The sequence below is a fragment of the Petromyzon marinus genome, unplaced genomic scaffold (assembly GCF_048934315.1).
Source record: "Petromyzon marinus isolate PM22_M1 ecotype Great Lakes invasive population unplaced genomic scaffold, UKy_Petmar_22M1.pri1.0 PM_Scaffold_94, whole genome shotgun sequence".
Lineage (NCBI taxonomy): Eukaryota > Metazoa > Chordata > Hyperoartia > Petromyzontiformes > Petromyzontidae > Petromyzon > Petromyzon marinus.
This window is the reverse complement of record NW_027423704.1, coordinates 1-67,500: the sequence shown is the minus strand read 5'-3', so window position 1 is coordinate 67,500 and position 67,500 is coordinate 1. Positions and strand designations below refer to the sequence as shown.

The following is a 67,500-nucleotide window of genomic DNA, read 5'->3' as shown; positions in this document are numbered from 1 at the left end:
CAATCACAATCATCAACATCATCATCACCACCACCACCACCACCATCAACACCATCACCACCACCACCATCACCATCATCATCAACACCATCACCACCACCACCATCACCATCAACATCAACACCATCAACACCATCAACACCATCATCATCAACACCATCAACACCATCAACATCAACACCATCACCATCAACACCATCAACACCACCATCACCATCAACACCATCACCATCACCACCACCATCAACATCAACACCACCACCATCAACACCATCACCATCACCATCAACACCACCACCACCATCACCACCATCACCATCATCATCACCAATACCATCACCACCACCATCACCACCATCAACATCAACACCACCACCATCACCACCATCACCATCATCATCACCAATACCATCACCACCACCATCACCACCATCAACATCACCACCACCACCACCATCAACACCATCACCACCATCAACATCAACACCATCAACATCACCAACAACACCATCATCAACACCATCACCACCACCACCATCACCATCAACATCAACACCATCAACACCATCATCATCAACACCATCAACATCAACACCATCACCACCACCACCATCAACACCATCACCACCACCACCACCACCATCACCACCACCATCACCATCAACACCATCACCACCACCAACATCAACACCATCAACATCATCAACATCACCATCAACACCATCAACATCAACATCACCACCATCAACATCAACATCATCACCACCATCACCACCATCAACATCACAATCACAATCATCAACATCATCATCACCACCATCACCCCCATCAACACCATCAACATCAACATCACAATCATCATCATTACCATCACCACCATCACCACCATCAACATCAACATCATCAACATCACAATCATCAACATCATCATCACCACCATCACCACCATCAACATCACCATCATCAACACCATCATCATCAACACCATCACCATCATCACCATCATCATCATCACCATCAACACCATCAACATCACAATCACAATCATCATCACCATCATCACCATCAACATCAACACCATCATCATCACCATCATCAACATCAACACCATCAACACCATCATCATCATCATCACCATCATCACCATCAACATCAACACCATCATCATCACCACCATCAACATCAACACCATCATCAATATCATTCACCATCACCATCAACATCATCATCACCACCATCAATATCATTCACCATCACCACAATCATCATCACCATCCATAACGGAGGTTTCATTGGGGGGCTGCGGGCATAACGACACAATGATTTTTACGCGATTCTATCCCAAATAACACCTCGATTATGGACGATTCTTCGTCACGAAAGCCTCCTCTTCCGACTGCTACTGGGCTCGGAGTAGTTCCAGACTAGGCCTAGGACCAGGCCCGGGACTAGGCCTGGCAGTAGTCGCGGACTAGGCTTAGGACCAGGCCCGGGACTAGGCCTGGGAGTAGGCCCGGGACTAGGCCCGGGAGTAGGCCCGGGCCTAAGCCTGGGGCTAGGCCCATGACTAGGCCCGCAGTAGTCGCGGACTAGGCCTAGGACCAGGCCCGGGACTAGGCCTGGGAGTAGGCCTGGGCCTAAGCCTGGGGCTAGGCCGATGACTAGGCCTGGAGTAATCCCGGACTATGCCTAGGACCAGGCCCGGGACTAGGCCTGGGAGTAGGCCCCGAACTAGGCCCGGGAGTAGGCCTGGGCCTAAGCCTGGGGCTAGGCCCATGACTAGGCCCGGAGTAATCCCAGACTAGGCCTTGGACAAGGCCCCGAACTAGGCCCGGGAGTAGGCCTGGGCCTAAGCCTGGGGCTAGGCCAATGACTAGGCCCGGAGTAATCCCGGACTATGCCTAGGACCAGGCTAGGACTAGGCCTGGGAGTAGGCCCGGGACTAGGCCTGGGAGTAGGCCCAGGCGTAAGCCTGGGGCTAAGCCCATGACTAGGCCCGGAGTAGTCACGGACTAGGCCTAGGGACAGGCCCAGGACTAGGCCTGGGCCTAAGCCTAGGTCTAGGCCCACAACGAGGCTATCCCAGACTAGGCCTAGGACCAGGCCCCGGACTAGGCCCGGGAGTAGGCCTGGGCCTAAGCCTGGGTCTAGGCCCATGACTAGGCCCGGAGTAGTCCCAGACTAGGCCTAGGACCAGACCCCGGACTAGGCCCGGGAGTAGGCCTGGGCCTAAGCCTGGGGCTAGGCCCATGACTAGGCCCGGAGTAGTCCCAGACTAGGCCCAGGACTAGGCCAAAACTAGGCTGGGATCTAGGCCCATGACTAGGCCCGGAGTAGTCCCAGACCAGGTCTCTGACTAGGCCCGGCGCTAAGCCCGTAACTAGACCTAGGTCCGGGACTAGGCCTGGGAGTGAGCCCGGGACTGGGGCTAAAACTAGGCTTAGGGTTTAGGCCCGGGACAGGGCCCGGGGCTAGGCCCAAAACGAGGCCCTAGTCCGGGCCTAGACCCAGGCCCGACCACCTGACATCTGTGGCCTTGGCAGCTCATCAGATTCCTCCTGAAGCATGGACACGGGAACTCTGAGACTGGTCAGCGAGGGGGTCGGGAGGGGGTCGGGAGGGGGTCAGGAGGGGGTCGGGAGGGGGTCGAGAGGGGGTCAGCGAGGGGGTCGGGAGGTCACCCCCGGAGCTGCTGGGTGACAGCCAGGGGGCTCGTGGGTAGCGAGCGGCGTGGTGGTAGTGGTGGTGGTGGTGGTAGTGGTGGTGGTGGTAGTGGTGGTGGTGGTGGTGGTAGTGGTGGTGGTGGTAGTGGTGGTGGTGGTGGTAGTAGTGGTGGTGGTGGTAGTGGTGGTAGTAGTGGTGGTAGTGGTGGTGGTGGTGCTGGTGGTAGTGGTGGTAGTGGTGGTGGTAGTGGTGGTGGTGTTAGCGGTGGTGGTAGTTGAGGTGGTAGTGGTAGTGGTGGTGGCAGTGGTGGTGGTAGTGGTGGTAGTGGTGGTAGGAGTGGTGGTAGTGGTGGTGGTAGTGGTGGTGGTAGTGGTAGTAGTGGTGGTGGTAGTGGTAGTGGTGGTGGTGGTAGTGGTGGTGGTAGTGGTGGTAGTGGTAGTGGTGGTGGTAGTGGTGGTGGTGGTAGTGGTGGTGGTGGTAGTGGTGGTGGTGGTGGTAGTGGTGGTGGTGGTAGTGGTGGTAGTGGTGGTAGTAGTGGTGGTGGTGGTAGTGGTGGTAGTGGTAGTAGTGGTGGTAGTGGTGGTGGTGGTAGTGGTGGTGGTGGTAGTGGTGGTGGTAGTGGTGGTAGTGGTGGTGGTAGTAGTGGTGGTAGTGGTGGTGGTGGTAGTAGTGGTGGTGGTGGTAGTGGTGGTGGTGGTAGTTGTGGTGGTAGTGGTGGTGGTAGTGGTGGTAGTGGTAGTGGTGGTGGTAGTGGTGGTGGTGGTGGTAGTGGTGGTGGTGGTAGTGGTGGTGGTAGTGGTGGTGGTAGTGGTGGTAGTGGTGGTGGTAGTGGTGGTAGTGGTGGTGGTAGTAGTAGTGGTGGTGGTGTTGGTGGTGGTGGTATTGGTGGTGGTAGTGGTGGTGCCTGGGAGGTCACTGCTCACCCTCACGACCTCAGGGTCCAGGTCACCGTTGCAGCTGTCAAAGTACTTCTTGAGGTCCTGGTGAGAGTGGGAGAGGCGACACAAAGACAAAACTCCCCCAGGTAGCCTCTAGCAGGGCTGTAGGGGCAAGTGCTGTTAGTGGCGAGTAGCACCACCAATGATGTACACACACAGACACATAGACACAACAACCGCCATTCGCCACTAAGTGGCGGTGACGTCACCACGACGCTTGTGCCAGGCCATGTGCACCTTGAGGCCACGTGAAGTGTCGAACGCCCGCTGGCAGGAGGTCACGGGGCAGACCCAGGTGCCACGGGTCGACTGAGATTACTGGCTGATGCACCACCTGTGCCCCCTACTGTGCCAACCTGCTGTGCTTTAGCCACCCGGCGCTCCGCTCGTTGTTGTGAGCGTCGCTCCTCCGCCCTCCGTTGTTGTTGGAGGGCGACTGCCTCCAACTGCCCAGTAGCGTCCTTCACGAGCCTCCTCCACAGAGGCCGATCTTGACACCGCTGGTACCGGTCATCGGCAAGTCCACTCAGCTCCACGTCCTCCTGTACCACATCACTCCATCTCTTCTCTAGCCCGTGCCGCACCCGTTTAGCCCCCTCGATCCGGCCGAACAAAAGCTATTTCGGCATGCGGTGGCTGGGCATCCGGGCTACATGACCCAGCCAACGCAGCCTTGCCTGCTGGAGGAGTTCACCGATGGGACCTTGCCCAGATCTTTCAAGGATATGTGAGCTCCTCACACAATCCAGCCTGGATAAACCCAGGATGGATCGTAGGCAGGCCAGCCTAACTGTTTCTAACTGGCGAAGATGTTCCATTAGGGGGGTCCACGTTTCGCAAGCGTAGAGAAGGGAGGGAATGACCGTGGCTGAGAAGACCTGAAGCTTAGTGCAGAGCGACAGACCAGGTAGCTTCCACACAGCGTTACACAACCGATTAAAAGATATTGCCGCTCGACTGATTCGGAGTGAGACCTCTGCTGTTAAACTGGAGCCGGTCATAAGCACACTGCCCAGGTATGGGAAACTCTCCACTTTCTCCACAACTGCCCCATCACCGATTGGGAGTTGTGGGGGTGGAGTGTCCGATGGTACAAAATACCCAGGCAGGTGCTTAGTTTTGGTGGGGCTGATGGTAAGGCCCCATCTCTTAGTGGCACGCTCCAGTCCCAGCAGCAGCGTCTCCAACTCCTCCTCTGAATGAGCAGCTATTACCAAATCATCGACATACATAACGTGGTTGAGCAATAGGGAGCCATCCCTTGACCGCACCAGGGCATCGATCAGCCTCCCATTATATCTGTACCAAATGGAGATTCCCCCGGTACAGCTATTGAAGGCTTCACGAACTACGTGGTGAAAATAGATGTTAAATAATGTGGGAGCCAGAGGACATCCCTGTCGCACCCCAAGGTGTACACAGGGAATGGCTCCGACTCCCGGCCACGTAGTTTTACCCGGGCCCGCTCACCATCATGAAGGTCCTTAATGATCGTGAGCAGCGGGTCAGGGACTCTGAAAGCACGGAGAACAACCCAAAGCCCAGGCCTACTGATGGCATCATAGGCCTTGACCAGGTCAATAAAGCAGAGATGTAGGTCTTGCTGGAATTCACTACACCTCTGCTGTAGCAGACAGACAGAAAATATGGCATCTGTGCAGGACCGCCCTATTCTGAAACCGCATTGGGGCTCCGCAAGCCTCTCCTCAGCGTGCCTGGCAAGGCGATGTTGAATAATCCTTACCAGGACCTTTCCCGGCACACCGAGGACTGAGATGCCCCTGTAGTTGTTACAGTCTGTGCGGTCCCCCTTCTTAAAGAGGGGGACCACCAGGGCATCCTTCCAGTCCTGCGGAACCCGTCCAGTGGTCCAGACTGTTGTTACGATGTCATATAGGGCAGTCTGTGCACAAACGCCACCCTCTCTCAGCATTTCGCTTGGGAGATCATCTCTGCCCGCTGCCTTTCCTAGTCAGACTACGGATCGCCTTTAGTACTTCCTGAACAGATGGCACCTCAGCCAGCCACTCACAGGGGGTGACTTCTTCCAATATTTGAGACACCGCAGCCTCAGCAGGGTCATCCCCACTTTGTGCCACGATGTTTTCCTGGCTGAGGGATTTCCCTCCCCCAGGACCTCACAGAAATGCTCAGCAAATCTGCAAACCTGTTCCTGGGGGTCGGAGATTGGATCACCGTTTTTTCCCCTAATGATGGTAATAGGTGTGGTGCTGCAGGTTACTTTTTTATGGAGTTAAATAGAGATTTGTGATCGCGGGCCACTGAGGCAGACTCCATCGCCTCGGCAACCCGCGACCACCACCCATCTTTGCAGCGCCTCACGGCTCTCCGAACCTTCGTGCGAAGGCAGCGGTAAGCCTCCTCATTCTCTGACGTGGGATTCTGTAGCCGATGACAGTGGGCCTGTCGCTTTTTCTTAACTATCCTGAACACCTCCTCTGTCAGCCAGGGTCTCTGGGGAGGTCTGGAATCGGCCCTCCCCCCACAGCATTGTCCACGACAGAGTTGCCCGTCCGGCACCGCGAGGAGGTAGGGGGTTGTTTTGCACAGACACACACAGACATGCACACACACAGACACACACACACGCAGACACACGCAGACACACACAGACACACACACACAGACACACACAGACACACACAGACACACACAGAGACACACAGACAGACACAAAGAGAAAGACACACACACAGTGAAACACACATAGTGACACACACAGTGACACACACACACACACAGTGACACACACACGCAGTGACTAACACAGTGACACACACACAGTGACACACACGCAGTGACACACACACGCAGTGACTAACACAGTGACACACACACGCAGTGACTAACACAGTGACACACACACACAGACACACACACACAGTGAAACACACATAGTGACACACACAGTGACACACACACACACACAGTGACACACACACGCAGTGACTAACACAGTGACACACACACAGTGACACACACACGCAGTGACACACACACACAGTGACACACACACGCAGTGACTAACACAGTGACACACACACAGTGACACACACACGCAGTGACTAACACAGTGACACACACACAGTGACACACACACACAGACACACACACAGAGGCGTGGTGCTGGCATAATGGTGAGCAGGTGCCCGTCTTCACCTCACCTGGTCACAGAATTCAAACACCAAGGTGAGCTTCTTCTCACTGTGGAGGACATCGTGGAGTCTGCAAGCACAGACACACACACACACAACAACAACCGCCATTCGCCACTAAGTGGCGGTGACGTCACCACGACGCTTGTGCCAGGCCATGTGCACCTTGAGGCTATCACGTGAAGTGTCGAACGCCCGCTGGCAGGAGGTCACGGGGCAGACCCAGGTGTCACGGGTCGACTGACTGAGATGACTGAGATGAGTGGCTGATGCACCACCTGTGCCCCCTACTGTGCCAACCTGCTGTGCTTTAGCCACCCGGCGCTCCGCTCGTTGTTGTGAGCGTCGCTCCTCCGCCCTCCGTTGTTGTTGGAGGGCGACTGCCTCCAACTGCCCAGTAGCGTCCTTCACGAGCCTCCTCCACAGAGGCCAATCTTGACACCGCTGGTACCGGTCATTGGCAAGTCCACTCAGCTCCACGTCCTCCTGTACCACATCACTCCATCTCTTCTCTAGCCCGTGCCGCGCCTGTTTAGCCCCCTCGATCCGGCCGAACAAAAGCTGTTTCGGCATGCGGTGGCTGGGCATGCGGGCTACATGACCCAGCCATCGCAGCCTTGCCCGCCGGAGGAGCTCACCGATGGGACCGTGCCCAGATCTTTCAAGGATTTGTGAGCTCCTCACACAATCCAGTCTGGTTAAACCCAGGATGGATCGTAGGCAGGTCAGCCTAAATGTTTGTAACCGGCGAAGATGTTCCATTAGGGGGGGTCCACGTTTCGCAAGCGTAGAGATGTTAGGGAATGACCGTGGCCGAGAAGACCTGAAGCTTAGTGCGGAGCGACAGACCAGGTAGCTTCCACACAGCGTTACGCAACCGATGAAAAGATATTGCCGCTCGACTGATTCGGAGTGAGACCTCTGCTGTTAAAGTGGAGCCGGTCATAAGCACACTGGGGGTGGTTAGGGGGTAGTTAGGGGGTAGCTAGGGGGTGGTTATGGGGTAGTTAGGGGGTAGTTAGGGGGTAGTTAGGGGGTAGTTAGGGGGTAGTTAGGGGTAGTTACCGGACGATGTTTTTGTGTTTCAGTTCTTTGAGAAGGCAGATTTCTCTTAGTGCTGAGCTTGGTACTCCCTGGAGACATCAACAACATCATCATCATCAACAACATCATCATCATCAACAACATCAACAACATCATCATCATCAACAACATCAACATCATAAACAACATCAACAACAACATCAACAACATCATCAACATCAACAACATCATCAACAACATCAACAACATCAACAACATCAGCAACATCAACAACATCAACAACATCAGCAACATCAACAACATCAACAACATCAACAACAACATCAACAACATCATCATCAACAACATCAACAACATAATCATCATCAACATCATCAACATCAACAACATCAACATCATCAACATCATCAACAACATCAACAACAACATCAACAACATCATCAACAACAACAACATCATCAACAACATCAACAACATCATCAACAACAACAACAACATCATCAACAACATCAACAACATCATCAACAACATCAACAACATCATCAACAACAACAACAACATCAACAACATAATCATCATCAACATCATCAACATCAACAACATCAACAACATCATCAACAACATCAACAACATCACCAACAACATCATCAACAACATCAACAACATCATCATCATCAACATCATCAACAACAACAACATCAACAACGTCATCAACAACATCAACAACATCAACAACATCACCAACAACATCAACATCATCAACATCATCATCAACAACATCATCAACAACATCAACATCATCATCATCAACATCATCAACAACAACAACATCAACATCAACAACAACATCAACAACATCATCAACATCACCAACATCATCATCAACAACATCATCATCAACATCATCAACAACATCAACAACATCAACATCATCAACAACATCAACAACATCATCAACAACATCAACAACATCACCAACAACATCAACAACAACATCAACAACATCATCAACATCACCAACATCATCATCAACAACATCATCAACATCATCAACATCATCAACAACATCAACAACATCATCAACAACATCACCAACAACATCAACAACATCATCAACAACATCATCATCAACAACAACATCAACATCATCATCAACAACATCAACAACATCATCAACATCAACAACAACATCACCATCAACATCAACAACAACATCACCAACAACATCAACATCAACATCAACATAATCATCAACATCATCAACATCACCAACATCACCAACAACATCAACAACATCAACAACAACATCAACAACAACATCAACATCAACATCACCAACAACATCAACATCAACAACATCAACAACATCAACAACAACATCACCAACAACATCAACATCAACATCACCAACAACATCATCAACAACATCATCAACAACATCATCAACACCAACAACAACATCAACAACAACATCAACAACATCAACAACAACATCACCAACAACATCAACAACAACATCAACATCATCAACATCACCAACAACATCATCAACAACATCATCAACAACATCATCAACATCAACAACAACATCATCAACATCACCAACAACATCATCAACAACATCATCAACAACATCATCAACATCAACAACAACATCAACAACAACATCAACAACATCAACATAATCATCAACATCATCTTGGTGTGTGGGGAGTGACCCCCCCCCACTCCCCCCCACCCTCCCACCCCCCCCACCACCCCCCCACCACCACCCCCCCACCACCCCCCCCCCCCCCCCCCACCCCACCCACCTCGTCGTCGTCATCAAGACGAACTCGTTTGAGCGCCACGATTTCGTGAGTCTCACGGTTCTTGGCCTTGAACACCGTTCCGTACGTACCTACACGTGAACACACCGTGAACACACACACACAGTGAACACACACCTACACGTGAACACACACAGTGAACACACACCTACACGTGAACACACACACGTGAACACACATACACCTACACGTGAACACACGTGAACACACACCTACACGTGAACACACACACACACGTGAACACACACACACGGTGAACACACACACACGGTGAACACACACACACAGTGAACACACATACACACACGTGAACACACCTACACGTGAACACACACACGTGAACACACACACACAGTGAACACACACACACGGTGAACACACACACACAGTGAACACACATACACACACGTGAACACACACACGTGAACACACCTACACGTGAACACACACACGTGAACACACACACGTGAACACACACACGTGAACACACACACACGTGAACACACACGCGTGAACACACACCTACACGTGAACACACACACACACACGTGAACACACACGCACGTGAACACACACACCTACACGTGAACACACGTGAACACACATACAGTGAACACACACACGTGAACACACCTACACGTGAACACACACCGTGAACACACACACACGGTGAACACACACACACAGTGAACACACACACACCTACACGTGAACACACACCGTGAACACACACCTACACGTGAACACACACACGGTGAACACACACCGTGAACACACACACACACCGTGAACACACACCTACACGTGAACACACACACAGTGAACACACACACACGTGAACACACCTACACGTGAACATACACACACGTGAACACACACACCTACACGTGAACACACACACCTACACGTGAACACACACCGTGAACACACACACGTGAACACACACCTACACGTGAACACACACCTACACGTGAACACACACGTGAACACACGTGAACACACACACACCTACACGTGAACACACACACCTACACGTGAACACACACCGTGAACACACACACACGGTGAACACACACACACGTGAACACACACACCTACACGTGAACACACACCGTGAACACACACACACGGTGAACACACACGTGAACACACACACCTACACGTGAACACACACCGTGAACACACACACACGGTGAACACACACACGTGAACACACACACCTACACGTGAACACACACCGTCAACATACACACACACCCCTACACGTGAACACACGGTGAACACACACACACACATGTGAACACACGTGAACACACACCGTGAACATACACACACCTACACGTGAACACACGTGAACACACACACCTACACGTGAACACACACGGTGAACACGCACACACCAGCGGAGAGACTAAGGGCTCTAAGAAAAGCCGTCTCTGGTGTGGACCAATGAAATTCAAGGACGGTGCCAATATTATTATCAGAGTTGTCTCTTTTTGTTTGCATTTTTGACTGCTTGTGTTGTGGTTATTGCAAACATGATCGGCTTGTATAAAGGTGTCAGTTTTAGTGCCAGATAAAAAGGTAAAAACCTATTGATATGTTTTGCTACTGGCAAAGGAGGTCTCATAATGTAAAGGCTTACCCCGAGCCCTCAATACTCTGATGGTGCGCTGTTTTTTTGAGTTGTACGCCTTGTGGTGTCATCTGGTCCAACACCAGCGGAGAGACTGAGGGCTCTAAGAAAAGCCGTCTCTGGTGTGGACCAATGAAATTCAAGGACGGTGCCAATATTATCAGAGTCTCTTTTTGTTTGCATTTTTGACTGCTTGTGTTGTGGTTATTGCAAACATGATCCCCTTGTATAAAGGTGTCAGTTTTTGTGCCAGTTAAAAGGGTAAGAAAAAACCTATTGCTATATATATCTCGCTGCTGGCAAAGAGGGTCTCATAATGAAAATCCTCTAGAGGCAGTTTTGAGTGAAGCTCTCATTGGTGGCGATTCAAGTTGTAGTCTATTGGCGACAGCGTTCCAGACACTGGGGGGACATCAATAGCAAAGGCCCTTCCTCCAGTTTTTCGTACGATAGTCGCTATCCCGCATAGCACGCTCGTTGCCGTCGGTACTTCCACACAGGAGCACTAAATCTGAGACGTCAACTCAACGATCGTCATTTTAAATTAAAATGTTCACGCAAACACCGCCGACGGGGGATGGTGGGGGGGGGGGTGTTAGGGCAGGGTGCCACCGGCGGGATGAGGCTCACTTCCGGTCGGCGGGGTAATCTATCCGAGGGTCGGTGAAGTAGGCCGCAATCACGAATATTATTCTAAAACGTTTGCACTTGTGTTAGACATATGATTTAGTGTTGTTGTTGTTATTATTACCGGCCTATGTGGCAGCTCTTTTCGTGGCTACATTATCATCACTTGTAAAATTCATAACAATCAGCCGAATATATATTCTTAGTTTTTTCGGTAAAGTCACGTTGACTTTTATTGTTTTATATATATTTTGTTATTTTGTTGTTTCTCTTCAACGTGACTTTACCGAAAAAACTAAGAATATGAATTACTGCAGTCACGAAAGCTTTAAATCAAAAATCAGCCGAATACTCTAAACGTCTATGGGTCTCTGTGTGGTGGTGAGTCTATGGGTCTCTGTGTGGTGGTGAGTCTATGGGTCTCTGTGTGGTGAGTCTATGGGTCTCTGTGTGGTGGTGAGTCTATGGGTCTCTGTGTGGTGGTGAGTCTATGGGTCTCTGTGTGGTGGTGAGTCTATGGGTCTCTGTGTGGTGATGAGTCTATGGGTCTCTGTGTGGTGGTGAGTCTATGGGTCTCTGTGTGGTGGTGAGTCTATGGGTCTCTGTGTGGTGGTGAGTCTATGGGTCTCTGTGTGGTGGTGAGTCTATGGGTCTCTGTGTGGTGGTGAGTCTATGGGTCTCTGTGTGGTGGTGAGTCTATGGGTCTCTGTGTGGTGATGAGTCTATGGGTCTCTGTGTGGTGGTGAATCTATGGGTCTCTGTGTGGTGATGAGTCTCTGGGTCTCTGTGTGGTGATGAGTCTATGGGTCTCTGTGTGGTGGTGAGTCTATGGGTCTCTGTGTGGTGGTGAATCTATGGGTCTCTGTGTGGTGGTGAGTCTATGGGTCTCTGTGTGGTGATGAGTCTATGGGTATCTGTGTGGTGGTGAGTCTATGGGTCTCTGTGTGGTGATGAGTCTATGGGTCTCTGTGTGGTGATGAGTCTATGGGTCTCTGTGTGGTGGTGAGTCTATGGGTCTCTGTGTGGTGGTGAGTCTATGGGTCTCTGTGTGGTGATGAGTCTATGGGTCTCTGTGTGGTGGTGAGTCTATGGGTCTCTGTGTGGTGATGAGTCTATGGGTCTCTGTGTGATGAGTCTATCTGTGGGTCTCTAATACCCTTAGAGACCCACAGACAGACCCACAGAGATCCACGGAGACCCACAGAGACCCACAGAGACCCACACAGACCCACACAGAGACCCACAGAGACCCACACAGATCCACACAGATCCACAGAGACCCATAGAGACCCATAGAGACCCACACAGACCCACACAGAGACCCACGGAGACCCAGAGACCCAGAGACCCACAAAGATCCACAGAGACCCATAGAGACCCACAGAGACCCACAGAGACCCACAGAGACCCACACAGAGACCCACAGAGACCCACACAGAGACCCACAGAGACCCACAGAGACCCACACAGAGACCCACAGAGACCCACACAGACCCACAGAGACCCACAGAGACCCACACAGAGACCCACAGAGACCCACAGAGAGACCCACAGATACCCACAGAGACCCACAGAGACCCACACAGAGACCCACAGAGACCCACACAGAGACCCACACAGAGACCCACACAGAGACCCACACAGAGACCCACAGAGACCCACAGAGACCCACAGAGACCCACACAGAGACCCACACAGAGACCCACACAGACCCACACAGACCCACACAGAGACCCACAGAGACCCACACAGAGACCCATGGAGACCCACACAGAGACCCACACAGACCCACAGAGACCCACACAGATCCACAGAGACCCACAGAGACCCACACAGACCCACACAGAGACCCACAGAGACCCACACAGAGACCCACACAGAGACCCACAGAGACCCACACAGAGACCCACACAGACCCACAGAGACCCACACAGAGACCCACACAGAGACCCACACAGACCCACACAGACCCACACAGAGACCCACAGAGACCCACAGAGACCCACACAGAGACCCACAGAGACCCACACAGAGATCCACACAGACCCACAGAGAGACCCACACAGAGACCCACAGAGACCCACACAGAGACCCACACAGACCCACAGAGACCCACACAGAGACCCACACAGACCCACACAGAGACCCACAGAGACCCACAGAGACCCACACAGAGACCCACAGAGACCCACACAGAGACCCACACAGACCCACACAGAGACCCACAGAGACCCACAGAGACCCACACAGAGACCCACAGAGAGACCCACACAGAGACCCACAGAGACCCACACAGAGACCCACACAGAGACCCACACAGACCCACACAGACCCACAGAGACCCACACAGAGACCCACACAGAGACCCACAGAGACCCACACAGAGACCCACACAGAGACCCACACAGACACCCACACAGACCCACACAGAGACCCACAGAGACCCACAGAGACCCACACAGAGACCCACACAGACCCACACAGACCCACACAGAGACCCACACAGAGACCCACACAGAGACCCACAGAGACCCATAGAGACCCACACAGAGACCCACACAGACCCACACACAGACCCACAGAGACCCACAGAGACCCACACAGAAACCCACAGAGACCCACACAGACACCCACACAGACCCACACAGAGACCCACAGAGACCCACAGAGACCCACACAGACCCACACAGAGACCCACACAGAGACCCACACAGAGACCCATAGAGACCCACACAGAGACCCACAGAGACCCACACAGAGACCCACAGAGACCCACAGAGACCCATAGAGACCCACACAGAGACCCACACAAAGACCCACAGAGACCCACACAGAGACCCATAGAGACCCACACAGAGACCCACAGAGACCCACAGAGACCCACACAGAGACCCACACAGACCCACAGAGACCCACAGAGACCCACACAGACCCACAGAGACCCACACAGAGACCCACACAGAGACCCACAGAGACCCACACAGAGACCCACAGAGACCCACACAGACACCCATAGAGACCCACACAGAGACCCACACGGAGACCCACAGAGACCCACACAGAGACCCACAGAGACCCACACAGACACCCATAGAGACCCACACGCAGTGAGAGCCTCAGGCAAAAAAACCCTCAACTCGTGCTGATTTTGATTCTAAACGTGGCGGGGATGAAACAGCTGGGGCCCGAAGACAGAATCCACACATTCCCCACCACGGGGAGAGACACGGGGAGAGACAGAGACACAGAGAGCGAGACAGAGACACATAGAGAGAGACAGAGAGACACACAGAGACAGAGACACAAAGAGAGACACAGAGAGAGACACAGAGAGACAGAGACACAAAGAGAGACACAGAGAGAGACACAGAGAGACAGAGACACAAAGAGAGACACAGAGACACAGATACACACAGAGATACACACAGAGAGACAGAGACACAGAGACAGACACAGAGAGAGACACAGAGAGACAGAGACACAGAGAGACGGAGACACAGAGAGACGGAGACACAGAGAGACAGAGACAAAGAGACAGAGACACAGAGAGACAGAGAGACAGAGACACACAGACACAGAGACACAGAGACACAGAGAGACAGACACAGAGAGACAGAGACAGAGAGACAGAGACACAGAGAGAGACAGAGACACAAAGAGAGACACGGGGAGAGACAGAGGCACAGAGAGAGAGAGAGACAGAGACACAGAGAGACAGAGAGAGACAGAGAGAGACACACAGAGACAGAGACACAGAGACACAGAGAGACAGAGACACAGAGACAGACAGAGACACAGAGACAGAGACACAGTGACAGACACAGAGACACAGAGGCACAGACACAGAGACGCAGACTCCAACATCTACAGCAGCAGCAGGCATCGTCAGGGTCTGGGATCGAACCCACGACCTCCTGTGGACCAAGCGAGGTAGTCAACATCTCAACACCACTCACCACCACCACCACTCCTCACCACTACTCACCACCACCACTCCTCACCTTCTCCAATCTTTTCCAGCTTCTCGTATTTCTGCATCGCCTTGCAGATGGAGACAGAGAGAGAGAGAGACAGAGAGAGACAGAGACAGACAGAGACACAGAGACAGAGAGAGACAGAGAGAGAGACAGAGACACACAGAGACAGAGAGAGAGAGAGACACACAGATACAGAGAGAGACAGAGACACACACAGAGACAGACACAGAGACACACAGATGGAGACACAGAGAGAGAGACACAGAGACACACACAGACACACACAGAGACACAGAGAGAGAGAGACAGAGACAAAGAGAGAGAGACACACACAGATGGAGACACACAGAGAGACACACAGATGGAGACACACAGAGACACACAGAGACACACACAGAGAGACACACACAGAGACACACGCACAGAGACACTGAGACAGACGGAGGGAGACTCCCAGGACACGCGAACTGGCCACTTAGCGAGTCAACATGGATGGGAGTGGAAGATGGTGGAGCTGATGGTGGTGGAGCTGGTGGTGGTGGAGCTGATGGTGGAGCTGGTGGTGGTGGTGCAGCTCATGAAGTAGGAAGGGGAGGATGGAGGAGCCGCTGGAAGCTGTTGCCAGACGAGAGGGGGGAAAAAAACCTCCAGATCCATAGACGCAGACAAAGCTACCCCAGGTAGCCTCTAGCAGGGCTGTAGGGGCAAGTGCCGTGTTAGACACACACAGACAAAGCTCCCCCAGGTAGCCTCTAGCAGGGCTGTAGGGGCAAGTGCTGTGTTAGACACACACAGACAAAGCTCCCCCAGGTAGCCTCTAGCAGGGCTGTAGGGGCAAGTGCAGTGTTAGACACACACAGACAAAGCTCCCCCAGGCAGCCTCTAGTAGGGCTGTAGGGGCAAGTGCAGTGTTAGCCACACACAGACAAAGCTCCCGCAGGTAGCCTCTAGCAGGGCTGTAGGGGCAAGTGCAGTGTTAGACACACACAGACAAAGCTCCCCCAGGTAGCCTCTAGCAGGGCTGTAGGGCCAAGTGCAGTGTTAGACACACACAGACAAAGCTCCCCCAGGTAGCCTCTAGCAGGGCTGTAGGGGCAAGTGCTGCACCTATGAAGGCTACCGGCACTGTGGCTACACACACAGAGGGGGTGGGTGGCCAGCACCACCACGCCCGGCCGCCTTTGTCTCTCCCCCAGTGCTAGCGATGTTCACTACACCACACCTACAGCAGCTACTCTCAGTTGAGGCTGAGTCGACCTAGGGGAGGCCCAGGACCGGTTCAAATAGTCGCCACTGATCCTCAAACGCAGAGACCCATAGACTCACCACCACACAGAGACCCATAGACTCACCACCACACAGAGACCCATAGACTCACCACCACACAGAGACCCATAGACTCACCACCACAGAGAGACCCACAGACTCACCACCACACAGAGACCCATAGACCCATCACCACTACACAGAGACCCATAGACTCACCACCACACAGAGACCCATAGACTCATCACCACCACACAGAGACCCATAGACTCATCACCACCACACAGAGACCCATAGACTCACCACCACACAGAGACCCATAGACTCATCACCACACAGAGACCATAGACTCATCACCACACAGAGACCCATAGACTCACCACACAGAGGCCCATAGACTCACCACCACACAGAGACCCATAGACTCACCACACAGAGACCCATAGACTCATCACCACACAGAGACCCACAGACTCACCACCACACAAAGACCCATAGACTCACCACCACACAGAGACCCATAGACTCACCACCACACAGAGACCCATAGACTCACCACACAGAGACCCATAGACTCATCACCACACAGAGACCCATAGACTCACCACCACACAGAGATCCATAAACTCACCACCACACAGAGACCCATAGACTCACCACACAGAGATCCATAGACTCACCACCACACAGAGACCCATAGACTCGTCACCACACAGAGACCCATAGACTCACCACACACAGAGACCCATAGAATCATCACCACACAGAGACCCATAGACTCATCACCACACAGAGACCCATAGACTCATCACCACACAGAGACCCATAGACTCACCACCACCCAGAGGCCCATAGACTCACCACCACAGAGACCCATAGACTCACCACCACACAGAGACCCACAGACTCACCACACAGAGACCCATAGACTCACCACCACACAGAGACCCATAGACTCATCACCACACAGAGACCCATAGACTCACCACCACACAGAGACCCATAGACTAACCACCACACAGTGACCCATCGACTCACCACCGCACAGAGACCCATAGACTCACCACCACACAGAGACCCGTAGACTCACCACCACACAGAGACCCATAGACTCACCACCACACAGAGACCCATAGACTCACCACCACACAGAGACCCATAGACTCACCACCACACAGAGACCCATAGACTCATCACCACCACACAGAGACCCATAGACTCATCACCACCACACAGAGACCCATAGACTCACCACCACACAGAGACCCATAGACTCACCACACAGAGGCCCATAGACTCACCACCACACAGAGACCCATAGACTCACCACACAGAGACCCATAGACTCATCACCACACAGAGACCCATAGACTCACCACCACACAGAGACCCATAGACTCATCACCACACAGAGACCCATAGACTCACCACCACACAGAGACCCATAGACTCACCACCACACAGAGACCCATAGACTCACCACACAGAGACCCATAGACTCACCACACACAGAGACCCATAAACTCATCACCACACAGAGACCTATAGACTCATCACCACACAGATACCCAAAGACTCACCACCACACAGAGACCCATAGACTCACCACCACACAGAGACCCATAGACTCACCACACAGAGACCCATAGACTCATCACCACACAGAGACCCATAGACTCACCACCACACAGAGATCCATAAACTCACCACCACACAGAGACCCATAGACTCACCACACAGAGATCCATAGACTCACCACCACACAGAGACCCATAGACTCATCACCACACAGAGACCCATAGACTCACCACACACAGAGACCCATAGAATCATCACCACACAGAGACCCATAGACTCATCACCACACAGAGACCCATAGACTCATCACCACACAGAGACCCATAGACTCACCACCACCCAGAGGCCCATAGACTCACCACCACAGAGACCCATAGACTCACCACCACACAGAGACCCACAGACTCACCACACAGAGACCCATAGACTCACCACCACACAGAGACCCATAGACTCATCACCACACAGAGACCCATAGACTCACCACCACACAGAGACCCATAGACTAACCACCACACAGAGACCCATAGACTCACCACCACACAGAGACCCATAGACTCATCACCACACAGAGACCCATAGACTCATCACCACACAGAGACCCATAGACTCACCACCACACAGAAACCCATAGACTCACCGCCACACAGAGAGCGATAGACTCACCACCACACAGAGACCCCATAGACTCACCACCACACAGAGACCCATAGACTCACCACCACACAGAGACCTATAGACTCACCACACAGAGACCCATAGACCCACCACCACACAGAGACCCATAGACTCATCACCACGCAGAGACCCATAGACTCACCACCACAGAGAGTCCCACAGACTCACCACCACACAGAGACCCATAGACTCATCACCACCACACAGAGACCCATAGACTCATCACCACCACACAGAGACCCATAGACTCACCACCACACAGAGACCCATAGCCTCATCACCACACAGAGACCCATAGACTCACCACCACACAGAGACCCATAGACGCATCACCACACAGAGACCCATAGACTCACCACACAGAGACCCATAGACTCACCACACAGAGACCCATAGACTCACCACACAGAGACCCATAGACTCATCACCACACAGAGACCCATAGACTCACCACCACACAGAGACCCATAGACTCACCACTACACAGAAACCCATAGACTCACCACCACACAGAGACCCATAGACTCACCACACAGAGACCCATAGACTCACCACACACAGAGACCCATAAACTCATCACCACACAGAGACATATAGACTCATCACCACACAGATACCCATAGACTCATCACCACACAGAGACCCATAGACTCACCACCACACAGAGACCCATAGACTCACCACCACACAGAGACCCATAGACTCACCACCACACAGAGACCCATAGACTCACCACACAGAGACCCATAGACTCACCACCACCCAGAGACCCATAGACTCACCACCACACAGAGACCCATAGACTCACCACACAGAGACCCATAGACTCACCACCACCCAGAGACCCATAGACTCACCACCACCCAGAGACCCATAGACTCACCACCACAGAGACCCATAGACTCACCACCACACAGAGACCCACAGAGTCACCACACAGAGACCCATAGACTCACCACCACACAGAGACCCATAGACTCATCACCACACAGAGACCCATAGACTCACCACACACAGAGACCCATAGACTCATCACACACAGAGACCCATAGAATCATCACCACACAGAGACCCATAGACTCATCACCACACAGAGACCCATAGACTCATCACCACACAGAGACCCATAGACTCACCACCACCCAGAGGCCCATAGACTCACCACCACAGAGACCCATAGACTCACCACCACACAGAGACCCATAGACTCATTACCACACAGAGACCCATAGACTCACCACCACACAGAGACCCATAGACTCATCACCACACAGAGACCCATAGACTCACCACACACAGAGACCCATAGAATCATCACCACACAGAGACCCATAGACTCATCACCACACAGAGACCCATAGACTCATCACCACACAGAGACCCATAGACTCACCACCACCCAGAGGCCCATAGACTCACCACCACAGAGACCCATAGACTCACCACCACACAGAGACCCACAGACTCACCACACAGAGACCCATAGACTCACCACCACACAGAGACCCATAGACTCATCACCACACAGAGACCCATAGACTCACCACCACACAGAGACCCATAGACTAACCACCACACAGTGACCCATCGACTCACCACCGCACAGAGACCCATAGACTCACCACCACACAGAGACCCGTAGACTCACCACCACACAGAGACCCATAGACTCACCACCACACAGAGACCCATAGACTCACCACCACACAGAGACCCATAGACTCACCACCACACAGAGACCCATAGACTCATCACCACCACACAGAGACCCATAGACTCATCACCACCACACAGAGACCCATAGACTCACCACCACACAGAGACCCATAGACTCACCACACAGAGGCCCATAGACTCACCACCACACAGAGACCCATAGACTCACCACACAGAGACCCATAGACTCATCACCACACAGAGACCCATAGACTCACCACCACACAGAGACCCATAGACTCATCACCACACAGAGACCCATAGACTCACCACCACACAGAGACCCATAGACTCACCACCACACAGAGACCCATAGACTCACCACACAGAGACCCATAGACTCACCACACACAGAGACCCATAAACTCATCACCACACAGAGACCTATAGACTCATCACCACACAGATACCCAAAGACTCACCACCACACAGAGACCCATAGACTCACCACCACACAGAGACCCATAGACTCACCACACAGAGACCCATAGACTCATCACCACACAGAGACCCATAGACTCACCACCACACAGAGATCCATAAACTCACCACCACACAGAGACCCATAGACTCACCACACAGAGATCCATAGACTCACCACCACACAGAGACCCATAGACTCATCACCACACAGAGACCCATAGACTCACCACACACAGAGACCCATAGAATCATCACCACACAGAGACCCATAGACTCATCACCACACAGAGACCCATAGACTCATCACCACACAGAGACCCATAGACTCACCACCACCCAGAGGCCCATAGACTCACCACCACAGAGACCCATAGACTCACCACCACACAGAGACCCACAGACTCACCACACAGAGACCCATAGACTCACCACCACACAGAGACCCATAGACTCATCACCACACAGAGACCCATAGACTCACCACCACACAGAGACCCATAGACTAACCACCACACAGAGACCCATAGACTCACCACCACACAGAGACCCATAGACTCATCACCACACAGAGACCCATAGACTCATCACCACACAGAGACCCATAGACTCACCACCACACAGAAACCCATAGACTCACCGCCACACAGAGAGCGATAGACTCACCACCACACAGAGACCCCATAGACTCACCACCACACAGAGACCCATAGACTCACCACCACACAGAGACCTATAGACTCACCACACAGAGACCCATAGACCCACCACCACACAGAGACCCATAGACTCATCACCACGCAGAGACCCATAGACTCACCACCACAGAGAGTCCCACAGACTCACCACCACACAGAGACCCATAGACTCATCACCACCACACAGAGACCCATAGACTCATCACCACCACACAGAGACCCATAGACTCACCACCACACAGAGACCCATAGCCTCATCACCACACAGAGACCCATAGACTCACCACCACACAGAGACCCATAGACGCATCACCACACAGAGACCCATAGACTCACCACACAGAGACCCATAGACTCACCACACAGAGACCCATAGACTCACCACACAGAGACCCATAGACTCATCACCACACAGAGACCCATAGACTCACCACCACACAGAGACCCATAGACTCACCACTACACAGAAACCCATAGACTCACCACCACACAGAGACCCATAGACTCACCACACAGAGACCCATAGACTCACCACACACAGAGACCCATAAACTCATCACCACACAGAGACATATAGACTCATCACCACACAGATACCCATAGACTCATCACCACACAGAGACCCATAGACTCACCACCACACAGAGACCCATAGACTCACCACCACACAGAGACCCATAGACTCACCACCACACAGAGACCCATAGACTCACCACACAGAGACCTATAGACTCATCACCACACAGAGACCCATAGACTCATCACCACACAGAGACCCATAGACTCACCACCACACAGAGACCCATAGACTCACCACACAGAGACCCATAGACTCACCACCACCCAGAGACCCATAGACTCACCACCACCCAGAGACCCATAGACTCACCACCACAGAGACCCATAGACTCACCACCACACAGAGACCCACAGAGTCACCACACAGAGACCCATAGACTCACCACCACACAGAGACCCATAGACTCATCACCACACAGAGACCCATAGACTCACCACACACAGAGACCCATAGACTCATCACACACAGAGACCCATAGAATCATCACCACACAGAGACCCATAGACTCATCACCACACAGAGACCCATAGACTCATCACCACACAGAGACCCATAGACTCACCACCACCCAGAGGCCCATAGACTCACCACCACAGAGACCCATAGACTCACCACCACACAGAGACCCATAGACTCATTACCACACAGAGACCCATAGACTCACCACCACACAGAGACCCATAGACTCATCACCACACAGAGACCCATAGACTCACCACACACAGAGACCCATAGAATCATCACCACACAGAGACCCATAGACTCATCACCACACAGAGACCCATAGACTCATCACCACACAGAGACCCATAGACTCACCACCACCCAGAGGCCCATAGACTCACCACCACAGAGACCCATAGACTCACCACCACACAGAGACCCACAGACTCACCACACAGAGACCCATAGACTCACCACCACACAGAGACCCATAGACTCATCACCACACAGAGACCCATAGACTCACCACCACACAGAGACCCATAGACTAACCACCACACAGTGACCCATCGACTCACCACCGCACAGAGACCCATAGACTCACCACCACACAGAGACCCGTAGACTCACCACCACACAGAGACCCATAGACTCACCACCACACAGAGACCCATAGACTCACCACCACACAGAGACCCATAGACTCACCACCACACAGAGACCCATAGACTCATCACCACCACACAGAGACCCATAGACTCATCACCACCACACAGAGACCCATAGACTCACCACCACACAGAGACCCATAGACTCACCACACAGAGGCCCATAGACTCACCACCACACAGAGACCCATAGACTCACCACACAGAGACCCATAGACTCATCACCACACAGAGACCCATAGACTCACCACCACACAGAGACCCATAGACTCATCACCACACAGAGACCCATAGACTCACCACCACACAGAGACCCATAGACTCACCACCACACAGAGACCCATAGACTCACCACACAGAGACCCATAGACTCACCACACACAGAGACCCATAAACTCATCACCACACAGAGACCTATAGACTCATCACCACACAGATACCCAAAGACTCACCACCACACAGAGACCCATAGACTCACCACCACACAGAGACCCATAGACTCACCACACAGAGACCCATAGACTCATCACCAAACAGAGACCCATAGACTCACCACCACACAGAGATCCATAAACTCACCACCACACAGAGACCCATAGACTCACCACACAGAGATCCATAGACTCACGACCACACAGAGACCCATAGACTCATCACCACACAGAGACCCATAGACTCACCACACACAGAGACCCATAGAATCATCACCACACAGAGACCCATAGACTCATCACCACACAGAGACCCATAGACTCATCACCACACAGAGACCCATAGACTCACCACCACCCAGAGGCCCATAGACTCACCACCACAGAGACCCATAGACTCACCACCACACAGAGACCCACAGACTCACCACACAGAGACCCATAGACTCACCACCACACAGAGACCCATAGACTCATCACCACACAGAGACCCATAGACTCACCACCACACAGAGACCCATAGACTAACCACCACACAGAGACCCATAGACTCACCACCACACAGAGACCCATAGACTCATCACCACACAGAGACCCATAGACTCATCACCACACAGAGACCCATAGACTCACCACCACACAGAAACCCATAGACTCACCGCCACACAGAGAGCGATAGACTCACCACCACACAGAGACCCCATAGACTCACCACCACACAGAGACCCATAGACTCACCACCACACAGAGACCTATAGACTCACCACACAGAGACCCATAGACCCACCACCACACAGAGACCCATAGACTCATCACCACGCAGAGACCCATAGACTCACCACCACAGAGAGTCCCACAGACTCACCACCACACAGAGACCCATAGACTCATCACCACCACACAGAGACCCATAGACTCATCACCACCACACAGAGACCCATAGACTCACCACCACACAGAGACCCATAGCCTCATCACCACACAGAGACCCATAGACTCACCACCACACAGAGACCCATAGACGCATCACCACACAGAGACCCATAGACTCACCACACAGAGACCCATAGACTCACCACACAGAGACCCATAGACTCACCACACAGAGACCCATAGACTCATCACCACACAGAGACCCATAGACTCACCACCACACAGAGACCCATAGACTCACCACTACACAGAAACCCATAGACTCACCACCACACAGAGACCCATAGACTCACCACACAGAGACCCATAGACTCACCACACACAGAGACCCATAAACTCATCACCACACAGAGACATATAGACTCATCACCACACAGATACCCATAGACTCATCACCACACAGAGACCCATAGACTCACCACCACACAGAGACCCATAGACTCACCACCACACAGAGACCCATAGACTCACCACCACACAGAGACCCATAGACTCACCACACAGAGACCTATAGACTCATCACCACACAGAGACCCATAGACTCATCACCACACAGAGACCCATAGACTCACCACCACACAGAGACCCATAGACTCACCACACAGAGACCCATAGACTCACCACCACCCAGAGACCCATAGACTCACCACCACCCAGAGACCCATAGACTCACCACCACAGAGACCCATAGACTCACCACCACACAGAGACCCACAGAGTCACCACACAGAGACCCATAGACTCACCACCACACAGAGACCCATAGACTCATCACCACACAGAGACCCATAGACTCACCACACACAGAGACTCATCACCACACAGAGACCCATAGACTCATTACCACACAGATACCCATAGACTCACCACCACACAGAGACCCATAGACTAACCACCACACAGAAACCCATAGACTCACCACCACACAGAGACCCATAGACTCATCACCACACAGAGACCCATAGACTCATCACCACACAGAGACTCATAAACTTATCACCACACAGATACCCATAGACTCACCACCACACAGAGATCCATAGACTCATCACCACACAGGTACCCATAGACTCACCACCACACAGAGACCCATAGACTCACCACCACACAGAGACCCATAGATTCACCACCACACAGAGACCCATAGACTCATCACCACACAGAGACCCATAAACTCATCACCACACAAATACCCATAGACTCACCACCACACAGAGACCCATAAACTCACCACCACACAGAGACCCATAGACTCATCACCACACAGAGACCCATAGACTCATCACCACACAGATACCCATAGACTCACCACTACACAGAGACCCATAGACTCACCACGCACAGAGACCCATAGACTCATCACCACACAGAGACCCATAGACTCATCACCACACAGATACCCATAGACTCACCACACACAGAGACCCAATAGAATCATCACCACACAGAGACCCATAGACTCACCACCACCCAGAGACCCATAGTCTCACCACCACAGAGACCCATAGACTCACCACCACAAAGAGACCCACAGACTCACCACACAGAGACCCATAGACTCACCACCACACAGAGACCCATAGACTCACCACCACACAGAGACCCATAGACTCACGACCACACAGAGACCCATAGACTCACCACCACACAGAGACCCATAGACTCATCACCACACAGACACCCATAGAGTCACCACACACAGAGACCCATAGACTCATCACCACACAGAGACCCATAGACTCACCACCACACAGAGACCCATAGACTCATCACCACACAGACACCCATAGAGTCACCACACACAGAGACCCATAGACTCATCACCACACAGAGACCCATAGACTCATCACCACACAGAGACCCATAGACTCACCACACACAGAGACCCATAGACTCATCACCACACAGAGACCCATAGACTCACCACACACAGAGACCCATAGACTCATCACCACACAGAGACCCATAGACCTACCACCACACAGAGACCCATAGACTCATCACCACACAGAGACCCATAAACTCATCACCACACAGATACCCATAGACTCACCACCACACAGAGACCCATAGACTCATCACCACACAGAAACCCATAGACTCATCACCACACAGAGACCCATAGACTCATCACCACACAGGGACCCATAGGCTCATCACCACACAGAGACCCATAGACTCACCACACAGAGACCCATAGACTCATAACCACACAGATACCCATAGACTCACCACACACTGAAACCCATAGACTCATCACCACACAGAGACCCATAGACTCATCACCACAGAAACCCATAGACTCATCAACACACAGAGACCCATAGACTCACCACCACACAGCGACCCATAGACTCATCACCACACAGAGACCCATAGACTCACCACCACACAGCGACCCATAGACTCATCACCACACAGAGACCCATAGACTCATCACCACACAGAGACCCATAGACTCACCACCACACAGAGGTCCATAGACTCATCACTGCCCATAGACTCAACACTGCACCATAGACTCAACACTGCCACCCATAGACTCAACACTGCACCATAGACTCAACACTGCCCATAGACTCAACCCTGTACCATAGACTCAACACTGCCCATAGACTCAACACTGCCCATAGACTCAACACTGCACCATAGACTCAACACTGCCCATAGACTCAACACTGTACCATAGACTCAACACTGCCCTAGGACTCAACACTACCCATATGCCCATAGACTCAACACTGCACCATAGACTCAACACTGCCCATAGACTCAACACTGCACCATAGACTCAACACTGCACCATAGACTCAACACTGCACCATAGACTCAACACTGCCTATAGACTCAACACTGCCAATAGACTCAACACTGCCACCCATAGACTCAACACTGCACCATAAACTGAACACTGCACTATAGACTCAACACTGCCACCCATAGACTCAACACTGCACCATAGACTCAACACTGCACCATTGACTCAACACTGCCCATAGACTCAACACTGCCACCCATAGACTCAACACTGCACCATAGACTGAACACTGCACTATAGACTCAACACTGCCACCCATAGACTCAACACTGCACCATAGACTCAACACTGCACCATAGACTCAACACTGCCCATAGACTCAACACTGCACCATAGACTCAACACTGCCCATAGACTCAACACTGCACCATAGACTAAACACTGCACCATAGACTCAACAATGCACCATAGACTCAACACTGCCCGATAGACTCAACACTGCCCATAGACTCAACACTGCCCATAGACTCAACACTGCCCATAGACTCAACACTGCCCAAATACTCAACACTGCCACCCATAGACTCAACACTGCACCAAAGACTCAACACTGCACCATAGACTCAACTCGGCCCATAGACTCAACACTGCACCATAGACTCAACACTGCCCAAATACTCAACACTGCCACCCATAGACTCAACACTGCACCATAGACTCAACACTGCACCATAGACTCAACTCGGCCCATAGACTCAACACTGCACCATAGACTCAACACTGCCCATATACTCAACACTGCACCATAGACTCAACACTGCACCATAGACTCAACACTGCACCATAGACTCAACACTGCCCATAGACTCAACACTGCACCATAGACTCAACACTGCACCATAGACTCAACAATGCACCATAGACTCAACACTGCCCGATAGACTCAACACTGCCCCATAGACTCAACACTGCCCATAGACTCAACACTGCCCCATAGACTCAACACTGCACCAAAGACTCAACACTGCCCCATAGACTCTACACTGCCCATAGACTCAACACTGCCCATAGACTCAACACTGCCCATAGACTCAACACTGCCCATAGACTCAACACTGCCCCATAGACTCTACACTGCCCATAGACTCAACACTGCCCATAGACTCAACACTGCCCATAGACTCAACACTGCCCATAGACTCAACACTGCCCCATAGACTCAACACTGCCCATAGACTCAACACTGCCCATAGACTCAACACTGCCCCATAGACTCAACACTGCCCCATAGACTCAACACTGCACCATAGACTCAACACTGCCCCATAGACTCTACACTGCCCATAGACTCAACACTGCCCATAGACTCAACACTGCGCATAGACTCAACACTGCCCATAGACTCAACACTGCCCCATAGACTCAACACTGCACCATAGACTCAACACTGCCCCATAGACTCAACACTGCCCATAGACTCAACACTGCCCATAGACTCAACACTGCACCATAGACTCAACACTGCCCCATAGACTCAATACTGCCACACAAAGACTCAACACTGCACCATAGACTCAACACTGCCCCATAGACTCAACACTGCACCATAGACTCAACACTGCACCATAGACTCAACACTGCCACCATAGACTCAACACTGCCACCCATAGACTCAACACTGCACCATAGACTCAACACTGCCACCCATAGACTCAACACTGCCACCCATAGACTCAACACAGCACCATAGACTCAACACTGCACCATAGACTCAGCACTGCCACCCATAGACTCAACACTGCACAATAGACTCAGCACTGCCACCCATAGACGCAACACTACCACCCATAGACTCAACACTGCACCATATGCTCAACACTGCCACCCATAGACTCAACACTGCACCATAGACTCAACACAGCACCATAGACTCAACACTGCACCATAGACTATCACTGCACCATAGACTCAGCACTGCCACCCATAGACTCAACACTAGCCATAGACTCAACACTGCCCATAGACTCAACACTGCACCATAGACTCAACACTGCACCATAGACTCAACACTGCCCATAGACTCAACACTGCCCCATACTCAACATTGCCCATAGACTCAACAATGCACCATAGACTCAACACTGCCCCATACTCAGCACTGCCCATAGACTCAACACTGCACCATAGACTCAACACTGCCACCCATAGACTCAACATTGCCCATAGACGCAACACTGCACCATAGACTCAACACTGCCACCCATAGACTCAACACTGCCCATAGATTCAACACTGCCCATAGATTCAACACTGCCACCCATAGACTCAACACTGCCCATAGACTCAACACTGCACCATAGACTCAACACTGCCACCCATAGACTCAACACTGCCCATAGATTCAACACTGCCCATAGATTCAACACTGCACCATAGACTCAACACTGCCCTATACTCAACACTGCACCATAGACTCAACTCTGCCCATAGACTCAACACTGCACCATAGACTCAACACTGCCACCCATATGCTCAACACTGCCACCCATAGACTCAACACAGCACCATAGACTCAACACTGCACCATAGACTCAACACTGCCACCCATAGCCTCAACACTGCACCATAGACTCAACACTGCCACCCATAGACTCAACACTGCACCATAGACTCAACACTGCCACCCATAGACTCAACACTGCCACCCATAGACTCAACACTGCCACACAGACTCAACACTGCCACCCATAGACTCAACACTGCCCATAGACTCAACACTGCCCATAGACTCAACACTGCCCATAGACTCAACACTGCACCATAGACTCAACACTGCCACCCATAGACTCAACACTGCCCATAGACTCAACACTGCCCCATAGACTCAACACTGCCACCCATAGACTCAACACTGCACCATAGACTCAACACTGCCACCCATAGACTCAACACTGCACCATAGACTCAGCACTGCACCATAGACTCAACACTGCCACCCATAGACTCAACACTGCACCATAGACTCAACACTGCCACCCATAGACTCAACACTGCCACCCATAGACTCAACACTGCCACCCATAGACTCAACACTGCCACACATAGACTCAACACTGCCACACATAGACTCAACACTGCCACCCATAGACTCAACACTGCCAACCCATAGACTCAACACTGCCACCCATAGACTCAACACTGCCACCCATAGACTCAACACTGCCACCCATAGACGCAATACTGCCACCCATAGACTCAACACTGCCACCCATAGACTCAACACTGCACCATAGACTCAACACTGCACCATAGACTCAACACTGCCACCCATAGACTCAACACTGCCCATAGACTCAACACTGCCACCCATAGACTCAACACTGCCACCCATAGACTCAACACTGCACCATAGACTCAACACTGCCACCCATAGACTCAACACTGCCACCCATAGACTCAACACTGCCACCCATAGACTCAACACTGCCACCCGTAGACTCAACACTGCCCCATACTCAACACTGCACCATAGACTCAACACTGCACCATAGACTCAACACTGCCACCCATAGACTCAACACTGCACCATAGACTCAATACTGCCACCCATAGACTCAACACTGCCCATAGACTCAACACTACCCATAGACTCAACACTGCTACCATAGACTCAACACTACCCATAGACTCAACACTGCACCATAGACTCAACACTGCACCATAGACTCAACAATGCACCATAGACTCAACACTGCCCGATAGACTCAACACTGCCACCCATAGACTCAACACTGCCACCCATAGACTCAACACTGCCACCCATAGACTCAACACTGCCACCCATAGACTCAACACTGCCCAACAATGAAAATGTACCACGCACAAATTAACTCACGTGGACGATTAATAAACCATCCCATTCCAAATGACGTTGGCCGCGGTCGTGTTTCACGCGTTTGTCGAAAATGTGTTGTCGTTTTAAAGAGGCGTGGATATTGGATCTTAGGTCATCCGCAAACACGTTCTCCTGCGGAGGGAGGATCTGGTACAACGTTGGGTTGCTCGGTCAATGGCCAGCGTCAACAACAACGTTGGCACCACCACGTGGTGGTGTGTTCAGCAACAATATTCCTCACTGTGAGGGCCTGGCACAAGCCGGCGTGAGTAGGTGAAACGTTGAGTTTTATAAGGGCACCACGGGGTGACCAGCCCCTCCCCCACCCCCACTCAGCCAGCCCCCCCCCCACCCAAGCCCCTCCCTTCCCCACCAAAGCCCCCCCCCTCCCACCGCCCACCCAGCCCCACCCTCCACACCCAGCCCCTCCCTTCCCCACCAAAGCCCCTCCCCTCCCACCCCTCACCCAGCCCCTCCCTTCCCCACCCAAGCCCCTCCCTTCCTCACCCAAGCCCCTCCCTCCCCACCCCCCCACCCAGCCCCTCCCTCCCCACCTAGCCCCTCCCCACCCTCCCCACCCAGCCCCACCCCCCCCCATCCAGCCCCATCCCTCCCCACCCAAGCCCCTCCCTCCCCACCCCCCACCCAGCCCCTCCCTTCCCCACCCAAGCCCCTCCCTCTCCACCCAGCCCCACCCCTCCCACCCACCACCCAGCCCCTCCCCACCCAGCCCCTCCCTCTCCACTCAAGCCCCTCCCTCCCCACCCAAGCCCCTCCCCTCCCACCCCCCACCCAAGCCCCTCCCTCCCCATCCAGCCCCTCCCCACCCAAGCCCCTCCCTCCCCACCCAGCCCCTCCCATCTTTGGATGCACGACGGACGGACGGACCCAACAATAATCCCCTGTGGGCTACTGGTGGTGTAGTCACCAGGAGGTTCCTACACAGTACCAAGCAAGCTATAAAGTAACGTTGATCACGTTACACATTCCATCAGACGAGCTCTACCAAGTCGCTGAAATCACCGCCGTCATCACCGTGTGGACATTCATTGCAGCAATCAAATGCTCTAAACGCGTGTTTTCTACAGACTCATGGAGACCCATAGAGACCCACAGGGCCTCAGACACCCATAGAGACTCATAGAGACCCATGCAGACCCCCGTAGATCCAGAGACACCCACAGACACCTACAGACACTCAGAGACTCATAGAGACTCATAGACATCGATGCAGACCCACGTAGACCCACAGATACCCACTGAGACTCATAGAGACCCACATAGACCCACAGAGACCCACAGACACCTACAGACACTCAGACACCCATAGAGACTCATAGAGACCCATGCAGACCCACGTAGATCCACAGACACCCACAGACACCTACAGACACTCAGACACTCATAGAGACTCATAGACATCGATGCAGACCCACAGAGACCCACTGAGACTCATAGAGACCCACATAGACCCACAGAGACCCACAGACACCTACAGACACTCAGACACCCATAGAGACTCATAGAGACCCATGCAGACCCCCGTAGATCCACAGACACCCACAGCCACCTACAGACACTCAGAGACTCATAGAGACTCATAGACATCGATGCAGACCCACGTAGACCCACAGAGACCCACTGAGACTCATAGAGACCCACATAGACCCACAGAGACCCACAAAGACTCAGAGACTCACAGAGACCCATACAGAGTCACAGACACCCACAAACAACCACAGAGACTCGTAGAGACTCATAGAGATCCATGCGGACCCACATAGACCCACAGAGACCCACTAAGACTCAGAGACTCATAGAGATCCATGCGGACCCACATAGATCCACAGACACCCACAGACACCCACAGAGACTCAGAGACTCATAGATACCTACATAGACCCACACAGACCCAGAGAGACTCATAGAGACTCAGACACTCATAGAGACCTACATAGACCCACACAGACCCAGAGAGACTCATAGAGACTTAGACACTCATAGAGACCTACATAGACCCGCATAGACCCACAGAGACTCATAGAGACTCAGACACTCATAAAGACCTACATAGACCCGCATAGACCCATAGCGACTCATAGAGACCCACATAGACCCACAGAGACTCATAGAGACCTACATAGACCCACACAGACCCAGAGAGACTCATAGAGACTCAGACACTCATAGAGACCTACATAGACCCGCATAGACCCACAGAAACTCATACTCAGAGACTCATAGAGACCTACATAGACCCACAGAGACTCATAGAGACTCAGAGACTCATAGAGACCTACATAGACCCGCATAGACCCACAGAGACTCATAGAGACCTACATAGACCCGCATAGACCCACAGAGACTCATAGAGACTCAGAGACTCATAGAGACCTACACAGACCCGCATAGACCCATAGCGACTCATAGAGACTCAGACATTCATAGAGACCTACATAGACCCGCATAGACCCACAGAGACTCAGAGACTCATAGAGACCTACATAGGCCCACAGAGACCCACAGAGACTCATAGAGACTCAGCGACTCATAGAGACCTACATAGACCCGCATAGACCCACAGAGACTCATAGAAACTCAGACACTCATAGAGACCTACATAGACCCACATAGACCCACAGAGACTCATAGAGACCTACATAGACACACATAGACCCACAGAGACTCATAGAGACTCAGAGACTCATAGAGACCTACATAGGCCCACAGAGACCCACAGAGACTCAGAGACTCATAGAAACCTACATAGACCCGCATAGACCCACAGAGACTCATAGAGACTCAGAGACTCATAGAGACCTACATAGGCCCACAGAGACCCACAGAGACTCATAGAGACTCATAGAGATCTACATAGACCCGCATAGACCCACAGAGACTCATAGAGACTCAGAGACTCATAGAGACCTACATAGACCCACAGAGACTCATAAAGACTCAGAGACTCATAGAGACTCATAGAGACCTACATAGACCCGCATAGACCCACAGAGACTCATAGAGACTCAGAGACTCATAGAGACCCACATAGACCCACATAGACGCGTAGAGACTCATAGAGACTCAGAGACTCATAGAGACCTACATAGGCCCACAGAGACTCATAGAGACCCAGAGACTCATAGAGACCAACATAGACCCACATAGACCCACAGAGACTCATATAGACCTACATAGACACGCATAGACCCACAGAGACTCATAGAGACTCAGAGACTCATAGAGACCTAGATAGGCCCACAGAGACCCACAGAGACTCATAGAGACCCACATAGACCCACATAGACTCATAGAGACTCAGAGACTCATAGAGACCTACATAGACCCACAGAGACTCATAGAGACTCAGAGACTCATAGAGACCTACATAGACCCACATAGACCCACAGAGACTCACAGAGACCTACATAGACCCGCATAGACCCACAGAGACTCATAGAGACTCAGAGAGACCTACATAGGCCCACAGAGACCCACAGAGACTCATAGAGACCTACATAGACCCGCATAGACCCATAGCGACTCATAGAGACTCAGACATTCATAGAGACCTACATAGACCCGCATAGACCCACAGAGACTCATAGAGACTCAGAGACTCATAGAGACCTACATAGGCCCACAGAGACCCACAGAGACTCATAGATATTCAGAGACTCATAGAGACCTACATAGACCCACATAGACCCACAAAGACTCATAGAGACTCAGAGACTCATAGAGACCCACATAGACTCACAGAGACTCATAGAGACTCAGAGACTCATAGAGACCTACATAGACCCACATAGACCCACAGAGACTCATAGAGACCTACATAGACCCACATAGACCCATAGCGAGTCATAGAGACTCAGACACTCATAGAGACCTACAAAAACCCGCATAGACCCATAGCGGCTCAAAACGGTGTATAGTTATCCGTAGTATCTAATTTTAAACGTCCATACCTATTAGTTGTATGTAATATAAGAGTATATACCTATCCGTACTACCTAATCTAAACGAACTGTATCTATCCGATGTATGTAATATAACGGCTTATACCTATCCTATGTATGTAATATAACGGCACGTGCCTTATCCGCTGTATGTAATATAATGAACTACACCAATCTGCTGTATGTAATATAATATTCTATACCTATCCGATGTATGTAATATAACATTGCATACCTATCCGCTGTATGTTATATAACGGTGTTTACCTATCCGCTGTATGTAATACAACGGTGCATACCTATCCGATGTATGTAATATGCCGGTGCATACCTATCCTATGTATGTAATTGAGCGCCACTCAAACGCGGTGGTGCCTAGCCCCGTGCGAGCTACTCGCCGCTCCGCTGTTTGTTGTTGTGGTTTGTTGTTGTTGTTGTGGTTTGTTGTTGTTATTGTTGTTGTTATTGTTGTTGTCCTAAGTCGCAGGCGAGCCCGGGGGAGTGTTGGAGGTCCGTGCGACGATGTGAGTCAACTCTGTTGGTTAAGAAATGTTTAAGAAAGTAGCGGAGGCCTAGAGGCCTCGGCCTGGGCCTCACCCAGCGTGGGCCTCGCTCGCTCCTGTAGGGCTCTGTAGGGCCCTGTAGGGCCCACTACTGTAGGGTCCTATAGGGCTCTGTAGGGCTCGCTCCTGTAGGGCCCTGTAGGGCCCTGTAGGGCTCGCTCCTATAGGGCCCTGTAGGGCCCTGTAGGGCTCGCTCCTGTAGGGCCCTGTAGGGCTCTGTAGGGCTCGCTCCTGTAGGGCCCTGTAGGGCCCTGTAGGTCTCGCTCCTATAGGGCCCTGTAGGGCCCTGTAGGGCTCGCTCCTGTAGGGCCCTGTAGGGCTCTGTAGGGCTCTTTAGGGCTCCTGTAGGGCCCTGTAGGGCCCACTCCTGTAGGGCTCTGTGGGGCCCTGTAGGGCCCTGTAGGGCTCCTGTAGGGCCCTGTAGGGCTCTGTAGGGCCCACTCCTGTAGGGCTCTGTGGGGCCCTGTAGGGCTCACTCCTGTAGGGTCCTGTAGGGCCCACTCCTGTAGGGTCCTGTAGGGCCCACTCCTGTAGGGTCCTGTAGGGCTCCTGTAGGGTCCTGTAGGGCTCCTGTAGGGCCCTGTAGGGCTCACTCCTGTAGGGCCCTGTAGGGCTCACTCCTGTAGGGCCCTGTAGGGCTCCTGTAGGGTTCAGTGTTAATCACTGGGGCTCACTCCCATAGGGTTCAGTGTTAATCACTGGGGCTCACTCCCATAGGGTTCAGTGTTAATCACTGGGGCTCACTCCCATAGGGTTCAGTGTTAATCACTGGGGCTCACTCCCATAGGGTTCAGTGTTAATCACTGGGGCTCACTCCCATAGGGTTCAGTGTTAATCACTGAGACTCACTCCCATAGGGTTCAGTGTTAATCACTGGGGCTCACTCCCATAGGGTTCAGTGTTAATCACTGGGGTTCACTCCCATAGGGTTCAGTGTTAATCACTGAGACTCACTCCCATAGGGTTCAGTGTTAATCACTGGGGCTCACTCCCATAGGGTTCAGTGTTAATCACTGGGGCTCACTCCCATAGGGTTCAGTGTTAATCACTGGGGCTCACTCCCATAGTGTTCAGTGTTAATCACTGGGGCTCACTCCCATAGGGTTCAGTGTTAATCACTGGGGCTCACTCCCATAGGGTTCAGTGTTAATCACTGGGTCTCACTCCCATAGGGTTCAGTGTTAATCACTGAGACTCACTCCCATAGGGTTCAGTGTTAATCACTGGGGCTCACTCCCATAGGGTTCAGTGTTAATCACTGGGGCTCACTACCATAGGGTTCAATGTTAATCACTGAGACTCACTCCCATAGGGTTCAGTGTTAATCACTGGGGCTCACTCCCATAGGGTTCAGTGTTAATCACTGGGGCTTACTCCCATAGGGTTCACTGTTAATCACTGGGGCTCACTCCCATAGGGTTCAGTGTTAATCACTGGGGCTCACTTCCATAGGGTTCAGTGTTAATCACTGGGGCTCACTCCCATAGGGTTCAGTGCTAATCACTGGGGCTCACTCCCATAGGGTTCAGTGTTAATCACTGAGGCTCACTCCCATAGGGTTCGGTGTTAATCACTGGGGCTCACTCCCATAGGGTTCAGTGTTAATCACTGGGGCTCACTCCCATAGGGTTCAGTGTTAATCACTGGGGCTCACTCCCATAGGGTTCAGTGTTAATTACTGCGGCTCACTCCCATAGGGTTCTGTGTTAATCACTGGGACTCCCATAGGGTTCAGTGTTAATCAATCACTGAGACTCACTCCCATAGGGTTCAGTGTTAATCACTGAGACTCTAATAGGGTTCAGTGTTAATCACTGGGGCTCACTCCCATAGGGTTCAGTGTTAAACACTGGGGCTCACTCCCATAGGGTTCAGTGTTAATCACTGGGGCTCACTCCCATAGGGTTCAGTGTTAATCACTGGGGCTCACTCCCATAGGGTTCAGTGTTAATCACTGGGGCTCACTCCCATAGGGTTCAGTGTTAATCACTGGGGCTCATTCCCATAGGGTTCAGTGTTAATCACTGGGGCTCACTCCCATAGGGTTCGGTGTTAATCACTGAGGCTCACTCCCATAGGGTTCACTCCCATAGGGTTCAGTGTTAATCACTGGGATCACTCCCATAGGGTTCAGTGTTAATCACTGGGGCTCACTTCCATAGGGTTCACTCCCATAGGGTTCAGTGTTAATCACTGGGATCACTCCCATAGGGTTCAGTGTTAATCACTGGGGCTCACTCCCATAGGGTTCAGTGTTAATCACTGAGACTCTAATAGGGTTCAGTGTTAATCACTGGGACTCACTCCCATAGGGTTCAGTGTTAATCACTGGGGCTCACTCCCATAGGGTTCAGTGTTAATCACTGGGGCTCACTCCCATAGGGTTCGGTGTTAATCACTGAGGCTCACTCCCATAGCGTTCAGTGTTAATCACTGGGGCTCATTCCCATAGGGTTCAGTGTTAATCACTGGGGCTCACTCCCATAGGGTTCAGTGTTAATCACTGGGGCTCACTTCCATAGGGTTCAGTGTTAATCACTGAGGCTCACTCCCATAGGGTTCAGTGTTAATCACTGGGGCTCACTCCCATAGGGTTCAGTGTTAATCACTGGGGCTCGCTCCCATAGGGTTCAGTGTTAATCACTGAGGCTCACTCCCATAGGGTTCACTCCCATAGGGTTCAGTGTTAATCACTGGGGCTCGCTCCCATAGGGTTCAGTGTTAATCACTGAGGCTCACTCCCATAGGGTTCACTCCCATAGGGTTCAGTGTTAATCACTGGGGCTCACTCCCATAGGGTTCAGTGTTAATCACTGAAACTCACTCCCATAGGGTTCAGTGTTAATCACTGAGGCTCACTCCCATAGGGTTCGGTGTTAATCACTGGGGCTCGCTCCCATAGGGTTCAATGTTAATCACTGGGGCTCACTCCCATAGGGTTCAGTGTTAATCACTGAGGCTCACTCCCATAGGGTTCACGCCCATAGGGTTCAGTGTTAATCACTGGGGCTCGCTCCCATAGGGTTCAGTGTTAATCACTGGGGCTCACTCCCATAGGGTTCGGTGTTAAGGCTCCGTGTCTTTCTCCCTCTCTGTGTCTGTGCAGGAGGAGAGGCGGGAAGTCTAAATGGGACCAGGTTGGAACCGGTCCGGAAGCAGGCCCTGGGCAAGTCCCAGGGTCAGGCCTTGGACCAGGCCTAGGATCAGGCCTCGGGTCCGGCCTGGCGCCAAGCCTGGGACCAGGCATGGGACCAGGCCTGGGGTCAGGCCTAGGGCAAGGCCTCGGGTCAGGCCTTGGGCAAGGCCTAGGGTCAGGCCTAGGGCAAGGCCTCGGGTCAGGCCTTGGGCAAGGCCTAGGGTCAGGCCTGGGAGCTGGCTTGGGACAAGGCCTCGTTCCAGGCCTAGGGTCAGGCCTGGGAACTGGCTTTGGACAAGGCCTAGGGTCAGGCCTGGGAACTGGCTTGGGACAAGGCCTAGGGTCAGGCCTAGGGTCAGGCCTTGGGCAAGGCCTAGGTTCAGGCCTGGGAGCTGGATTGGGACAAGGCCTCGTGTCAGGCCTTGGGCAAGGCCTAGGGTCAGGCTTGGGACAAGGCCTCATTCCAGGCCTAGGGTCAGGCCTGGGAACTGGCTTGGGACAAGGCCTCGTTCCAGGCCTAGGGTCAGGCCTGGGAACTGGCTTGGGACAAGGCCTAGGGTCAGGCCTAGGGTCAGGCCTGGGACAAGGCCTAGGGTCAGGCCTAGGGTCAGGCCTGGCTGCTGCCATCTCCGTGGCCCAGGCCTTGGCAGCAGCAGCGGCAGCAGCTTCCACAGCGAACCTCAAGGCGAGTCTCATGGTGAGGACCACGGTGCCTGTGCCAGGCTAGGTGCACCTTGAGGGCTCGCTCAACCATGCATCCGCACACTCAACCACTCACAAACACAACCACACGCTCATCCACCCACTCACCCACTCAACTCACTCACCCACTCAACTCACCCACTCAACTCACTCACACACTCACCTACTCACGCAACCACTCACCTACTCATTCATCCACACACCCACTCACACACTCACTCAAACACTCACCTACTCATTCATCCACACACTCACCCACTCACTCACTCACCTACTCATTCATCCACACACTCACCCACTCACACACTCACCTACTCATTCATCCACACACTCACCCACTCACTCACACACTCACCTACTCATTCATCCACACACTCACCCACTCACACACTCACACACTCACCTAGTCACCCACTCACACACACACACACTCACCTACTCGCACTCACCCACACACACTCACTTCACTCACACACCCACTCACTCAACCACTCACCCACACACTCATCCACACACTCACCCACTCACACACTCACCTCACTCACTCACACACCCACACACTCACTCAACCACTCACCCACTCACCCACACACTCACTCAACCACTCACTCACACACTCAACTACTCACTCACACACTCACCCACACACACACTCACCTACTCGCACTCACCCACTCTTTCACTCACTCACCCACACACTCACCCACTCTTTCACTCACTTACACACTCACTCAACCACTCACACACTCACTCACCCACACACTCACCCACTCACACTCACCCACACACTCAACCACTCACACACTCACCCACTCACCTCACTCACACACTCACCTACTCACACAACCACTCACCCACTCACTCATCCACACACTCACCCACTCACACACTCACCTCACTCACACACCCACACACTCACTCAACCACTCACCCACACACTCAACCACTCACTCACACACTTGCTCACACTCACACACACTCACCCACTCGCACTCAACCACACACTCACCCACTCTTTCACTCACTCACCCACACACTCACCCACACACTCACCCACTCTTTCACTCACACACTCACTCAACCACTCACACACTCACTCACTCACACATTCACCCACTCGCACTCACCCACACACTCACTCAACCACTCACACACTCACCTCACTCACACACTCACCTACTCACGCAACCACTCACCCACTCACTCATCCACACACTCACCCACTCACACACTCACCCACTCACACACCCACACACTCACTCAACCACTCACCCACTCACCCACACACTCAACCACTCACTCACACACTCAACCACTCACACACTCGCTCACACTCACCCACACACACACTCACCCATTCGCACTCAACCACACACTCACCCACTCTTTCACTCACTCACCCACACACTCACCCACACACTCACCCACTCTTTCACTCACACACTCACTCAACCACTCACACACTCACTCACACATTCACCCACTCGCACTCACCCACACACTCACTCAACCACTCACACACTCACACTCACCCACACACACACTCACACACTCACTCAACCACTCACTCACACACTCGCTCACACTCACTCACCCACACACTCACTCACACACACACTCACCCACTCGCACTCACCCACACACTCACCCACACACTCACCCACTCTTTCACACACTCACCCATGCATCCACTCACCCACCCATCCAACCACTCGTCCAGCCACTCACTCACCTACTCACAAATATATAATGAACACGTTCAGCAATAATAACATTACATGTGACTGTCTCCTCACGTCTCCCCGTGTCTCCCCATGTCTCTCCATGTCCCCCCATGTCTCCCCATGTCTCTCCATGTCCCCCCATGTCTCCTCATGTCTCCCCATGTCTCCCCATGCCTCCCCCCATGTCTCCCCCCATGTCCCCCCCCATGTCTCCCCATGTCTCCCCCCATGTCTCCACGTGTCTCCACATGTCTCCCCATGTCTCCCCATGTCTCCCCCCATGTCTCCCCATGTCTTACCATGTCTCCCCATGTCTCTCCATGTCTCCACATGTCTCCCCATGTCTCCCCATGTCTCTCCATGTCTCCACATGTCTCCACATGTCTCCACATGTCTCCCCATGTCTCCACATGTCTCCCCATGTCTCCCCCCATGTCTCCCCCCATGTCCCCCCCATGTCTCCCCATGTCCCCCCCATGTCTCCCCGTGTCTCCCCATGTCACCCCATGTCTCCCCGCGTCTCCCCATGTCTCCCCATGTCTCCCCATGTCTCCCCCCATGTCTCCCCCCATGTCCCCCCCATGTCTCTCCATGTCCCCCCATGTCTCCCCGTGTCTCCCCATGTCACCCCATGTCTCCCCGCGTCTCCACATGTCTCCCCATGTCTCTCCATGTCTCCCCATGTCTCCCCATGTCTCCCCCCATGTCTCCCCATGTCTCCCCATGTCTCCCCATGTCTCCCCCCATGTCTCCCCGTGTCTCCCTGTGTCTCCCCATGTCTCCCCATGTCTCCCCGCGTCTCCCCGCGTCTCCCCATGTCCCCCCATGTCTCCCCATGTCTCCCCATGTCTCCCCATGTCTCCCCATGTCTCCCTCCATGTCCCCCCCATGTCTCCCCATGTCTCCCCATGTCCCCCTCCATGTCCCCCCCATGTCTCCCCATGTCTCCCCATGTCTCCCCATGTCTCCCCGTGTCTCCCCGTGTCTCCCCATGTCACCCCGTGTCTCCCCGCGTCTCCCCATGTCTCCCCATGTCTCCCCCCATGTCTCCCCCCATGTCCCCCCCATGTCTCTCCATGTCCCCCCCATGTCTCCCCGTGTCTCCCCATGTCACCCCATGTCTCCCCGCGTCTCCACATGTCTCCCCATGTCTCTCCATGTCTCCGCATGTCTCCCCATGTCTCCCCCCATGTCTCCCCATGTCTCCCCATGTCTCCCCCCATGTCTCCCCCCATGTCTCCCCATGTCTCCCCGTGTCTCCCCGTGTCTCCCTGTGTCTCCCCATGTCTCCCCATGTCTCCCCGCGTCTCCCCGCGTCTCCCCATGTCCCCCCATGTCTCCCCATGTCTCCCCATGTCTCCCCATGTCTCCCCATGTCTCCCCATGTCCCCCTCCATGTCCCCCCCATGTCTCCCCATGTCTCCCCATGTCTCCCCATGTCTCCCCCCATGTCTCCCCGTGTCTCCCCATGTCTCCCCACGTCTCCCCATGTCTCCCCCCATGTCTCTCCACGTGTCTCCCCCCATCTCCCCCCATGTCTCCCCATGTCTCCTCCCATCTCCCCATGTCTCCCCCCATCTCCCCCCATGTCTCCCCATGTCTCTCCCCATGTCTCCACGTGTCTCCCCCCATCTCCCGCTATGTCTCCCCATGTCTCCCCCCATGTCTCCACGTGTCTCCCCCCATCTCCCCATGTCTCCCCATGTCTCCACGTCTCCACATGTCTCCCCATGTCTCCCCATGTCTCCCCCCATGTCTCCCTCCATGTCCCCCTCCATGTCTCCCCATGTCTCCCCATGTCTCCCCATGTCTCCCCATGTCTCTCCATGTCTCCCCATGTCTCCACGTGTCTCCCCCCATCTCCCCCCATGTCTCCCCATGTCTCCCCCCATGTCCCCCCCATGTCTCCACGTGTCTCCCCGTGTCTCCCCATGTCTCCTCCCATCTCCCCATGTCTCCCCCCATCTCCCCCCATGTCTCCCCATGTCTCCCATGTCTCCCCCCATGTCTCCCCATGTCTCCTCCCATCTCCCCATGTCTCCCCCCATCTCCCCCCATGTCTTCCCATGTCTCTCCCCATGTCTCCCCCCATGTCTCCCCATGTCTCCCCCCATCTCCCCATGTCTCCCCCTATGTCTCCCCATGTCCCCACCGTGTCTCCCCCCATGTCTCCCCATGTCTCCCCCCATGTCTCCCCCCATGTCTCCCCATGTCTCCCCCCATGTCTCCCCATGTCTCCCCATGTCTCCCCATGTCTCCACATGTCTCCCCATGTCTCCTCATGTCTCCCCCCATGTCTCCCTCCATGTCCCCCTCCATGTCTCCCCATGTCTCCCCATGTCCCCCCCATGTCTCCCCATGTCTCCCCATGTCTCCCCATGTCTCCCCCCATGTCTCCCCGTGTCTCCCCATGTCTCCCCACGTCTCCCCATGTCTCCCCCCATGTCTCTCCACGTGTCTCCCCCCATCTCCCCCCATGTCTCCCCATGTCTCCTCCCATCTCCCCATGTCTCCCCCCATCTCCCCCCATGTCTCCCCATGTCTCTCCCCATGTCTCCACGTGTCTCCCCCCATCTCCCGCTATGTCTCCCCATGTCTCCCCCCATGTCTCCACGTGTCTCCCCCCATCTCCCCATGTCTCCCCATGTCTCCACGTCTCCACATGTCTCCCCATGTCTCCCCATGTCTCCCCCCATGTCTCCCTCCATGTCCCCCTCCATGTCTCCCCATGTCTCCCCATGTCTCCCCATGTCTCCCCATGTCTCTCCATGTCTCCCCATGTCTCCACGTGTCTCCCCCCATCTCCCCCCATGTCTCCCCATGTCTCCCCCCATGTCCCCCCCATGTCTCCACGTGTCTCCCCGTGTCTCCCCATGTCTCCTCCCATCTCCCCATGTCTCCCCCCATCTCCCCCCATGTCTCCCCATGTCTCCCATGTCTCCCCCCATGTCTCCCCATGTCTCCTCCCATCTCCCCATGTCTCCCCCCATCTCCCCCCATGTCTTCCCATGTCTCTCCCCATGTCTCCCCCCATGTCTCCCCATGTCTCCCCCCATCTCCCCATGTCTCCCCCCATCTCCCCCCATGTCTTCCCATGTCTCTCCCCATGTCTCCCCCCATGTCTCCCCATGTCTCCCCCCATCTCCCCATGTCTCCCCCTATGTCTCCCCATGTCCCCACCGTGTCTCCCCCCATGTCTCCCCATGTCTCCCCCCATGTCTCCCCCCATGTCTCCCCATGTCTCCCCCCATGTCTCCCCATGTCTCCCCATGTCTCCCCATGTCTCCACATGTCTCCCCATGTCTCCTCATGTCTCCCCCCATGTCTCCCTCCATGTCCCCCTCCATGTCTCCCCATGTCTCCCCATGTCCCCCCCATGTCTCCCCATGTCTCCCCATGTCTCCCCATGTCTCCCCCCATGTCTCCCCGTGTCTCCCCATGTCTCCCCACGTCTCCCCATGTCTCCCCCCATGTCTCTCCACGTGTCTCCCCCCATCTCCCCCCATGTCTCCCCATGTCTCCTCCCATCTCCCCATGTCTCCCCCCATCTCCCCCCATGTCTCCCCATGTCTCTCCCCATGTCTCCACGTGTCTCCCCCCATCTCCCGCTATGTCTCCCCATGTCTCCCCCCATGTCTCCACGTGTCTCCCCCCATCTCCCCATGTCTCCCCATGTCTCCACGTCTCCACATGTCTCCCCATGTCTCCCCATGTCTCCCCCCATGTCTCCCTCCATGTCCCCCTCCATGTCTCCCCATGTCTCCCCATGTCTCCCCATGTCTCCCCATGTCTCTCCATGTCTCCCCATGTCTCCACGTGTCTCCCCCCATCTCCCCCCATGTCTCCCCATGTCTCCCCCCATGTCCCCCCCATGTCTCCACGTGTCTCCCCGTGTCTCCCCATGTCTCCTCCCATCTCCCCATGTCTCCCCCCATCTCCCCCCATGTCTCCCCATGTCTCCCATGTCTCCCCCCATGTCTCCCCATGTCTCCTCCCATCTCCCCATGTCTCCCCCCATCTCCCCCCATGTCTTCCCATGTCTCTCCCCATGTCTCCCCCCATGTCTCCCCATGTCTCCCCCCATCTCCCCATGTCTCCCCCTATGTCTCCCCATGTCCCCACCGTGTCTCCCCCCATGTCTCCCCATGTCTCCCCCCATGTCTCCCCCCATGTCTCCCCCCATGTCTCCCCATGTCTCCCCCCATGTCTCCCCATGTCTCCCCATGTCTCCACATGTCTCCACATGTCTCCCCATGTCTCCTCATGTCTCCCCCCATGTCTCCCTCCATGTCCCCCTCCATGTCTCCCCATGTCTCCCCATGTCCCCCCCATGTCTCCCCATGTCTCCCCATGTCTCCCCATGTCTCCCCCCATGTCTCCCCGTGTCTCCCCATGTCTCCCCACGTCTCCCCATGTCTCCCCCCATGTCTCTCCACGTGTCTCCCCCCATCTCCCCCCATGTCTCCCCATGTCTCCTCCCATCTTCCCATGTCTCCCCCCATCTCCCCCCATGTCTCCCCATGTCTCTCCCCATGTCTCCACGTGTCTCCCCCCATCTCCCGCTATGTCTCCCCATGTCTCCCCCCATGTCTCCACGTGTCTCCCCCCATCTCCCCATGTCTCCCCATGTCTCCACGTCTCCACATGTCTCCCCATGTCTCCCCATGTCTCCCCCCATGTCTCCCTCCATGTCCCCCTCCATGTCTCCCCATGTCTCCCCATGTCTCCCCATGTCTCCCCATGTCTCTCCATGTCTCCCCATGTCTCCACGTGTCTCCCCCCATCTCCCCCCATGTCTCCCCATGTCTCCCCCCATGTCCCCCCCATGTCTCCACGTGTCTCCCCGTGTCTCCCCATGTCTCCTCCCATCTCCCCATGTCTCCCCCCATCTCCCCCCATGTCTCCCCATGTCTCCCATGTCTCCCCCCATGTCTCCCCATGTCTCCTCCCATCTCCCCATGTCTCCCCCCATCTCCCCCCATGTCTTCCCATGTCTCTCCCCATGTCTCCCCCCATGTCTCCCCATGTCTCCCCCCATCTCCCCATGTCTCCCCCTATGTCTCCCCATGTCCCCACCGTGTCTCCCCCCATGTCTCCCCATGTCTCCCCCCATGTCTCCCCCCATGTCTCCCCCCATGTCTCCCCCCATGTCTCCCCATGTCTCCCCCCATGTCTCCCCATGTCTCCCCATGTCTCCACATGTCTCCACATGTCTCCCCATGTCTCCTCATGTCTCCCCCCATGTCTCCCTCCATGTCCCCCTCCATGTCTCCCCATGTCTCCCCATGTCTCCCCATGTCTCCCCATGTCTCTCCATGTCTCCCCATGTCTCCACGTGTCTCCCCCCATCTCCCCCCATGTCCCCGCCGTGTCTCTCCCCATCTCCCCCTATGTCTCCCCCCATGTCTCCCCATGTCTCCTCCCATCTCCCCATGTCTCCCCCCATGTCTCCCCATGTCTCCCCATGTCTCCCCATGTCTCACCCCATGTCTCCCCATGTCTCTCCATGTCTCCACATGTCTCCACATGTCTCCCCATGTCTCCCCATGTCTCCCCCCATGTCTCCCCATGTCTCCCCATGTCTCCCCATGTCTCCCCATGTCTCCCCCCATGTCTCCCCATGTCTCACCCCATGTCTCCCCATGTCTCCCCATGTCTCCCCATGTCTCCCCATGTCCCCCTCCATGTCCCCCCCATGTCTCCCCATGTCTCCCCATGTCTCCCCACGTCTCCCCATGTCTCCCCCCATGTCTCTCCACGTGTCTCCCCCCATCTCCCCCCATGTCTCCCCATGTCTCCCCCCATGTCTCCCCATGTCTCACCCCATGTCTCCCCATGTCTCCCCATGTCTCCCCATGTCTCCCCATGTCCCCCTCCATGTCCCCCCCATGTCTCCCCATGTCTCCCCATGTCTCCCCCCATCTCCCCCCATGTCTCCCCATGTCTCTCCCCATGTCTCCACGTGTCTCCCCCCATCTCCCGCTATGTCTCCCCATGTCTCCCCCCATGTCTCCACGTGTCTCCCCCCATCTCCCCATGTCTCCCCATGTCTCCACGTCTCCACATGTCTCCCCATGTCTCCCCATGTCTCCCCCCATGTCTCCCTCCATGTCCCCCTCCATGTCTCCCCATGTCTCCCCATGTCTCCCCATGTCTCCCCATGTCTCTCCATGTCTCCCCATGTCTCCACGTGTCTCCCCCCATCTCCCCCCATGTCTCCCCATGTCTCCCCCCATGTCCCCCCCATGTCTCCACGTGTCTCCCCGTGTCTCCCCATGTCTCCTCCCATCTCCCCATGTCTCCCCCCATCTCCCCCCATGTCTCCCCATGTCTCCCATGTCTCCCCCCATGTCTCCCCATGTCTCCTCCCATCTCCCCATGTCTCCCCCCATCTCCCCCCATGTCTTCCCATGTCTCTCCCCATGTCTCCCCCCATGTCTCCCCATGTCTCCCCCCATCTCCCCATGTCTCCCCCTATGTCTCCCCATGTCCCCACCGTGTCTCCCCCCATGTCTCCCCCCATGTCTCCCCCCATGTCTCCCCCCATGTCTCCCCCCATGTCTCCCCATGTCTCCCCATGTCTCCACATGTCTCCACATGTCTCCCCATGTCTCCTCATGTCTCCCCCCATGTCTCCCTCCATGTCCCCCTCCATGTCTCCCCATGTCTCCCCATGTCTCCACATGTCTCCCCATGTCTCCCCATGTCTCCCCCCATGTCTCCCCATGTCTCCCCCCATGTCTCCCCATGTCTCCCCATGTCTCCACATGTCTCCACATGTCTCCCCATGTCTCCTCATGTCTCCCCCCATGTCTCCCTCCATGTCCCCCTCCATGTCTCCCCATGTCTCCCCATGTCTCCCCATGTCTCCCCATGTCTCCCCCCATCTCCCCCCATGTCCCCGCCGTGTCTCTCCCCATCTCCCCCTATGTCTCCCCCCATGTCTCCCCATGTCTCCTCCCATCTCCCCATGTCTCCCCATGTCTCCCCATGTCTCACCCCATGTCTCCCCATGTCTCCCCCCATGTCTCCCCATGTCTCCCCATGTCTCCCCATGTCTCACCCCATGTCTCCCCATGTCTCTCCATGTCTCCACATGTCTCCACATGTCTCCCCATGTCTCCCCCCATGTCTCCCCATGTCTCCCCATGTCTCCCCATGTCTCCCCATGTCTCCCCCCATGTCTCCCCATGTCTCCTCCCATCTCCCCATGTCTCCCCCCATGTCTCCCCCCATGTCTCCCCATGTCTCCCCATGTCTCCTCATGTCTCACCCCATGTCTCCCCATGTCTCTCCATGTCTCCACATGTCTCCACATGTCTCCCCATGTCTCCCCCCATGTCTCCCCATGTCTCCCCATGTCTCACCCCATGTCTCCCCATGTCTCCCCCCATGTCTCCCCATGTCTCCCCATGTCTCCCCATGTCTCACCCCATGTCTCCCCATGTCTCTCCATGTCTCCACATGTCTCCACATGTCTCCCCATGTCTCCCCCCATGTCTCCCCATGTCTCCCCATGTCTCCCCATGTCTCCCCATGTCTCCCCATGTCTCCCCCCATGTCTCCCCATGTCTCCTCCCATCTCCCCATGTCTCCCCCCATGTCTCCCCATGTCTCCCCATGTCTCCCCATGTCTCCTCATGTCTCACCCCATGTCTCCCCATGTCTCTCCATGTCTCCACATGTCTCCACATGTCTCCCCATGTCTCCCCCCATGTCTCCCCATGTCTCCCCATGTCTCCCCATGTCTCCCCATGTCTCACCCCATGTCTCCCCATGTCTCTCCATGTCTCCACATGTCTCCACATGTCTCCCCATGTCTCCCCATGTCTCCCCGTGTCTCCCCATGTCTCCCCCCATGTCTCCCCCCATCTCCCCCTATGTCTCCCCATGTCCCCACCGTGTCTCCCTTCATGTCTCCACATGTCTCCACATGTCTCCCCGTGTCTCCCCGTGTCTCCCCATGTCACCCCATGTCTCCCCATGTCCCCCTCCATGTCTCCCCACGTCTCCCCATGTCTCCCCATGTCTCCCCATGTCTCCACATGTCTCCCCATGTCTCCCCATGTCTCCCCACGTCTCCCCATGTTTCTCCATGTCTCCCCATGTCTCCCCGTGTCTCCCCATGTCTCCCCCCATGTCTCCCCCCATCTCCCCCTATGTCTCCCCATGTCCCCACCGTGTCTCCCCCCATGTCTCCACATGTCTCCACATGTCTCCCCGTGTCTCCCCATGTCTCCCCATGTCACCCCATGTCTCCCCATGTCCCCCTCCATGTCTCCCCACGTCTCCCCATGTCTCCACATGTCTCCCCATGTCTCCCCACGTCTCCCCATGTCTCCACATGTCTCCCCATGTCTCCCCATGTCTCCCCACGTCTCCCCATGTCTCTCCATGTCTCCCCATGTCTCCCCATGTCTCCCCACGTCTCCCCATGTCTCTCCATGTCTCCCCATGTCTCTCCATGTCTCCCCATGTCTCCCCATGTCTCTCCATGTCTCCCCACGTCTCCCCATGTCTCTCCATGTCTCCCCATGTCCCCCTCCATGTCTCCCCACGTCTCCCCATGTCTCCCCATGTCTCCCCATGTCTCCCCACGTCTCCCCATGTCTCCCCATGTCTCCCCATGTCTCTCCATGTCTCCCCATGTCTCCCCCCATCTCCCCCTATGTCTCCCCATGTCCCCACCTTGTCTCTCCCCATCTCCCGCTATGTCTCCCCACGTCTCCCTATGTCTCCCCATGTCCCCCCCATGTCTCCCCATCTCCCCACCCACCCCCTCCTCCCACATCGCCCCCCTCATCCCAGCCGGAAGTCGCCTCGCGAGAGCGGCAACAGCCGGGCGGATCGGCGACACGGAGTGGCGGTGGTGGCGGTGGTGGTGGTGGTGGTGGTGGTGGTGGTGGTGGCGGTGGCGGTGGTGGCGGTGGTGGTGGTGGCGGAGGGATTGGGGGGGGGCCGGAGGAGGCGGGGGGTGGAGCTGCTGCGCTGGACGCGGCCGCGGCCGCGGCTGCCCGCGTCACCGCCGCGTTGATGTCACGTGGCAAACTCCGCCAGCAACAGCAGCAGCAACAGCAGCAACAGCAACAGCAGGCGGCTGTGGTGGTGGTGAGAGCGGGGGGGGAGGTGGTGGTGGTGGTGGTGGTGGTGGTTGTGGTGGAGGTGGTGGTGGTGGAGGGGGGGGAGGTGGTGGTGGTGGAGGTGGTGGTGATGGTGGTGGTGGAGGTGGTGGTGATGGTGGTGGTGGAGGTGGAGGTGGTGGTGGAGGTGGTGGAGGTGGTGGTGGAGGTGGAGGTGGTGGTGGAGGTGGTGGTGGTGGTGGAGGTGGGGGTGGTGGGGGGGGTGGAGGTGGTGGAGGTGGTGGAGGTGGTGGTGATGGTGGTGGTGGAGGTAGTGGCGGTGGTGGTGGAGGTGGTGGTGGAGGTGGTGGAGGTGGTGGTGGAGGTGGAGGTGGTGGTGGAGGTGGTGGTGGAGGTGGTGGTGGTGGTGGAGGTGGTGGAGTTGGTGGTGATGATGCACGCGTTTGACTCCCCCCGTGTCTCTCTCTGTGTCTCCCCACTTGTCTCTCCGTGTCTCTCTCTGTGTCTCCCCACGTGTCTCTCTCCGTATCTCTCCCCCCGTGTCTCCCCACGTGTCTCTCCGTGTCTCTCTCTGTGTCTTCCCGTGTCTCTCTCCGTGTCTCCCCGTGTCTCCTTGTCTCTCCCCGTGCCTCTCTCCGTGTCTCTCTCTGTGTCTCCCCACGTGTCTCCCCACGTGTCTCTCCCCGTGTCTCCCCACATGTCTCTCCCCGTGTCTCCCCACGTGTCTCCCCCCGTGTCTCCCCCCGTGTCTCTCCCCGTGTCTCCCCCCGTGTCTCCCCCCGTGTCTCCCCCCGTGTCTCTCCCCGTGTCTCCCCCCGTGTCTCTCCCCGTGTCTCCCCCCGTGTCTCTCCCCGTGTCTCTCTCCGTGTCTCCCCCCGTGTCTCTCTCCATGTCTCCCCCCGTGTCTCCCCCCGTGTCTCTCTCCGTGTCTCCCCCCGTGTCTCCCCCCGTGTCTCCCCCCGTGTCTCTCTCCGTGTCTCCCCACGTGTCTCTGTGTCTCTCTCCGTGTCTCTCTCTGTCTCTCCGTGTCTCCCCCCGTGTCTCCCCCCGTGTCTCTCCCAGTGTCTCCCACCGTGTCTCTCCCCGTGTCTCCCCCGTGTCTCTCTCCGTGTCTCCCCCCGTGTCTCCCCCCGTGTCTCCCCCCGTGTCTCCCCCCGTGTCTCCCCCCGTGTCTCTCTCCGTGTCTCCCCACGTGTCTCTGTGTCTCTCTCCGTGTCTCTCTCTGTCTCTCCGTGTCTCCCCACGTGTCTCCCCACGTGTCTCCCCACGTGTCTCTCCCCGTGTCTCACCGTCTCTCCCCACGTGTCTCTCTCTGTGTCTCAGGGCATGCTGGGCGGTTTGTCTCCGCGTCTCGTCTCCCCGTGTCTCCCCACGTATCTCTCCCCGTGTCTCTCTACGTGTCTCTCTCCCCGTGTCTCTCTCCGTGTCTCCCCCCGTGTCTCACCGTGTCTCTCTCTCCCCGTGTCTCTCTCTGTGTCTCCCCACGTGTCTCTCTCCGTGTCTCACCGTGTCTCTCTCTCCCCGTGTCTCTCTCTGTGTCTCCCCACGTGTCTCTCCCCGTGTCTCTCCGTGTCTCTCTCCGTGTCTCACCGTGTCTCCCCATGTCTCTCCACGTGTCTCTCTCTGTGTCTCCCCACGTGTCTCCCCACGTGTCTCTCCCCGTGTCTCCCCCCGTGTCTCTCTCCCCGTGTCTCTCTCCCCGTGTCTCTCCCTGTGTCTCCCCACGTGTCTCTCTCTGTGTCTCAGGGCATGCTGGGCGGTTTGTCTCCGCGTCTCGTCTCACCGTGTCTCCCCACGTGTCTCTCTACGTGTATCACCGTGTCTCCCCGTGTCTCACCGTGTCTCTCTGTGTCTCCCCGTGTCTCCCCACGTGTCTCCCCGTGTCTCACCATGTCTCTCTGTGTCTCCTCACGTGTCTCTCCCCGTGTCTCTCTCTCTCCGTGTCTCTCTCTATGTCTCCCCCCGTGTCTCCCCCCGTGTCTCTCTCCGTGTCTCCCCACGTGTCTCCCCGTGTCTCTCCGTGTCTCCCCACGTGTCTCTCCCCGTGTCTCTCTCTCCCCGTGTCTCTCTCCCCGTGTCTCACCCACGTGTCTCACCCACGTGTCTCCCCACGTGTCTCTCTCTATGTATCCCCACGTGTTTCCCCACGTGTCTCTCCGTGTCTCCCCGTGTCTCCCCAAGTGTCTCTTCTCCGTGTCTCTCCCCGTGTCTCCCCAAGTGTCTCTTCTCCGTGTCTCTCCCCGTGTCTCTCCGTGTCTCTCTCCGTGTCTCACCGTGTCTCTCTCCATGTCTCTCTCCGTGTCTCACCGTGTCTCTCTCCATGTCTCTCTCCGTGTCTCCCCACGTGTCTCTCTCTATGTATCCCCACGTGTCTCCCCACGTGTCTCCCCACGTGTCTCACCGTGTCTCTCTCCCCACGTGTCTCTCTCTCCGTGTCTCTCTCCCCGTGTCTCTCTCACCCACGTGTCTTTCCCCGTGTCTCTCTCTCTCCCTGTGTCTCCCCACGTGTCTCCCCACGTGTCTCCCCACGTGTCTCACCGTGTCTCTCTGTGTCTCACCACGTGTCTCCCCACGTGTCTCTCTCTCCCCGTGTCTCTCTCCCCGTGTCTCTCTCTCTCCCTGTGTCTCTCTCTGTGTCTCTCCCCGTGTCTCTCTCTCCCCGTGTCTCTCTCACCACGTGTCTCCCCACGTGTCTCTCTCTGTGTCTCTCTCTCCACGTGTCTCTCTCCGTGTCTCTCTCACCCACGTGTCTCTCTCCCCGTGTCTCACCCACGTGTCTCTCCCCGTGTCTCTCTCACCCCCGTGTCTCACCCACGTGTCTCTCCCCGTGTCTCTCTCACCCACGTGTCTCCCCACGTGTCTCTCTCCGTGTCTCTCCCCGTGTCTCTCTCACCCACGTGTCTCTCTCACCACGTGTCTCCCCACGTGTCTCTGTGTCTCAGGGCATGCTGGGCGGTTTGTCTCCGCGTCTCGTCTCCCCGTGTCTCACCCACGTGTCTCCTCACGTGTCTCTCTCCGTGTCTTTCTCCGTGTCTCTCTCCGTGTCTCCCCACGTGTCTCCCCCCGTGTCTCACCCACGTGTCTCCCCACGTGTCTCCCCACGTGTCTCCCCGTGTCTCACCGTGTCTCCCCACGTCTCTCCCCGTGTCTCACCGTGTCTCCCCACGTGTCTCCCCACGTGTCTCACCGTGTCTCACCGTGTCTCTCTCACCATGTGTCTCTCTCCCCACGTGTCTCTCTCCCCACGTGTCTCTCTCCCCCCGTGTCTCTCTCACCATGTGTCTCTCTCCCCACGTGTCTCTCTCTCCCCGTGTCTCTCTCTCCCCGTGTCTCTCTCTCCCCGTGTCTCTCTCTCCCCGTGTCTCTCTCTCCCCGTGTCTCACCCACGTGTCTCTCCCCACGTGTCTCACCGTGTCTCTCTCACCACGTGTCTCTCTCCCCACGTGTCTCTGTGTCTCAGGGCATGCTGGGCGGTTTGTCTCCGCGTCTCGTCTCCCCGTGTCTCACCCACGTGTCTTCCCACGTGTCTCCCCACGTGTCTCTCCCCGTGTCTCTCTCACCCACGTGTCTCACCCACGTGTCTCTCCCCACGTGTCTCCCCACGTGTCTCTCTCACCACGTGTCTCTCTCCCCACGTGTCTCTCTCTGTGTCTCAGGGCATGCTGGGCGGTTTGTCTCCGCGTCTCGTCTCCCCGTGTCTCACCCACGTGTCTTCCCACGTGTCTCCCCGTGTCTCCCCGTGTCTCTCTCACCCACGTGTCTCACCCACGTGTCTCTCCCCACGTGTCTCCCCACGTGTCTCTCTCACCACGTGTCTCTCTCCCCACGTGTCTCTCTCTGTGTCTCAGGGCATGCTGGGCGGTTTGTCTCCGCGTCTCGTCTCCCCGTGTCTCACCCACGTGTCTTCCCACGTGTCTCCCCGTGTCTCCCCGTGTCTCTCTCACCCACGTGTCTCACCCACGTGTCTCTCCCCACGTGTCTCCCCACGTGTCTCTCTCACCACGTGTCTCTCTCCCCACGTGTCTCTCTCTGTGTCTCAGGGCATGCTGGGCGGTTTGTCTCCGCGTCTCGTACCCGCGGCGGCGACAGCGGCGTCGTTTGTCCCCGTCCTGACGCCGGAGACAATGGTCGTGTCCGAGGTGGAGATCAACGACGTGCCAGCGGCCTGCAGAGACACGCTGACACGGGGACACGTCCAGGATGAGGTGAGACACCACGGGGAGACACGGGGGAGAGAGAGACAGGGGGAGAGAGACACCACGGGGAGAGAGACACGGGGAGAGAGAGACACGGGGGGAGAGAGACACGGGGAGACACGCTGACACGGGGACACGTCCAGGATGAGGTGAGACACCACGGGGAGACACGGGGGAGAGAGAGACAGGGGGAGAGAGACACACGGGGAGAGAGACACGGGGAGAGAGACACGCTGACACGGGGACACGTCCAGGATGAGGTGAGACACGGGGAGACACGGGGAGAGAGACACGGGGAGAGAGAGACACCACGGGGAGAGAGACATGGGGAGAGAGAGACACGGGGGGAGAGAGAGACGGGGAGAGAGAGACACGGGGGGAGAGAGAGAGACACGGGGAGAGAGAGAGACACGGGGAGAGAGAGACACGGGGTGAGAGAGACACGGGGAGACACGCTGACACGGGGACACGTCCAGGATGAGGTGAGACACCACGGGGAGACACGGGGGAGACACGGGGAGAGAGACACGGGGAGAGAGACACGGGGAGAGAGAGACACCACGGGGAGACACGGGGGAGACACCACGGGGAGAGAGAGACACGGGGAGAGAGAGACACTACGGGGAGACACGGGGGAGACACGGGGAGAGAGACACGGGGAGAGAGACACGGGGAGAGAGAGAGACACGTGGGGAGACACGTGGGGAGAGAGACACGGGGAGACGCGGGGAGACACGGGGAGACGGGGAGACACGCTGACACGGGGACACGTCCAGGATGAGGTGAGACACCACGGGGAGACACGGGGGAGACACGGAGAGAGAGACACGGGGAGAGAGAGACACGGGGAGAGAGAGACACGGGGAGAGAGAGACACGGGGAGAGAGAGACACGGGGAGAGAGACACGGGGAGAGAGAGACACGGGGAGAGAGACACAGGGAGAGAGAGACACGGGGAGACGCGGGGAGACACGGGGAGACGGGGAGAGAGACACGGGGAGAGAGAGACACGGGGAGACACGCTGACACGGGAACACGTCCAGGATGAGGTGAGACACGGGGAGACACGGGGAGACACGGGGAGAGAGAGACACGGGGAGACACGGGGAGACAGAGACACGGGGAGAGAGAGACACGGGGAGACACGGGGAGACGCGGGGGAGACACAGGGAGACACAGGGAGACTCGGGGAGACACGGGGAGACACGCTGACACGGGGAGAGAGAGACACGGGGAGACACGGGGAGAGAGACACGGGGAGAGAGACACGGGGAGAGAGACATGGGGAGAGAGACACGGGGAGAGAGAGACACGGGGAGAGAGAGACACGGGGAGAGAGACACGGGGAGAGAGACACGGGGAGAGAGATACAGGGAGACACTTTGACACGGGGACACGTCCAGGATTACGGTGAGACACGGGGAGACACGGGGGAGACACGGGGGAGACACGGGGGGAGATAGACACGGGGAGACGTGAGGAGACACGGGGAGACACGCTGACACGGGGAGAGAGAGACACGGGGAGAGAGACATGGGGAGAGAGAGACACGGGGAGAGAGACATGGGGAGAGAGAGACACGGGGAGAGAGAGACACGGGGAGAGACACAGGGAGAGAGACACGGGGACAGAGAGACACGGGGAGAGAGAGACACGGGGGAGAGAGAGACACGGGGAGAGAGAGACACGAGGAGACAGAGACACGGAGAGACAGAGACACGGGGAGAGAGAGACACGGGGAGAGAGACACGGGGAGGGAGACACGGGGAGAGAGAGACACGGGGAGAGAGACACGGGGAGAGAGAGACACGGGGAGACACGCTGACACGGGGACACGTCCAGGATGAGGTGAGACACGGGGAGACACGGGGAGAGAGAGACACGGGGAGAGAGAGACACGGGGAGACAGAGACACGGGGAGAGAGAGACACGGGGAGACATGGGGAGACACGGGGAGACACGGGGAGAGAGAGACACGGGGAGAGAGACACGGGGAGACAGAGACACGGAGAGAGAGACACGGGGAGACACGGGGAGAGAGACACGGGGAGACAGACACGGAGAGAGAGAGAGACACGGGGAGACACGCTGACACGGCGACACGTCCAGGATGAGGTGAGACACGGGGAGACACGGGGAGAGAGAGACACGTGGAGACACGGGGAGACACGGGGAGACACGCTGACACGGGGAGAGAGACACGGGGAGAGAGACACGGGGAGAGAGACACGGGGAGAGAGAGACACGGGAGACACGGGGAGACGCGGGGAGACACGCTGACACGGGGAGAGAGACACGGGGAGAGAGGGACACGGGGAGAGAGAGACACGGGAGACACGCTGACACGGGGACACGTCCAGGATGAGGTGAGACACGGGGAGACACGGGGAGACGCGGGGGGTGGGAGTTGGTGGTTATTAGTAAGCTGTGTGTAGATTAGTAAGCTGTGTGTATATTAGTAAGCTGTGTGGTTATTGGTAAGCTGTATGTTGTGTGTAGATTGGTAAGCTGTCTGTATGTTAGTAAGCTGTGTGTTGTGTGTGGATTGGTAAGCTGTGTTGTGTGTATATTAGTAAGCTGTGTGTTGTGTGTGTGTTAGTAAGCTGTGTGTTGTGTGTATATTAGAAAGCTGTGTTGCTGTGTGTGTATTAGTAAGATGTGTGTTGTGGGTGGATTAGTAAGCTGTATTTTGTGTGTGTATATTGGTAAGCTGTATTTTGTGTGTATTAGTAACCTGTATTTTGTGTGTATTGGTAAGCTGTATTTTGTGTGTGTGTATTAGTAAGCTGTGTTGCTGTGTGTATATTAGCAAGATGTGTGTTGTGGGTGGATTAGTAAGATGTGTGTTGTGGGTGGATTAGTAAGCTGTGTGTGTGTTAGCGAGCTGTATTTTGTGTGCAGATTAGTAAGCTGTGTGTTGTGTGTGTGGATTAGAAAGCCGTGTGTATTAGTAAGCTCAATGTGTTGTGTATATTAGTAAGCTGTGTTACTGTGTTGTGTGTGGATTAGTAAGCTGTATGTTGTGTGTGGATTAGTAAGCTGTATTTTGTGTGTTGATTAGTAAGATGAGTGTTGTGTGTGTATTAGTAAGCTGTGTTTTTGTGTGTGGATTAGTAAGCTGTATGTTGTGTGTGGGTTAGTAAGCTGTGTTTTGTGTGTTGATTAGCAAGATGAGTGTTGTGTGTGTATTAGTAAGCTGTGTTTTTGTGTGTGGATTAGTAAGCTGGATGTTGTGTGTGGATTAGTAAGCTGTATTTTGTGTGTTGATTAGTAAGATGAGTGTTGTGTGTGTATTAGTAAGCTGTGTTTTTGTGTGTGGATTAGTAAGCTGTGTGTTGTGTGTGGGTTAGTAAGCTGTGTTTTGTGTGTGTATTAGTAAGCTGTGTTTTGTCTGTGTGGATTAGTAAGCTGTGTGTGTATTAGTAGGCTGAGTGTATATTGGCAAGCTGTATTTTGTGTGTTGATTAGTAAGATGAGTGTTGTGTGTGTATTAGTAAGCTGTGTTTTGTGTGTGTGGATTAGTAAGCTGTGTGTGTATTAGTCGGCTGAGTGTATATCGGTAAGCTGTATTTTGTGTGTGTAGATTAGTAAGCTGAGTGTTGTGTGTGTATTAGTAAGCTGTGTGTTGTGTGTGTGGATTAGTGAGCTGAGCGTGTGTGTATTAGTAAGCTATGTTACTGTGTGTGTAGATTGGTAAGCTGTGTGTTGTGTGTGTAAATTAGTAAGCTGTGTGTGTGGATTAGTGAGCTGAATGTGTGTGTATTGGTAAGCTATGTTACTGTGTGTGTAGATTGGTAAGCTGTGCGTTGTGTGTGGATTAGTGAGCTGAATGTGTGTGTATTAGTAAGCTGTGTTGCTGTGTGTGTGTAGATTAGTAAGCTGTGTTGTGTGTGTGGATTATTGAGCTGAATGTGTGTGTATTAGTAAGCTGTGTTACTGTGTGTGTGGATTAGTAAGCTGTGTTGTGTGTGTAGATTAGTAAGCTGTGTTGTGTGTGTGGATTGGTAAGCTGTGTGTTGTGTGTGTGGAATAGTAAGCCGAGTGTATATTGGTGAGCTGTATTTTGTGTGTGTGTATTGGTAAGCTGTATTACTGTGTGTGTAGATTAGTAAGCGGTGTGTTGTGTGTATTAGTAAGCTGTGTTACTGTGTGAGTGTATATTAGTAAGCTGTGTGTTGTGTGTAGATTAGTAAGCTATGTGTGTGTGTGGATTAGTGAGCTGAATGTGTGTGTATTAGTAAGCTGTGTTACTGTGTGTGTAGATTAGTAAGCTGTGTGTTGTGTGTGTGTTAGTAAGCTGTGTTACTGTGTGAGTGTATATTAGTAAGCTGTGTGTTGTGTGTAGATTAGTAAGCTGAGTGGAGCCTCCGTGTCTACACGTGGACGCTTCATGGGGCCGGAGGAGAGAAGTCGTGCCGACTTCTCATCCACACGGTGATCACCACCACCACCACAACCACCACCACAACCACCACAACCACCACCACAATCACCACCACAATCACCACAACCACCACAACCACTACCACCACCACAACCACCACCACCACAACCACAATCACCACAACCACCACAACCAGCACTACCACTACCACCACAACCACCACAACCACAACCACCACAACCAGCACTACCACCACAACCACTACCACAACCACCACCACCACAACCACCACCACCACAACCACCATGACCACTACCACCACTACCACTACAACCACCACAACCACAAACACCACTACCACAACCACCACCACAACCACCACCACCACAACAACCACCACAATCACCACAACCACCACAATCACCACAACCACCACCACAACCACCACAACCACAACAACCACCACAATCATCACAACCACCACTACCACAACCACCACCACAACCACCACAACCACCACCACCACTACAACCACCACAACAACCACCACCACAACCACCACCACAACCACAACAACAACCACCACTACCACCACAACTACCACTACCACCACCACAACCACCACAACCACAATCACCACAACCACCACAACCAGCACTACCACTACCACCACAACCAGCACAACCACCACAACCACCACCACTACCACAACCACCACTACCACCACAACCACCACAACCACCACTACAACAACCACCACTACCACAACCACCACAACCACCACAACCACCACCACCACAACCACCACCACAACCACCACCACTGCCACCACAACAATCACCACAACCACCACCAGAACCACAACCACTACCACCACCACCATAACCACCACCACAACCACTACCACCACAACCACCACCACTACCACAACCACTACCACCACAACCACACCACAACCACCACTACCACAACCACCACCACAACCACCACAACCACCACTACAACCACCACAACCACCACAACAACAACAACCACTACCACAACCACCACAACAACCACCACAACCACCACAACCACAACAACCACCACCACAACCACCACAACAACAACCACTACAACCACCACAACCACCACCGCAACCACCACCGCAACCACCACCACAACTACCACCACCACAACCACAACAACAACAACCACCACTACCACAACTACCACAACCACCACCACCACAACCACCACAACAACAACCACCACTACCACAACCACCACAACCACCACAACCACCACCACAACCACCACAACCACCACCACAACCACCACCACAACCACCACCACAACCACCACAACCACCACCACAACCACCACCACAACCACCACTAGAACCCCAACTGGTCGATATTTTGTTATTAACCCGTGTCTCTCTCTCCCCGTGTCTCTCTCTCCCCGTGTCTCTCTCTCCCCGTGTCTCTCTCTCCCCGTGTCTCTCTCTCCCCGTGTCTCTCTCTCCCCGTGTCTCTCTCTCCCCGTGTCTCTCTCTCCCCGTGTCTCTCTCCCTGTGTCTCTCTCTCCCCGTGTCTCTCTCTCCCCGTGTCTCTCTCTCCCCGTGTCTCTCTCTCCCCGTGTCTCTCTCCCTGTGTCTCTCTCTCCCCGTGTCTCTCTCTCCCCGTGTGTCTCTCTCCCCGTGTCTCTCTCCCCGTGTCTCTCTCTCCCCGTGTCTCTCTCTCCCCCGTGTCTCTCTCTCCCCGTGTCTCTCTCTCCCCGTGTCTCTCTCTCCCAGTGTCTCTCTCTCCCTGTGTCTCTCTCCCCGTGTGTCTCCCCGTGTCTCCCCCGTGTCTCCCCGTGTCTCCCCCCCGTGTCTCCCCGTGTCTCCCCCCCGTGTCTCTCTCCCCGTGTCTCCCCTGTGTCTCCCCTGTGTCTCCCCTGTGTCTCCCCGTGTCTCCCTGTGTCTCCCCTGTGTCTCCCCGTGTCTCCCTGTGTCTCCCCTGTGTCTCTCCGTGTCTCCACCGTGCAGCGAGGAGGAGCGTCCTCTCTACGTCTCTGTTCAGGGCTCTTCCCAAGAGGCAGTAGACAGTGAGCACAGCACAGCAGCAGCAGCAGCAGCTGGTGGTGGTGGTGGTTGTGGTGGTGGTGGTAGTGGTGGTAGTGGTGGTTGTGGTGGTTGTGGTGGTCGTTGTGATGGTTGTGGTGGTGGTTGTGGTGGTGGTTGTGGTGGTTGTGGTGGTGGTAGTGGTTGTGGTGGTGGTGATGGTTGTGGTGGTTGTGGTGGTGGTAGTGGTGGTTGTGGTGGTGGTGATGGTTGTGGTGGTTGTGGTGGTGGTAGTGGTGGTTGTGGTGGTGGTGGTGGTTGTGGTGGTGGTGGTTGTGGTGGTGGTGGTTGTGGTGGTGGTGGTTGTGGTGGTTGTGGTGGTGGTGGTTGTGGTGGTTGTGGTGGTGGTGGTTGTGGTGGTGGTGGTTGTGATGGTGGCTGTGGTGGTTGTGGTGGTGGTGATGGTTGTGGTGGTTGTGGTGGTGGTTGTGATGGTTGTGGTGGTGGTTGTAGTGGTTGTTGTGGTGGTGGTGGTGGTTGTCATGGTGGTGGTGTTTGTGGTGGTGGTTGTGATGGTGGTGGTGGTTGTTGTGGTTGTGGTGCTGGTGGTGGTTGCGGTTGTGGTGGTGGTTGTGATGGTGGTTGTGGTGGTTGTGATGGTTGTGGTTGTGGTAGTGGTTGTGGTGGTGGTTGTAGTGGTGGTTGTGGTGGTGGTGGTGGTTGTGGTGGTGGTTGTGGTGGTTGTGATGGTTGTGGTTGTGGTAGTGGTTGTGGTGGTGGTTGTGGTGGTGGTTGTGGTTGTGGTGGTGGTGGTGGTTGTGATGATGGTGGTTGTGGTGGTGGTTGTGGTAGTGGTGGTGGTGGTTGTGGTGGTGGTTGTGGTGGTGGTGGTTGTGATGGTGGTAGTTGTTGTTGTGGTGGTGGTGGTTGTGGTAGTGGTGGTGGTTGTGGTAGTGGTGGTGGTGGTGGTTGTGGTTGTGGTGGTAGTTGTGGTGGTGGTGGTGGTTGTGATGGTGGTAGTTGTTGTTGTGGTGGTGGTTGTGGTTGTGGTGGTTGTAGTGGTGGTGGTTGTGGTAGTGGTGGTTGTGGTGGTGGTGGTTGTGGTAGTGGTGGTGGTGGTGGTAGTGGTGGTGGTGGTGGTGGTGGTGGTTGTGGTAGTGGTGGTGGTGGTGGTAGTGGTGGTGGTGGTGGTTGTGGTAGTGGTGGTGGTGGTGGTTGTGGTAGTGGTGGTGGTGGTGGTGGTGGTTGTGGTAGTGGTGGTGGTGGTGGTAGTGGTGGTGGTGGTGGTGGTGGTGGTTGTGGTAGTGGTGGTGGTGGTGGTAGTGGTGGTGGTGGTGGTTGTGGTAGTGGTGGTGGTGGTGGTGGTGGTGGTGGTGGTTGTGGTGGTTGTGGTGGTTGTGGTTGTGGTGGTGGTGGTTGTGGTGGTTGTGGTGGTGGTGGTGGTTGTGGTGGTGGTGGTGGTTGTGGTTGTGGTGGTGGTGGTTGTGGTGGTTGTGGTGGTTGTGGTGGTGGTGGTGATGGTGGTGGTGGTAGTGGTGGTGGTGGTAGTGGTGGTGGTGGTTGTGGTGGTGGTGGTGGTGGTTGTGGTGGTTGTGGTAGTGGTGGTGATGGTGGTAGTTGTTGTTGTGGTGGTGGTGGTTGTAGTGGTGGTGGTGGTGGTGGTTGTGGTTGTGGTGGTGGTGGTTGTGGTGGTTGTGGTGGTTGTGGTGGTGGTGGTGATGGTGGTGGTGGTAGTGGTGGTGGTGGTAGTGGTGGTGGTGGTTGTGGTGGTGGTGGTGGTGGTTGTGGTGGTTGTGGTAGTGGTGGTGATGGTGGTAGTTGTTGTTGTGGTGGTGGTGGTTGTAGTGGTGGTGGTGGCTGTGTTTCTAACTGCGGTGTACCCTGCTGGTTGTACAGAAGCGGTGGAGCGGATCAAGGACGTGATCACCAACGCGTTCACGATCGAGGCCATCACCTCATCGTCATCGTCATCATCGTCATCGCCATCATCGTCCTGCAGAGTTCCACCCCACCACCAACCCCTCCTCCCACACCCCCCCCACTATGGGGGCTTCCCCCCACCACCACCACCACCAACAGCAACAACAACAACAACAACCCCACCACCACAACAACAACAGCAGCAGCAGTCAGCAGCAACAGCAGCAGCAGCAGCAGCCTATGGCTGCGTTGGGCATGGCAATTGGAAACATCATGAACCTTCAGGTGGGTGGGTGGGTGGGTGAGTGGGTGGGTGGGTGGGTGAGTGGGTGGGTGGGTGGGTGAGTGGGTGGGTGGGTGAGTGGGTGAGTGAGTGAGTGGGTGAGTGGGTGAGTGGGTGGGTGAGTGAATGGGTGAGTGAGTGGGTGGGTGAGTGGGTGGGTGGGTGAGTGGGTGGGTGGGTGAGTGAGTGGCTGGGTGAATGGGTGAGTGAGTGGGTGGGTGGGTGAGTGAGTGGGTGAGTCAGTGGGTGATTGAGTGAATGGGTGGGTGAGTGAGTGGGTGGGTGAGTGAGTGGGTGGGTGGGTGGGTGAGTGGGTGGGTGAGTGAGTGGGTGGGTGGGTGGGTGAGTGGGTGGGTGAGTGAGTGAGTGGGTGGGTGAGTGGGTGGGTGAGTGAGTGAGTGGGTGGGTGAGTGGGTGGGTGAGTGGGTGAGTGACTGGGTGAGTGGGTGGGTGGGTGAGTGAGTGAGTGGGTGGGTGGGTGAGTGGGTGAGTGGGTGAGTGAGTGGGTGAGTGACTGGTTAGGTGGGTGAGTGAGTGGGTGGGTGGGTGAGTGAGTGAGTGAGTGGGTGGGTGAGTGGGTGAGTGGGTGGGTGAGTGGGTGAGTGACTGGGTGAGTGGGTGGGTGGGTGGGTGAGTGGGTGAGTGACTGGGTGAGTGGGTGGTGGGTGAGTGAGTGGGTGGGTGGGTGAGTGGGTGAGTGAGTGGGTGAGTGGGTGGGTGAGTGGGTGAATGAGTGAGTGAGTGGGTGAGTGGGGTGGGTGGGTGAGTGTTGGGTGGGTGAGTGGGTGAGTGGGTGGGTGGGTGAGTGAGTGGGTTAGTGGGTGAGTGAGTGGGTTAGTGGGTGAGTGAGTGAGTGGGTTAGTGGGTGAGTGAGTGGGTGAGTGAGTGAGTAGGTGAGTGTGTAGGTGAGTGAGTGAGTGGGTGGGTGAGTGAGTGGGTGAGTGAGTGAGTAGGTGAGTAGGTGAGTAGGTGAGTGAGTAGGTGAGTGAGTGAGTAGGTGAGTGAGTGAGTAGGTGAGTGAGTAGGTGAGTGGGTGAGTGGGTGAGTGAGTAGGTGAGTGAGTGAGTGAGTAGGTGAGTGAGTAGGTGAGTGAGTAGGTGAGTGAGTGAGTGAGTAGGTGAGGGAGTGTGTGAGTGAGTGTGTGAGTGAGTAGGTGAGTGAGTGAGTGAGTGTGTGAGTAGGTGAGTGAGTAGGTGAGTGAGTGAGTGAGTGGGTGAGTGAGTGGGTGAGTGAGTGAGTGAGTAGGTGAGTGAGTGAGTGAGTGTGTGAGTGAGTGAGTGAGTGGGTGAGTGAGTGAGTGAGTGGGTGAGTGAGTGAGTGAGTGGGTGAGTGAGTAGGTTAGTGAGTGAGTGGGTGAGTGAGTGAGTTAGTGAGTGAGTTAGTGAGTGAGTGAGTGGGTGAGTGAGTAGGTGAGTGAGTTAGTGAGTGAGTGAGTGAGTGGGTAGGTGAGTGAGTGAGTGGGTGAGTGAGTGAGTGAGTAGGTGAGTGAGTGAGTCAGTGGGTGAGTGAGTGAGTTAGTGGGTGAGTGAGTGTGTAGGTGAGTGAATGAGTGGGTGAGTGAGTGGGTGAGTGAGTGTGTAGGTGAGTGAGTGGGTGAGTGAGTGGGTGAGTGAGTGAGTGAGTTGGTGAGTGAGTAGGTGAGTGAGTAGGTGAGTGAGTGAGTGAGTGGGTGAGTGAGTGAGTGAGTGGGTGAGTGAGTAGGTGAGTGAGTGAGTAGGTGAGTGAGTGAGTGAGTGGTAGGTGAGTGAGTGAGTGAGTGGGTGAGTAGATGAGTGAGTGAGTGGGTGAGTGAGTGAGTGGGTGAGTGAGTGAGTAGGTGAGTGAGTGAGTGGGTGAGTGAGTGAGTGGGTGAGTGAGTGAGTAGGTGAGTGAGTGAGTGGGTGAGTGAGTGAGTGGGTGAGTGAGTGAGTGGGTGAGTGAGTGAGTGGGTGAGTGAGTGAGTGGGTGAGTGAGTGAGTAGGTGAGTGAGTGAGTGGGTGAGTGAGTGAGTGAGTGGGTGAGTGAGTGAGTGAGTAGGTGAGTGAGTGAGTGGGTGAGTGAGTGAGTGGGTGAGTGAGTGAGTAGGTGAGTGAGTGAGTGGGTGAGTGAGTGAGTGGGTGAGTGAGTGAGTAGGTGAGTGAGTGAGTGGGTGAGTGAGTGAGTGGGTGAGTGAGTGAGTGGGTGAGTGAGTGAGTGGGTGGTGAGTGAGTGGGTGAGTGAGTGAGTAGGTGAGTGAGTGAGTGGGTGAGTGAGTGAGTGAGTGGGTGAGTGAGTAGGTGAGTGAGTGAGTGGGTGAGTGAGTGAGTGGGTGAGTGAGTGAGTAGGTGAGTGAGTGAGTGGGTGAGTGAGTGAGTAGGTGAGTGAGTGAGTGGGTGAGTGAGTGAGTGGGTGAGTGAGTGAGTAGGTGAGTGAGTGAGTGGGTGAGTGAGTGAGTAGGTGAGTGAGTGAGTGGGTGAGTGAGTGAGTGAGTGCTCTGCTAACAAGCCCTTGCCCCACCATTGTCTCTCTCTCCGTGCCCCCCCCACCCGTGCCCCCCCCCCCACCCAGCAGGCTTCCGCGTCTCCGCGCCCCCCACTTCTACCCCTGCCCGGCTTCCCCCCTCCGGCCCCCCAAACGGGGGGCTCACGCGGGGTGAGAGCCATACTTCACCACCAAGCGTACGCACGTGGCACGTGTTCGGGGGGTGGGGGGCAGGGGAGACAAAGGCGGCCGGGCGTGGTGGTGCTGGCCACCCACCCCCTCTGTGTGTGTAGCCACAGTGCCGGTAGCCTTCATAGGTGCAGCACTTGCCCCTACAGCCTGCTAGAGGCTACCTGGGGGAGCTTTGTCTGTGTGTGTCTAACACAGCACTTGCCCCTACAGCCCTGCTAGAGGCTACCTGGGGAAGCTTTGTCTGTGTGTGTCTAACACAGCACTTGCCCCTACAGCCCTGCTAGAGGCTACCTGGGGGAGCTTTGTCTGTATGTCTAACACTGCACTTGCCCCTACAGCCCTGCAAGAGGCTACCTGGGGGAGCTTTGTGTGTGTCTAACACAGCACTTGCCCCTACAGCCCTGCTAGAGGCTACCTGGGGGAGCTTTGTCTGTGTGTGTCTAACACAGCACTTGCCCCTACAGCCCTGTTAGAGGCTACCTGGGGGAGCTTTGTGTGTGTCTAACACAGCACTTGCCCCTACAGCCCTGTTAGAGGCTAGCTGGGGGAGCTTTGTCTGTGTGTCTAACACAGCACTTGCCCCTACAGCCCTGCTAGAGGCTACCTGGGGGAGCTTTGTCTGTGTGTGTCTAACACTGCACTTGCCCCTACAGCCCTGCTAGAGGATACCTGGGGGAGCTTTGTCTGTGTGTGTCTAACACTGCACTTGCCCCTACAGCCCTGTTAGAGGCTACCTGGGGGAGATTTGTCTGTGTGTGTCTAACACAGCACTTGCCCCTACAGCCCTGCTAGAGGCTACCTGGGGGAGCTTTGTATGTGGGTGTCTAACACTGCACTTGCCCCTACAGCCCTACTAGAGGCTACCTGGGGAGCTTTGTCTGTGTGTGTCTAACACTGCACTTGCCCCTACAGCCCTGCTAGAGGCTACCTGGGGGAG

The 67,500-nt window shown here is 54.8% G+C and overlaps 2 protein-coding genes across 4 annotated transcripts in view; one reads left to right on the top strand and one right to left on the bottom strand.

The window, feature by feature from the left end:
* Positions 1–16,096, bottom strand: part of CDK5 (cyclin dependent kinase 5) — a 65,647-nt gene extending 49,551 nt beyond the window's left edge. For both annotated transcript variants that reach the window (XM_076064973.1, XM_076064972.1), the window contains exons 1-5: positions 15,916–16,096; positions 9,634–9,722; positions 7,844–7,911; positions 6,788–6,848; positions 3,588–3,644 (exon numbers count right to left, since the gene is read on the bottom strand). In XM_076064973.1, coding sequence (XP_075921088.1) covers positions 3,588–3,644; positions 6,788–6,848; positions 7,844–7,911; positions 9,634–9,722; positions 15,916–15,952 — 312 coding nt within the window. In that variant the 5' untranslated portion in view covers positions 15,953–16,096. The remainder of the gene's footprint in view (positions 1–3,587; positions 3,645–6,787; positions 6,849–7,843; positions 7,912–9,633; positions 9,723–15,915) is intronic.
* A 20,156-nt stretch (positions 16,097–36,252) lies between these two features.
* Positions 36,253–67,344, top strand: LOC116958540 (uncharacterized). Of its 2 annotated transcripts, none has more exons than XM_076064969.1 (8): positions 36,253–36,442; positions 39,588–40,314; positions 50,852–51,151; positions 55,164–55,328; positions 59,665–59,753; positions 61,715–61,773; positions 63,626–63,934; positions 66,459–67,344. In XM_076064969.1, coding segments are annotated over exons 1-8 (1,857 nt in total). In that variant the 5' UTR covers positions 36,253–36,440; the 3' UTR covers positions 66,665–67,344. The 2 variants fall into 2 exon arrangements, with proteins under 2 accessions (XP_075921084.1, XP_075921085.1); XM_076064970.1 differs by having other exon boundaries at positions 66,462–67,341.
* The last annotated feature ends 156 nt before the right edge of the window (positions 67,345–67,500 follow it).

What these genes read in the sequence shown, in the direction of transcription:
- LOC116958540 (XM_076064969.1), top strand. An exon ending in ACCTCAAGGCGAGTCTCATG is followed by an intron (nt 40,315 to 50,851) that starts GTGAGGACCACG and finishes CCCTCATCCCAG; the next exon opens with CCGGAAGTCGCCTCGCGAGA. An exon ending in TTCCCAAGAGGCAGTAGACA is followed by an intron (nt 61,774 to 63,625) that starts GTGAGCACAGCA and finishes CTGGTTGTACAG; the next exon opens with AAGCGGTGGAGCGGATCAAG.